General features: G+C 46.6%; 4 protein-coding genes across 6 annotated transcripts; 2 read left to right on the forward strand and 2 right to left on the reverse strand.

Annotated features, from left to right (window-relative positions):
* The first annotated feature begins 5,793 nt into the window (after positions 1-5,793).
* On the forward strand, positions 5,794-21,338 carry LOC139326077 (coiled-coil domain-containing protein 50-like). Its single transcript, XM_070956182.1, has 11 exons — positions 5,794-5,842; positions 8,686-8,748; positions 10,934-11,066; positions 12,424-12,529; positions 15,993-16,071; positions 16,359-16,486; positions 17,306-17,368; positions 17,769-17,888; positions 18,471-18,568; positions 19,938-20,035; positions 20,976-21,338. Exons 1-11 carry the CDS (start codon positions 5,794-5,796, stop codon positions 21,128-21,130), a joined length of 1,092 nt encoding a protein of 363 aa, XP_070812283.1. The 3' UTR covers positions 21,131-21,338.
* Positions 21,339-25,284: 3,946 nt separating this feature from the next.
* On the reverse strand, positions 25,285-32,271 carry TNFRSF9 (TNF receptor superfamily member 9). The gene is made up of 7 exons (XM_070956274.1): positions 32,199-32,271; positions 32,024-32,077; positions 30,280-30,408; positions 29,257-29,323; positions 29,059-29,183; positions 26,612-26,734; positions 25,285-25,409 (listed from the first exon to the last, which is right to left on the reverse strand). The coding sequence occupies exons 1-7, from the start codon at positions 32,269-32,271 to the stop codon at positions 25,285-25,287; spliced, it is 696 nt and encodes a 231-aa protein (XP_070812375.1).
* A 4,954-nt stretch (positions 32,272-37,225) lies between these two features.
* On the forward strand, positions 37,226-44,110 carry PARK7 (Parkinsonism associated deglycase). Its single transcript, XM_070956020.1, has 7 exons — positions 37,226-37,308; positions 38,650-38,760; positions 39,509-39,610; positions 40,436-40,495; positions 40,909-40,978; positions 42,023-42,109; positions 43,788-44,110. The coding sequence occupies exons 2-7, from the start codon at positions 38,671-38,673 to the stop codon at positions 43,946-43,948; spliced, it is 570 nt and encodes a 189-aa protein (XP_070812121.1). The 5' UTR covers positions 37,226-37,308; positions 38,650-38,670; the 3' UTR covers positions 43,949-44,110.
* Positions 44,111-45,771: 1,661 nt separating this feature from the next.
* On the reverse strand, positions 45,772-61,600 carry ERRFI1 (ERBB receptor feedback inhibitor 1). Of its 3 annotated transcripts, XM_070956321.1 has the most exons (5): positions 60,994-61,600; positions 58,440-58,722; positions 50,142-50,333; positions 49,924-49,997; positions 45,772-49,202 (listed from the first exon to the last, which is right to left on the reverse strand). In XM_070956321.1, exons 3-5 carry the CDS (start codon positions 50,252-50,254, stop codon positions 48,067-48,069), a joined length of 1,323 nt encoding a protein of 440 aa, XP_070812422.1. In that variant the 5' UTR covers positions 50,255-50,333; positions 58,440-58,722; positions 60,994-61,600; the 3' UTR covers positions 45,772-48,066. The 3 variants fall into 3 exon arrangements, with proteins under 3 accessions (XP_070812422.1, XP_070812421.1, XP_070812423.1); XM_070956320.1 differs by lacking the exon at positions 58,440-58,722; XM_070956322.1 differs by lacking the exon at positions 60,994-61,600 and having other exon boundaries at positions 58,449-59,466.
* Between the last annotated feature and the right edge of the window lie 7,693 nt (positions 61,601-69,293).

Below are 69,293 nucleotides of genomic sequence, written 5' to 3' on the forward strand. Positions count from 1 at the left end.
CAGCACTATTCTAATTGATTGATTGATTGATTGATTGATTGATTGATTGATTGAAATGGTCTAGGGCAGGGGTGAAATCCAACAGGTTCTAACAGGTTCTGGCGAACCGGTAGCGGAAATTTTGAGTAGTTCAGAGAACCGGCAAATACCACCTCTGGCTGGCCCCAGAGTGGAGTGGGAATGGGGATTTTGCAATATCCTTCCCCCAGGAGTGGGGAGGGAATGGGGATTTTGCAGCATCCTTCCCCTGGAGTGAGGTGGGAATGGAGATTTTGCAATATCCTTTCCCTGCCGCGCCCACAGAACCGGTAGGGGAAAAAATTTGGATTTCACCCCTGGTGTAGGGACTCCTGCTTGAACGGGGGTTGGACTAGAAGACCTCCAAGGTCCCTTCCAACTCTATTCTGAGTAAACTCACCGAGCCAAGTTACTCTCTTGTGTCTTGACGGTCTATGGGAGACAGTCTTGTCTTCTACATTTTGTCCAATCACCTTGAAATTCCGGCTGTTCGCACGAGGCCTACGAGGCCAACGAATTTCGACGTAACGGCTGCGTGAAGCGAAGGACGAGAGTTCGAGGACGAATCCCGAAACCCTCCTCTCGTTGCTTGAATGGCCTCCACCCCGGCCCTCCCCACGCGAGTCTCACGCCTTCTGTTCCTCGGTGTGACTCACACCCAATGCATTTCATTCTATTTTTTTTATTTATTTATTTATTTTATCTCCTGCGCAAAGTAATTAGGTCAGTCGATCGCATGACCTCATTGCTCACAGCCAAAAGTTTTCTCCTTCAAACAAACTTGCAGGAATGCAGCTCGGAAGAAAAAATTAGCAAGATGGAAATCCTCAGGGAGGGTGACCAGGATGTATTTTGGCCCTATCCCCCCCCCCACACACACACATCCATCACACACACACACACACCCGTCCCCTCCATTGTGGTTGTTCTCCTTCCTCCTTGGCTGTTGTCCTCCTGGACTCTGGAGAGCATCTTCCGAGGAGACAAGATACAACTTACAACTTACAAACAGTTCCTTTAGGGACCGTTCCAAGTTACAACGGCACGGGGGGGGGGGAAAAGTGAATTAGGACCGTTTTTCTCACGCTTAACGACCGTCGCAGAGTTCACGTGATCCAAATTACGACCGTCGCAGTGTTCACGTGATCCAAATTACGACCGTCGCAGCGTTCACGTGATCCAAATTCGGACGCTTGGCAACTGGTATTTAGGACAGTTGTAGCATCCCTGACAAAATTTCCTGAGAGTTAAAACAATTAACCAGTGGAACAGCTCGCCACCAGAAGTTGCGAATGCTCCAACACTGGAAGTTTTTAAGAAGATGGTTGGCTAACCGTTTGTCTGAAGTGGTCTAGGGTTTCCTGCCTGGGCAGGGGGTTGGACTAGAAGACCTCCAAGGTCCCTTCCGGAATAACTTTGTGATTCTGTTTTCTGTCCCCGGGGTCAGACGATTGTCCTTTTGCAACCTTCTGGCAATCAAAGTCAATGGGGAAAAGAGATTCACTTAACCACCATGTTCCTAACTTAATAACCGCAGTGACTGACTTAACAACGGTGGCAAGGAAGGTCGTAAGATGGGGCAAACCTCGCTGAACGAATGTCTCACTTAGCGGCATGAATTTTAGTCTCAGTTGTGGTCCCGGAGAGGCCGCAAAGGTGGTAACTGTGAAAAACTGCCCTGTGTCCCTTTTTCCGGCACCGTTGTCACTCTGAACGGACACTAATAATAATAACAATAATAATAACTTTATTATCATTGTACGTGTATACAACGAAATTCACTTAACACCCAAAGAGCAGGTTCAACACACATAACAATTCCCAAACACACTCCCACCCACCACAAATTCCCCACCCCTAAACCACCCAAACATCCACACAACAGCCTTGGTGGCGCAGCAGACTAAAGTGCTGTTAAATAGCACCAGCTGCCTGCAATTGCCGCAAGTTCAAATCTCACCAGGCTCAAGGTTGATTCAGCCTTCCATCCTTCCGAGGTAGGTAAAATGAGGACCCGGTTTGTGGGGGCAATAAACTGACTTTGTATAAAAAAGAACACTGCTTGGGGGGGGGGGCGAAAGCCCTACTAAGCAGGTATATACAAAAGTATGAAGGCTATTGCTTAACGCATTGTAAGCCGCCCTGAGTCTCCGGAGAAAGGACGGCATATAAATCGAACCAATAAATAAATAAATAAACAATAAACAGACCAAGTAATTCTGTCCCACAGCTCACCGATGGTGGCCCTTTAGTTCATTGTTGAGTGCAATTATAGCTCTGGGATTAAAAACTATTCAGAAAAACATGTGGTCCGAGTTTGAATTTAACTAAATTTAACTAAACAAAGTGTTGTAATTCGGGGACCAAACTGTACAAGTTCTATACTGTTGTATTTGAAGGATAGGAAGCGAGAGATCTTGTTTTTCCTCCTGGAGAAAAAAAAAAAAATCCACTCCATTTGCCTTTTTTTAAAGATTAAAAACCACTTTGGAATACAGGCGAGGTAGCCCTCCGCTTACGGCCACAATTGAGGAGCCCGGGATTTACGTCGCGAAGGGAGAAATTTGTTGGGTGAGTTTTTGACGCTCGACACATTCGTTAAGCGAGTCGGCTGTTCGGTTAGGGTCAACCCGGTTGTTAAGCGAATCCAGCTTCCCCATGGATTCTGGCTCGTCGGAAAGTCGCAGAAGGGGATTACGACGGCCGACCGTCGTAAACGCAAGTCAGTGGCCCGGCATCCGAATCTCAATACACACAACCACGGGGAGGCATGGCTCATCCAAAACCCTGAATCCAAAAAGTCCTAAGTGCCTTTTTCCCCCAGTGCTGTTCTCTAACAGTCAACGGTCACTAAACGAATCATTGTAAGTCGAGGACTAGCTGTATAACCCCCGGGGGTTGGCTTCTTTCTGCCTGTCTGCCGGTCCGCAGCCAGCACGCTCTCCTGCACCTGGGGAGAGCCGTTCCCCAAAGCGCTGGGCTAGTAGGAACGCGCAAATGACCTCGGGGGTTTCCTAGATGGGAGCAAGGGGCGCGCAAAGGGAGGGGAGGGGAGAGCGCAACTGCCAGGCTGGCTTCCCCAGGGTCAGGATAGGGCAGACTGGCTGGCTGGCTACCCACGACCACCCCTCTCCTGCCCAGCGGAGACCCTCTGCTCTGCGCCCGGCCTGCCTCTCCAAAGCGCAGAGGAAAGGTGCCACCGCGCGCACCTGCCGGGCAAGAAGCGCGCAAGAGGGAGGAGCCCTGCGGCGCAGGAGGAGGAGGAGGAGTCTGGCGGGGCTGCCTGCTCCCCTCCCTCCCCCTCTTCTTTCCTTGCGCCCCCCCCCCCCACCCTTCTTCCCCGGTTTTCCACCTGGCCCGTTTCACCGGGAGCATCTTCGGCCCGGGTTTTTTGGACAGCTCCGCGGGCGCACGGAGCTGGCTGGCTTCGTTAGTTTTTTTGGGAAAAGGGCTGGACGGCCGGGTGGGCTTCAGGAGCCCCATCTGCTGCGGCTGCGGCTGCTTGGAAAAGAGGGCGACCCCCGCGCCGGGCAGAAAACCTTCCCAGGTAAGGCTCTGCGAGGGTCCGCGAACCCCCTTTTCCTGGGCCCGCAGAGAGAGATATCCGAAGGTTTCTCCGCTGCGGCTCCGGAGATCTCTTTCGTTTCACAGGGGGAGGGGGGGAGGATCCAAATCAGCTGAAATTGACCCCCCCCACACACACCGAGACCCTCAAGCACCCCCACCCCCGAACCTATATGGCCCGAGGAATCCTGATTAAATCTCCCCAAAACCAGCAGCTTTCCTCCCGTCTTCCAGCGGGGCGGAGGGGGGGGACTTTCTCGGTGCCCCCCCTCCTTCAACATTAGGGTGAACAGGATCTCCCCTCCCTTGCTCTCAAGGGGAGGGGTGTCGCCCCCCCCTCTCCACCCATCTATCCCCCCTCCCCCTTCCTTTCCTGCAGGACAGAAAGCCCAAGGAAATCTTCAAAGCGTGCAAGAAAAGAGGAGGAGGAAGAGGAGGAGAGAGGAAGGGAGGAAGGCGGCAGTCCCTTTGATCTGTGTGGCTGTCTCTCTCTCTCTCTCTCTCTCACACACACACACACACACACCCCATCTGAACATGGGTCAGTCCCTCTGGGCCTTTCCTCGTCTTACGAAAGACACCAAAATTTGACATTTGGGTTAGGTTGGAGTTGCCATCCGAGACTGGTAGGGATCTAGTCTGCATTAAGGACTTTTACAAATCCAATCCATGCATCCATCCATCCATTCGTCCAGCAGAATGGCTTCTTGTCCTGCCTTCTGGTGCTTTGGAAAATAGGTTGACTCCCCCCCCTCTTCTTTAGGGCAGCCCCCCTCAAATACTGGAAGATGCTATCATGGTCCTTCTCTTGGTCCTTCTCTTCTCTAGACTACCCAATTTGTATGTTTGAGTCTCCAGGCCTTGAACCCTTCTGTGCTGTGTGTGTGTGTGTGTGTGTGTGTGTGTGTGTGTGTGTGTGTGGCAGGGGGGGTTGGGGAGTAAGGCAAGTCAGAGAGAGAGAGAGACAGAGAGAGAGAGAGAGACAGAGACAGAGACAGAGACAGAGAGAGAGAGAGAGAGAGAGAGAGAGAGAGAGAGAAAGAGAAAGAGAGAGAGAGAGAGAGAGCAAATAAATAGCTCCTTAGCTCAGTTCATAGAAAATATGCTGTCCTGACCCAAAATTTGCATGCATTCATTCATTCATTCATCCTTCCGGGAAAATTTTTTTTACAGCGTTAAGTCTGCTCCCCTTCCTTCATTAAAACCGTTCTCTCTAATAATATATTTTGAATTAAAATGCTGATCCTTTTCATTTAACCAGAAAGGGTTTGGGAAGAAGAAGAAGAAAAAAAAAATACCTTTGTTTGGTTTGAAGCAACAAGACAATGCAAGCAGTCCTTGCGTTATGACCGCAACTGAGCGCCCGAATTTACGTTGCTAAGCGAGACGTCGGCTAAGGGAGTTCGCCCCCATTGTACGGCTTTCCCTTGCCGCGGTTGTTAAATAAATAAATTTTGTAACCAATCATCTTCTTATAGAAATGTTGGAACTTTATAATGTTTGCCACAGCGATCCCATCTGATTGTTGCGTTTTTTTCCAATGTTTTTTTTGAAAATCATTTTTTTACATATTCGCAAAAGCGATAAATCACTTTCTATCAGTTTTCTCTCTTTCTATTCTATTCTATTCTATTCTATTCTATTCTATTCTATTCTATTCTATTCTATTCTATTCCATTCCATCTTCTCTTCTCTTCTCTTCTCTTCTCTTCTCTTCTCTTCTCTTCTCTTCTCTTCTCTTCTCTTCTCTTCTCTTCTCTTCTCTTCTCCTCTCCTCTCCTCTCCTCTCCTCTCCTCTCCTCTCCTCTCCTCTCCTCCCTTCCCTTCCCTTCCCTTCCCTTCCATTCTACATTTTTTCTGCATTCTGTTCTGTTCAAATTCTACTCTACTCTACTCTACTCTACTCTACTCTACTCTACTCCACTCCACTCCACTCCACTCCACTCCACTCCACTCCACTCCACTCCACTCCACTCCACTCCATCTTCCCTTCCCTTCCCTTCCCTTCTCTTCTCTAGAATTCTATTATAGAATTCTATCATCTTCTGTAATCTATAATCTGTTTGGATTCTGAACATTCCATAGAAGGAATATCCTTTTTTTTTTAATTATTATTTGCAAATACTCTTTGACTTGAACATCAGGCCAGCTTCTTAGCAATTTGATGTCTTCCAGATTGTCTTTGGAGTTTGACCCTATGAAAAGGACACAATGACCGAAGTGCAGATTGACAGCTCCTGCCTACCACCCGTCCAGGAAGGTATGTGATAAAAAGAGCTGAATATTCAGAATTTTCCTCCCCAATTTTTTTTTTTTTAAAGTATACCGAGTCCTTGACTTAACAACCGTTCATTTGTAAAAGAAAGGTTTTACACCTGGGCAGGAAAAAAAAAAATAAAGCAAAGGGAGGAGTCCAGATTAGGGGAAATGTGGCTCAAAAACTGTCACGGTGAAAGGGATCTTAAGAGTCCTTCTAGACGAACCCTTAAACATGAGCCAGCCGTGTGCAGCAGCCGCCAAAAAAGCCAAATGATCCTCGGTTGCATAAACAGAGGCATAGAATCAAAATCAGGTGAGGTGTAAGTACCGCTTGGTAAATCCTTAGTAAGGCCACACCTGGAATATTAACTGCATCCAGTTTTGGTCCCCACGTTACAAAAAAAGACGTTGAGACTTTTGTAAAAGCGTGAAAGTCAAAACACATTATTTTTGTTGGCAGAAAAAGACTCCGATCTTCTACAGGTAGTCCTTGAGTTACAACAAGTTACATTTAGTGACTGTTCAAAGTTGCAACCGCCCTGAAGAAGGTGACTTATAGGCCCCTTTTTTCACACTTACGACCTTTCCAGCAGGGTGACGGGATTAAAATTTAACTGTTTGGCAACTGACTCATATTTACGACAGTTGCAATGTCCCCGTAATATCCCCTTTTGCGACCTTCAAAGGGAAGGCAACGTCAAAGGGAAAAGACGGATTCGCTTAACGACCCTCTGACCAGCTTACGAACTGCGCTGATTCGCTTAACGACGGTGGCAAGGAAAGGCCGTAAAACGGATCAAAACTCACCGAACAAACGTTTCAACCCAGGAACAGAAAGGTTGGGCTCAACTTTCTGAGTCGTAATTCGAGGACTGACCCGGATTGCTTACTCATCCCCTGTGACATTTGGAGATCTACTGTCTCTTCCGGTTAGAAATCCCATTAAAAATGGGAATAAGTGCTAAATATATATATATATATATAACTATAAAACACAAGCGTTTTATCCGCTCCAACCAAGCCAGCAGGGAGAACAAGTTCTCGAATTTAAATTCCTGTTGGGAAATCTTGGACATGTCTGGAGTTGCCTTTCCAAGCTCGAGGTTTTGATGCTTCTCCTTCACACACACATTCTTTGGAACAGGGAATTTGTCGAGGCTCCAAAATTCCAAATTGCGTGGCAATTGAGATTATTATGGCCGTCCAAAACGCATTCGGTGGCAAATTTGGCACTGCAGTTTCTTGGGTCTCTACTTCCTTCGGGGATGTTCCTGGTGCAACGAGGCATTAAGATTTTTTTCCTCCGTTATCCAAACTTTGAACATTCCCGGAGTTTGGCAAAGAGTTTCCATTGGTGCTTTTTACGAAGGTTAAAAAGTAGACAATCCGGGGGTGTAGGTAGTCCTCAACATATGGCCGGAATTTCTGTGGCTAAGCGAAGTGGTTGTTAAAAGTGAGCTGTGCCCACACAGTCTGACTTCAGCTCAGGGTGAGGGAGAGGGCCGATAACTTTGGGGCCAAGATCAATCAATCAATCAATCAGAATAGAGCTGGAAGGGACCTTGGAGGTCTTGCTCAAACAGGATACCCTAGACCATTTCAATCAATCAATCAATCAATCAATCAATCAATCAATCAATCAGAATAGAGTTAAAAGGACCTTAGAGGTCATCTAGTCCAACCCCCTGCTCAAGTTGGAGACTCTAGACCACAGACCATAGGAAGAAGGATGAAGGAAAAGATAGGAAGGAGGGTGAAGAAAAGATAAGAAGAAAAACATACGAAGAAGGATAAAGAAAAACATAAGAAGGATGAAGAAAAGACAGGAAGAAGGATGAAAAAAGATAAGCAGAAAAACATATGAAGAAGGATAAAGAAAAACATAAGAAGGATGAAGAAAAGACAGGAAGAAGGATGAAAAAAGATAAGAAGAAAAACATACGAAGAAGGATAAAGAAAAACATAAGAAGGATGAAGAAAAGATAAGAAGAAAAACATACAAAGAAGGATAAAGAAAAACATAAGAAGGATGAAGAAAAGATAAGAAGAAAAACATACGAAGAAGGATAAAGAAAAACATAAGAAGGATGAAGAAAAGACAGGAAGAAGGATGAAAAAAGATAAGGATGAAGAAAAAGACAGGAAGAAGGATGAAGGGAAAACACAGAGGAAGAAGGATGGAGCCTTCTGACAGGAGATATGGAATAAATGTGAATTTGGAAAGCAGGGAAGAGCACACACAATGCCAAGAAGTCTCTCCCGTAGATTGAACGGGGGTCCGTGAAAAGGTGGGAGGGGGGGTGTTGAAGTGTGGGGGAAACCACAAAAAGAAAGAAATGGGCTCAAGGAATGGGGATCCTTGGTGGGATCTGCCAACTTTGGGTTCATGGAGGACGGAGAAATAGTGACCAGGGGTGTCCGTTAGCAATTGCCCAAATAATGCTTGTTTTTACAACGTTAAATCTGTTTTTCCTCTCCGTTCAAATGGGGAAAAAAACATGTAACGCCTTTTCATTGAAAACTGGGCCGAGCTACACGCCATCCGATAAAGTCCGCAAACATCTGTCATAAACATCAGGAATTGCCAAAAAAGCATCCCAGAAGACAAGCTCAGGAGCCAAAAAAGATCTTGACAAGAGTCAAGACCAAATTTCATGTGGATTCTGGGTTTTGTAGTCCACCCCTCTCAAAGCAACCACCCCGGGTTAGGAAAGACTGGATTACTGGATTACGATGAGGGAAGGATTCTGGGGGGAATCTCGGTGTTTAACCGACGTTAGTAATAGGGGCGATTTGCAAAATCCGCCGTTTTTTCCTGTGTTTTTCCTGTTTTTCCTCCTGCAGTTTGCCGGGACTTCGCTGTTCTAGAAGACGGTGCGTTGGCCTATTGTCTACAAGAGCAAGAGAGTAAGGATGGGGATTTGGGGAATGGGCCGGGCGGGGTCTCTGAAATTGTGAGTGAGGGTCTACGACAACTCGTCGCGGCTAAGTTGCTGTGCCAACTCGCCACAGGGCAAGAGTTCCACTAATATCTAAAGTAATTGTGGAATAGAATCATTTAAAGAAAGGATAGGATAGAATAAAAGAGTTGGAAGGGACCTTGGAGGTCTTCTAGTCCAACCCCCTACTCGGGCAGGAATTTCAGACCAATGGTGGGTCCAGTCCAGCGGTGGGATTCAAGTAATGGCAGGGGAAAGATACTGCAAAATCTCCATTCCCACCCCACTCCTGGGGGAAGGATAATGCAAAATCCCCATTCCCACCCCACTCGGGGGCCAGCCAGAGGTGGTATTTGCCGGTTTTCCAAACTACTCAAAATTTCCGCTACCGGTTCTCCAGAACCTGCTGGATTTCTCCCCTACAAAGAAGGGAGGGGGAAAAAAAAAGGAACCACGAACGACAAAAATTAAAACCACGTTTTAACGATCACAAAATCGAACGGTTGACCGGTCCCCGCAGCGAGTTGCGCCCTGGGTCGAGTTGGCAAGTTGTCCCCTTCCCGTTGTGAGGTGCGCATCCCCCTCCAGCATTTAACCCCACCTCCCTCCAAGTCTTCGGACGACCCCCTTCCCATCGGTGCGCCCGTCTCGGCTGCACAAATGAGCTTGATGTGGGTGATTTTTCTGGAGGCTTTGTGTATGTGTGTTTGTGTGTTTTGTGTGTCTGGCACCGTCCGCCTTTTCAATTAACGAGATGGAGTCCGATCGCCTCAGGGAATCCGCCGTGCAGACAGGTTTACAAGGGATCCGGCCCTTGCCAGATGAGATGGCATTTTAAGGGCCCCGCTCTCAAGGTTGCCGCTATCTTGGCAGCGGGTGCCAAGGACTGTCCTTCGCGTAACCCACCTGTCGCCCTTCCGCGCTCGTGAATCATCCCGTGACGTCAAAAAAGGCCCTTCGGATGACAACATCCAAAGCCGTCCAAGTTCTTTGAGTCTCTTTCTCCTCAATCCCCCCACCCCCACCCTGACTGTCTGGCTGGGGATTAATGGCTTGGGAGTTCAGGGCAAGGGAAGGACTCCTCTAAGCTTCAGCGACTCTCGGCTGAGCCAGGAATGGTGGAGAATAACAAGGGCATTCGCTCCTTCTGAGGGGCACGAATGGATGCCCAACAGATGCTGTGTTTCCCCGCAAGATAAGACGCATAAAAATATAAAATATAAAAATATAAAATATATATTAATTTTTGCTCCAAAAGAGGCATTAGGGCTTATTTTCTAGTTAGGTCTTATTTTGGGTGAAATACGGTACTAAATGCATCCATCTGGCTGACAATTTTAATTGGGGCTTATATTTGGGGTAGGGCTTATATTACGAGCATCCTGAAAAATCATGCTAGGATTTATTTTCTGGTTGGGTCTTATTTTTGGGGAAATACGGTAATAAATGCATCCATCTGGCTGACAATCTTAACTGGGGCTTATTTTGGGGGTAGGGTTTATAGTACGAGCATCCTGAAAAATCATGCTAGGGCTTATTTTCCGATTGGGGTCTTATTTTCGGGGGAAACAGGGTAGGCAGGGGGCTTCCCCACCCCCCTTTCTAGCCAGCAGAGAGAAGTGGCCCTCTTCGGTCTACGAAACAGCCTCAGAATTCGAACACGCCGCACAGCCAAGCAGCGATGGCACTGACCCTCAACCAAGCCACGCAACTCTCACCCCCAACCAGCACTTCCCCTCCCAATGACGGTCACTTGATGTGACCTCCCCACCACAAGTCCCGTTAGAAGATCCTCACTTGACACGGCCACACCTGACCCATCCTAAAATGCCTCACCTGACGTGACCCTCACCTGACCCATCACAAGACCTTCACCTGATCCCTCGCAAGACCCCTCACCTGACATGACCTACCCACCCTAAGCCTCATCCCAAAACCTTCCCCTGATGTGACCCTCACCTGACCCATCCCGACCCATCCCAAGACCCTCACCTGATCCCTCGCAGGACCTTCACCTGACATGACCTACCCATCCCAAGATCCTCACCTGACGTGTCCCACACCTGAGCCATTGAGGACTCGGCTTCGTGCTTCTGGGGACGGTCTTTTCCCCTCCGCTGCTTCTCCTTGAGCCTTCCTTCTCTCTCCTTCAGTCGAGCTGCACTACGCTTCCAATATCCAGAAGAACCAGCTGGTCCAGAATGACCACCGCATGGCCAAGAGGCTTCAGAACCAGGAGGTGGAAGCCCAAAAGCTTCAGGACAACAGGCCACCTCCGAAAGGAAGGTAGGAAGCTTCCTCTCCCTTCTCTCTTGGGTTCAGGAAGCTGGTTTCCAGGATGAGGGAGTAGAGGGGTGTGTGAAGAGACCCAAAGGAATGACCTATGGATCTCCGTGGCTTTTGAACACTTCCTGCCTGGTCTCCTTGGCCAAATGAAGGTTGCAGTGGAGGACGGCTTCAGAATAACAGAGTTGGAAGGGACCTTGGAGGTCATCTAGTCCACCCACCCCGGTCAAGTAGGAGACCCTATCCATAATAACAGAATAACAGAGTTGGACCTTGGAGCCTTTTTTTTAAAAGCATTTTTTGACTATTCGCCAGAGCCGGGTAGTAAAAAAAAAAAAAAAACACTTTTAAAAGGTAAAATAAAAGGCTCCGAGAATCACAGCTGTGGCGCACGATCATCGGGAACTTTTTTTCACGAGGGCGGGGTGGGGTGGGGTACATTTTTGCTCCCAGCCAAAAATGGGGGGTGGGGGTTACGTTTTTGAAAGAAAGAGAGAGAGAGAGAGAAAGAAAGGAGGGAGGGGGGGAAGGAGGGAAGGAAGGAAGGAGGGAAGGAAGGAAGGAAGGGAAGGAAGGAAGGAACAAAAGGAAGGAAAGAAGGAAGGAAGGAAAGGAAGGAAGGAAGGAAGAAAAGGAAGGAAGGAAAGGAAGGAAGGAAGGAAGAAAAGGAAGGAAGGAAAGGAAGGAAGGAAGGAAGGAAAGGAAGGAAGAAAAGGAAGGAAGGAAGGAAGGAAGGAAAGGAAGGAAAGGAAGGAAAGGAAGGAAAGGAAGGAAAGGAAGGAAAGGAAGGAAGGAAGGAAAGGAAGGAAAGGAAGGAAGGAAAGGAAGGAAGGAAGGAAGGAAGGGAAGGAAGGAAGGAAGGAAGAAAAGGAAGGAAGGAAGGAAGGAAAGAAAGAAAAAAAGAAAGAAAGAAAGAAAGAAAGAAAGAAAGAAAGAAAGAAAGAAAGAAAAAGGAGAGGAAGGAAGGACTACAAACCTGGCACTAGATGCAACTTCAGAGGATAATCCAGGGCTGGAAGGGACCTGTAGGTCATCTAGTCCAACCCTACTCCAAGACCTCCAAGATCCCTTCCAGCTCTATTCGGATGGATTCATGGATGGATGGATGGATGGAAATGGTCTAGGATCTCCTGCTTGAGCAGAAGTTTGGACTAGAATACCTCCAAGGTGGGTGGATGGATGGATGGATGGATGGATGGATGGATGGATGGATGGAAATGGTCTAGGGTCTCCTACCTAAGCAGGGGGTTGGACTAGAAGACCTCCAAGGTCCCTTCTGTGATTCTGCTAATTCTGTTCGTTATTCAAGAAAGCCAGAATTGCTGTTCTAACTGCCTCTTCCTCTGTCCACCTGTAGCCCGGAGGGAGATCCTAAAGACGCCCAGGTGACTCAAGATCCTAAAGATCTCCAGATGAAACCAGGAAAAGCTGACCGGAAGAAGAAGAAGAAGTCAAAAGAGCAGGTAGGAAATCCCATGAAATTCCGAGGGCAAATTGCCATGGCTAACTTTTGACTCTCTTCGCAAACACCTGATTTTCCTTGATAATCCCAGCCCCTGTACCTAAGGCCATTTCCAGACAGGTGAGTGTCCAGTCTCTTCTTGAAAACCTCCAGGGATGGAGCAGCCACAACTTCTGGTGGCAAGGAGTTCCACTGGTTGATTGTCCTCGCTGTTAGGAAGTTTCTCCTTAATTCCACGTTGCTTCTCTCCCTGATTAGTTTCCACCCATTGCTCCTTACTGGGGAGGTCCGATCCTGCAACCGGCTTGCTATGAATAACCAAAAGCTTAGAATCATAGAAACACAGAACCTAGAATCGCAGGCCTGAAAGGGGCCTTGGAGGTCATCTAGTCCAACCCCCTGCTCAAACAGGAGACCCTGTATCATTCTGGAGGCCTTCCTTCCTTCCTTCCTTCCTTCCTTCCTTCCTTCCTTCCTTTCTTCCTTCCTTCCTTCTTTTTCTCTATCTCCCCTTTCTCTCTCTCTCTCTGGTATTATCTACAGTACACTTACTATCCCTCCATTTTTTCCTTCCTTCCTTCCTTCCTTCCTTCCTTCCTTCCTTCCTTCCTTCCGTCCTTCCTTCCTTTTCTCTATCTCCCCTTTCTCTCTCTCTCTCTCTATGGTATTATCTACAGTACACTTACTATCCCTCCATTTTTTCCTTCCTTCCTTCCTTCCTTCCTTCCTTCCTTCCTTCCTTCCTTCTTTTTCTCTATCTCTCCTTTCTCTCTCTCTCTATGGTATTATCTACAGTACACTTACTATCCCTCCATTTTTTCCTTCCTTCCTTCCTTCCTTCCTTCCTTCCTTCCTTCCTTCCTTCCTTCCTTCTTTTTCTCTATCTCCCCTTTCTCTCTCTCTCTATGGTATTATCTACAGTACACTTACTATCCCTCCATTCCTTCCTTCCTTCCTTCCTTCCTTCCTTCCTTCCTTCCTTCCTTCCTTCCTTCCTTCCTTCCTTCTTTTTCTCTATCTCCCCTTTCTCTCTCTCTCTATGGTATTATCTACAGTACACTTACTATCCCTCCATTCCTTCCTTCCTTCCTTCCTTCCTTCCTTCCTTCCTTCCTTCCTTCCTTCCTTCCTTCCTTCCTTCTTTTTCTCTATCTCCCCTTTCTCTCTCTCTCTATGGTATTATCTACAGTACACTTACTATCCCTCCATTCCTTCCTTCCTTCCTTCCTTCCTTCCCTCCCTCCCTCCCTCCCTCCCTCCCTCCCTCCCTCCTTCCTTTCCATCCATCCATCCATCCATCCATCCATCCATCCATCCATCCATCCATCCATCATGTATCTTATTTATTTATCTCAGAATCATAGAATCCCATGGTTGGAAGGGGCCTTGGAGGTCTTCTAGTCCATCCCTCTGCTCGAGAAGGAGAGACCTTAAATCGTTTCAGACAAACGGCTGCCCAATCTCTTCTTTCAAACCCTCCCGTGTTGAAGCACCCACAGCTTCTGGTGGCCAGCCATTCCACTGGCTCTCATGGTTCTCACCGTCAGGGAAATTCGTCCTTTGTCGTAGCTTGCGAGAGCCGTAGCTCGCTGCTTTTCTCCCCGCTGGTAATTTTGAGTCCGATCCAAATCCTTGCCTCGCCTATCAGGCATAATTGAAATCCGGTTCCGGCACATTGAGAAGCGAAACGCGAGAATGACATGACTTCACGTTGCTTGTTCGTCGCTCAAGATTTGGTCAGTCGTAACAAGGGTGGGGGGGGGATTCTGTTCGGCAAATGCATTCGGTCGTCCACCCCCCGGGGAACGCTTCTGGCGCCCAGATATCAACGTTGGAGAGAGAATACACCAGAAACAATTGGTGGCATTCATCCTTTCCTCCCACGGGCTGAGAGAGGCCCGTGGGATAACTCGCCGCGTCCAACTGACCATGGGGAGAACTCGCTACGGGACCGTTTAAACGATTTCAAATAAACACCACAAAAAGTTATAGAACCCTCGTGTATAATATCAAGGATCGTTGCATAATACGATCCTTGGTTTTGTATAAACAGAGGCCCAGAATCAAAATCACGGGACGTGTTAGTAACCTCTGTGTAAAGCCTTAGTAAGGCCACGCCTGGAATGCCGCATCTAGTTTGGGTCACCGCGTTACCTAAAAAAAAAAAAAAAAAGAGGTTGAGACTTTGGAAAAAGCGTGAAAAAGAGTACGTCGAAAAGACATTATTTTTGTTGGCGGAAGAAGACTCGGATCTTCTACAGGTAGTCCTTGAGTTACAACAATTCATTTAGTGACTGTTTGGCCCCGAAGAAGGTGACTTATAGAACTTTTTTTCCCCACTTACGACCTCTGTAGCATGGTTGCGCGATCAAAATTTTGCGACTCATATTTACGACGGTTTCAGTGCCCCGTAATCCCCTTTTGCAACCTTCTGACAAGCAAAGTCAAGGGGGAAAAGCCAGATTTGCTTAATGACCCTGTGATTAGCTTAAGAACTGTGTTGATTCGTTTAACAACGGTGGCAAGGAAGGCCGTAAAATGGGGGGGGGGAGGGAAACTCACTTAACAAATGTTTCAACTCAGGAACAGAAATGTTGGGCTGAATTGTGGGTCGTAATTCGAGGACTGACCTGTATTGCTTACACATCGCCTGTGGCATTCGGAGAGCTACCCTGTCTTCCGGTTAGAAATCCCATTTAAAAAGGGGGAATAAAATGCTAAAAAATATAATTATAAAAATATAAATATGAGCGTTTTATCTTGTTCCAACCAAGTTGACAGGGAGAACAAGCTCTCAAATTTACGTTGAGGCTTTGGAAACGAAGTGCAGAGAACAGCAACTAAGATGATTCAAGGCCCCGAATAGCCTGTTGAGAGAGGACGATTCAATTTGGACACAGATGTCCTCTCGGACCCCTCTTTCAAACCCCTGCGGTCCTCTCTTCCCAAAATGTGGACTTTGCTGTCTTTAAAAGAGCAGCCTTTGTCTATTAAATGCAGAAGGACTGAAGAATCTTCTCCTGATGGGTATGTTCTCCCATGTTGTGCCATGCGTAGGTGAAGTGGTTGTTTTGTTTCCCCAATGTACCGATCTGCACGTATCTCGCTGCACTGTACTGCATATAACCACGTTGCTCCATTCGTGTCTGGGTGTTTTATCCTTGGGGTGGGCAAGCTCCTGCCTTAGGGTATTCTTGGGTGCCCGTAAGTTGTGTTGGCTGAAAGATTCTGTGAGCTTTTCCAATATTCCTGCAACAAAAATCCACCATCATGGTTTAATGAAGGTTTCTCCTTGGTTTGTGGTCGGTTTGTTGAGCAAGGCTAAAAAGAAGGAGGGCAGAAGCTCAAAGGAAGGGAGGGGGTAGCAGAAGGAAGAGAGATCCGAGCAAGCAAGGCTCTAGTTCTCATGAAGGATAGCATCTCAGGAGATTTGTTTCTTTGTTTGTTTTGTTTCTCCCACCCAGGAGAGGGTCAAGCGGTTCCAGAACCTGGAAAAGGATGAGAGCGGTCAGCTGAAGCAAAGGCCCTCGCGTGGGACAAGAGGTAAGGGGCCACCTAGGTCCAAGATGCCTCCGTTGTGTTTTCTTGTTGCGTTGGACATTATGGCCACCATGCCGTGTGTGGGACTTAACACATCTGGACGTCAAGTGGAGAGTTTGAGACCTGCTCTTGGTCTTTGCTTTGAGGGCTTCGTAAAACGGAGACGTTTGTCTGAAATGGTCTAGGATTTCCTGACTGAGCAGGGGGTTGGACTAAATGACCTCCAAGGTCCCTTCCGCTTCTATTCTATTCAAATTTTCCTTCATCCGTCTTTTGCCTGGTGTCTTCAGATGGCATCCCTGAAGTCCTGCATTGGGAGATGGCCAGACTGGAGCTCCAGATCCAACAGCAGTTCCAGGAAGACGAGGAACTGGCCCGGAAGCTGCAAGAGGAGGAAGAGGAGGAGCAAACACGCATCGTACGTTCCCAACCCTACTGATCTCGAAACGAATGCCAGGGCAACCAGGGAACACCGTCCCGCCCCTTAGAAATTCCTTCGTCTTAATACCAGGGTCGTCTCCAGCCAACGAGAGCAGAAAAAGGGAGAGAGGGGGGAGAAAGGGGTGGCCGTGGGCCCCACGTCTATCTTGGGGTGACCCTCTTCTGCTTCTTGGCAGGCCACCCTGTTCATTGGGCCAACTCCGCCACAGGCCACCCATTGCCAGGACAACACAACTATTTAGTTTGATTGCTTGAAATAATTTAAAAAAAAATATTTTAAAGTTTGTCACTCCCCTTTCATTTTGTCCCTTCTTTGGCATCCTTTCTTGAAATATTCTATTCCGCTACTTCTTTGATATTAGTGTAACTCTTGTCCCATGGCAAATGGACCCTGGAGAGTTGGCCATGGTTGACTATGGAGAGTTGTCCATAGTTAGCCATGGAGAGTTGGCCATGGAGAGTTGGCCATGGTTGGCCATGGAGAGTTGGCCATGGTTGGCCTTGGAGAGTTGGCCATGGGGAGCTGGCTATGGTTGGCCATGAAGAGTTGGCCATGGTTGGCCATGGCGAGCTCGCCATAGCTGGCCATGGAGGGTTGTTCATGGAGAGTTGTCCATGGTTGTCCATGGAGAGTTGTCCATAGTTAGCCATGGAGAGTTGGCCATGGTTGGCCATGGAGAGTTGGCCATGGGGAGTTGTCATAGACTCGTTTATTTGCGCTGTTCCAAGATTAATCTGCTGGTGAGGAGGATATCTCTCTGGACCCCTTTGACCTAACGCTTTCTTCCTTCTGCAGAGAGCCAAGAGGAACCGGGAGCAAGATGACGATTACCGGGCGGCTCAGGTAGCCCAGGATGAGGTGAGTGGCCAGCAAAAACAGTACGAAGCCTCTCTCTCTGAACTCATCCCGTGATACCCTGTTGTCTTTCCGGAGTTTCCCTGTCCTACGGCTCTGATGTTACGGCTACATCCAATTGGAGATTCCCCCTCCTTGTAACCCCAACTTAGAGGTTCGTCCTTGACTTACGGACATCCGTTTAGCAACCGTTTGAAGTTACGGTGGCAGCGGGGGGTGGGGAAGGAACCAAAAATCATTCATTGGATTTAACAATTGCCACCGTATTCCCTGCTGCCATCAAGTCATCGTGCGACACGGAGTGGCCATTTGTGACTATCCCAGCCAGCTTTTGACAATGGGGAAATGAAAATAAATAATAATAATAATAATTTTGCCCTCCTTTTGGCTCTCCCCCCACTAGGAAATTGCACGCTACCTACAAGACAAGGAACTCCACACCCAGTGGGGCTCCCCACGCCAGGAAAGGCAGCAGGCTGAGCCCCCCGGGCGCCCCGAGGGACAAAGCCACTGCAATCCAGAAGTAAGCTGCATTGCTGTGACATCTGGGGCACGTTCTCCACCCAACCTCTAGCTATTGTTAATAGATAAACAGGGCAGAAGGGACCCTGGAGGTCTTCTAGTCCAACCCCCTGCACGTGAGCAGTGTATGCACTGCTCACGTGCGTCACATGCGCGCAAACCCTCTGCGCATGTACATTACTTCCTGGTTAAAACCTGGAAGTAACGACAACTGGGGTGGGTGGGGGGCGGAGCCTCGCGTTCGCCATCGCTACCGGTTCTCCGAACCTCCCGCCACGATCACTACCGGATCGACTGAACCGGTCCGAACCGGGAGCATTTTCACCCCTGGTTTTGTGGTTCCCAGTGTTTTTTTAACAACCAGTTCTCTGCCCTAATGACGGTCTGGGTAGGCGTGGCTAGGGGGCAGGGGGGTCATGTGACTGGTGGAAGTGAGTGATGTCGAGTTGGCCCCGCCCACCCAGGTTTTGTGGCTCCCGGTGTTTTCTTTTTTTGGGGAAACGGGTCCAAATGGCTCCTTGAGTGTTTAAAATTGCAGAACCCCTGGGACTCTAGACGTTTCCAAGCCTTGTCTTTTTTCCAGAAGGACTCGTGGCCGAGTGGCAGAAGTCCAGCCCTGCTGAGAATCCAGATCCAAGAGGACACCGATGGGACGATGAAAGGAACGTCCGTCGACAAGAAGTCAGTGCTGCGTCCGGTGGATGGGCTGCTTTAATCCCAGAGTTAGGAAAAAAACGTGGGGAGGCCGAAATATGTAGCGCGGCGCAGGGGTCAGGGATGCAAGGATGGCAGGCTGACTCTGCCCAGGGCCAGGTGTCCGATCCTGACTGGCTCAAAGTTGATTCAGAGCCTTCCGTCCTTCCGAGGTCGGTAAAATGAGGACCCCGGTGGTTGGGGACAAAAGGCTGACTCTGTAAACTGCTTAGAGAGGGCTGTAAAAGGACTCTGAAGGGCTGTTCTTGTTCTGTTTTATCCTATGCTATGCTACTATTATTCTATTCTATTATTATTCTAATTCTATTCTAATTCTATTCTATTTCTATTATTCTCTTCTATATTCTCTTCTCTTCTACTATTATTCTATTTGTATTCTATATTCTATTATTATTCTATTTCTATTCTATTTCTATTATGCTATTCTATTTCTATTCTATTATTATTCTATTCTATTATTATTCTATTTCTATTATTCTATTCTATTCTATTCTATTCTACAATCTATTCTATTCTATTTCTGTTCTATTTCTATTCTATTATTATTCTATTCTATTATTATTCTATTTCTATTATTCTATTCTATTCTATTCTATTCTACAATCTATTCTATTCTATTTCTGTTCTATTTCTATTCTATTATTATTCTATTCTATTATTATTCTATTCTATTATTATTCTATTTCTATTATTCTATTCTATTCTATTCTATTCTACAATCTATTCTATTCTATTTCTGTTCTATTTCTATTCTATTATTATTCTATTCTATTATTATTCTATTCTATTATTATTCTATTTCTATTTTTCTATTCTATTCTATTCTACAATCTATTCTATTCTATTTCTGTTCTATTTCTATTCTATTATTATTCTATTCTATTATTATTCTATTTCTATTTTTCTATTCTATTCTATTATTATTCTATTTCTATTCTAATTCTCTTCTGTTCTATTTCTATTCTATTTCTATTATTCTATTCTATATTCTATTCTATTATTCTATTCTATTTCTATTTCTATTATGCTATTCTATTGTATTTCTATTTCTATTCTGTTTCTATTATTCTATTCTATTCTATTCTATTCTCTATTCTACTCCATTCTATTCATTCCAATATTCTATTCTATTCTAATTCATTCTATTTCTATTTCTATTTCTATTCTATTCTATTCTATTTCTTTTCTAATTCTATTCTATTCTATTCTATTCTATTCTATTCTATTCTATTCTATTCTATTCTATTTTATTTTATTCTATTCTTCTTAAAGCAACAACTAGAGAATTTTTTAAACACGTCTTATAGTCTTTTTTTTTTTTTTTTTTTTTACATAGGCCACAGTTTTGCCGAAATATCGCTGAAGTTCTGGATCCCACTTTTCAAGCCGCTAAAATGGGAACGCCTTCTGATGTGATGGATCTGGGTTCGAAAGGTAAGAACAGCACAGGAATCATTGTATTCCTATTTATATCGGAGGCAGTCCCATTGAACTTAGATAGATCCCCAAATAAAATAGAATGTAGAGTAGAGTAGAAAAGAGAAGAATAGAATAGAATAGAATAGAATAGAATAGAATAGAATAGAATAGAATAGAATAGAAGAGAAGAGAAGAGAAGAGAAGAGAAGAGAAGAGAAGAGAAGAGAAGAGAAGAGAAGAGAAGAGAAGAGAAAATGCAATGCAATGGAATGGAATGGAATGGAATGGAATAGAATAGAATAGAATAGAAACAGAATACAATAGAATAAAATAATATAGAATATAGAATAGAACAGAATAGAATAGAATAGAATAGAATGTAGGCTAGGATAGAGAATAGAATAGAATAGAATAGAATAGAATAGAATAGAATAGAATAGAATAGAATAGAATAGAATGTAGGCTAGGATAGAGAATAGAATAGAATAGAATAGAATAGGAAAATAAATAATATAGAATAGAATAGAATAGAATAGAATAGAATAGAATAGAATAGAATAGAATAGAATAGAACAGAACAGAACAGAACAGAATATAGGATAGGATAGGATAGGATAGGATAGGATAGGATAGGATAGGATAGGATAGGATAGGATAGGATAGGATAAAAAATAGAATATAGAGTATAGAATATAGAATATAGAATATAGAATATAGAATATAGAATATAGAACAGAATAGAACAGAATAGAATAGTATAGAAGCTGGAAGGGATCTTAGAGGTCTTCTAGTCCAACCCCCTGCATTATGTCTAACACAGCCTGGAAAATAACTTTAAGAAAAATAATTTTTGAGAGCTGGAGAGACAAGAGGGTTTAGGGGAAGAAGAGATTCTCGCGCACTGCTAACATTCCCTTTTATTTTATATTTTATATTTTATTTTACTTTCTCGTAGCACCCAGCCCAGGACCGCTGGCCCAGACGGACAGCTCCTTCGACTACCCGCAGGGGGTGGCAGCCCCCGTCTTTGTCTCCCCGACCAAACGACAGCCAGACAAGGTGGGCTGCCCGAAATCCAGCAACAAGAAAGAAGGCTGCCGACAGCAGTGAGGCTCCTGACCAAGCTCCACGTCCGGGTTCCGGATTTTTTTTTTTCTTTTTTCTTTCCTCCCAACTTTTCACTGATGTCTTGGCTGGATTTATATTTCTCAGCTGTCAACAGGATGTCCGAGTTTTAAAGCTGCTTCCTCTTATTTCGACCCTGAACTCCTCCTCTTAATTCGGTGCGAAAGGCGGGCCCGGTCAATCCCATCGAATGAACGCAAAAAGCTTCAGTTTAAAAAACAAAACAAAACAACCCAATAATAACCAAAACGGAAACGGGCTTTTTCAGAGAGGGAAGTTAGTCTATCAGTGGCTCAAATATTCCTCTTTTTTGTGTGTGTGTGTGTGTTTTTAATTGCTTCTACATTTCAAATATTTCCATTATTTTCCCAGGACTCTTTACACCAGTGATGGCGAACCTTTTCGGCACCGAGTGCCCAAACTGAAAAATGAAAAACGGCTCAAAAAACCCGCCCAGAAACGGCTGGAAAACAGCCCCAAAATGGTCTGATTTTTGGCCATTTTGAGGCTGTTTTCCAGCACTCCGGCACCGGCAAACACCAGCCGGCCGGCACACCGGAAACCTAATGAGCAGCTAATGACGGCGCTCGTGCCCACAGAGAGGGCTTTATGTGCCACCTCTCGCACGCGTGCCATTGCTTCGCCATCACGGCCTTACCGTAACCAGAGACACACGCAGTTCTGGCCAGGTTGCACCGGATCGCACAAATTAAACCAGAGAGGCTATAGGTAGTCAGAATCGGAAGAGAGTTGGAAGGGACCTTGGAGGTCTTCTAGTCCAGCCCCCTGCTGGAGCAGGAGATCCTTGACTGACAACGTTTAGTGACCGTTCACAGTTACAGCCCTGAAAGAAAAGGGATTTAAGATTATTTTTCATAGTTATGACTTTTCTAGCATCGCCACGCTCATGCCGTGATCGAAATTCAAACGCTTGGCAACTGGCATGTACTTATGACGGTTGCAACATCCGGAGGTTTGTGTCATCCCCTTTTGCGACCTGCTGACGAGCAAGGTCCACGAGGAAGCCAGATTCACTTAACAACCGGGTTACCCACTTAACACCTGCAGGGATTCACTTAACCACGGTGGCGAGGAAGGACGTAAAATCGGGCAAAACTCACTTGACAAATGTTCCGCTTAGCCACAGAAATTTTGGGCTCGATTGCAGTCGTAAGCCGAGGACGACCTATACTCTTGTGCGACTCGATCCTCATGCAAATAGCCTTTATCTGACTTGTGACCGTTGGCAATTTATTAATTTATGCACCTCCTTTCTCTCTCTCTCTCTCTGTATCTCTTTCTCTCTCACTCTCTATCATCTCTCTCTTTATCTCTCTCTCATATATATATATTCTCTCTCTCTCACTCACTCTATCATCTCTTTCTCTCTCTTTCTCTCTCTCTCTCTCCCTCCCTCTCTCATATATATATATATATATATATATATATATATATATATATATATATATATATTCTCTCTTTATCTCACTCTTTTTATCATCTCTCTTTATCTTTCTTTCTCTCTCTCATATATATATATATTCTCTCTCTTTATCTCACTCTCTTTGTCTCTCATCTCTCTCTCTTTCTTTCTTTCTCCCTCCCTCTCTCATATATATATATATATATATTCTCTCTCTTTATCTCACTCTCTTTGTCTCTCATCTCTCTCTCTCTCTTTCTTTCTTTCTCCCTCCCTCCCTCTCTCATATATATATATATATATATATATATATATATATATATATATATAAAATATAGCCAAAGACCTACATACAAACACCCGCGAAAACCTTAGAAAACACACACACACACACACATATATAACTCTCTTTATCTCTCTCATCTCTCTCTTTACGTCTTTCTTTCTTTCTCTCTCTCTCATATATATATATATTTGGTTGTTTACTGAGGTTGTTTTCTGAGTATGTATATATACATACATACATATATATAATTCTTTTTATTTCTCATCTTTCTCTTTACCTCTTTATCTCTCTCTTTCTTTCTCTCTCTCTCTCTCTCTCTCTCTTTCTCTCTCTCTCTCTGCATGTTTTGAATAAAATCCTTGCTAAGGTGTCAGTTTTGAAGGTCAATAGAGAGTTCTGTTTTACGTTACAGGTTCAGAAATGACTTTTGCCCGGCATTTCCCAGCGCTGTCGCATTTCGAGCGCCCAATCTTCTCAGAATTGGATCCCACCATTGCAACTCGGTTCCAAGCAGTCTTAAAAATTTCAAGAAAACGTGGATTGACGGAGTTTTGCAAGGGGGGGTGGGCTTCCCAGCAGACGGAGGAGGGGGGCTCTTGGTATACATATGACAAGCAAATAGATTAATTTTCTTGTTTCTTTTTGAACCGACTTTTACCAAAACACTCCTCCCTCTGGCCCTCGCCCCCGATAACTTGAGTCCCACGCCCTTTATCTTGTCAAATGTGGTTTTGTGGCTGTTTTTCATCCCTTCAGAGTGGGGATGCACCTGTTCTCTACGTCACCCAGCAAAATAACCATCCTGTACTGTAAGGATCCTTTTTAAAATCTAAATTCTGGGACACAATTTATGCACGGCTCGTCCTCGACTTAAAACCACAACCGAGCCCAAAAGTTAACGTCGCTCAGCCGAGACCGTTATGAAATGAGTTTTGTCCTGTTCTACGAACTTTCTTGCGAACCGTGTTTAAGCGAATTGTTAAAAAGCTAGCCGCCCAGTCGTTAAGTGAATCCAGCTTCCCTGCGGATTTTGCTCGTCGAACGGTCGCAAAAAAAAGGGGGGGAATTGCGGGACCCCGGGATTCTGCCACTGTCGTAACTACGAGTCCGTCGCAATTTGGATCCCGTGAATTTGGATCCTGGAATGCCGCAACGGTCATAAGTGTGGGGAAACGGTCCTTTTTTTTTTTCCAAATGACATCACTTTCAACGGTCGCTAAACGTAAACCTCTGTATCTGTAGCCAAGCCTTTGAATTTCGGTTACGTGAACACACAGGGGATGCTACGACGGTCGCAAGTGTGAAAAACAGCCATAAATTATTATTATTATTCTAATGATGCTGTTGTAACTTTGGACACCAAATGGACTGTGGTAAGAGGAGGTCTACCTGCATTTGAAGTTGTCCCTTGGTAGCAAACGAGACAGATCTCTCGGGGACAAAATTTAGCTGTGGGGTTTACCTGGGAAAGGGGTTTTTACCTCTGGAAACCTTCAGAACTTCAAAAGAACTTCAGAAGTTCAAAGCCACATCTGGCTGGCTGGTGCATCTATAGAGAAATATCATCCTAGAATTATCGTATTGACGTCTTCACCGCTGGTGCGCACAGAGCCCACAAGATCAAAGCATGGGGGGGGGGCAAGGGGGAATCAAGGTTTGGGGTGGGGGTGGGGGGCAGGGAGAGAGAGAGAGAGAGATGAAAAGCCACCAGCCCACCTCATCTCAGATATTTCCACTCGGCGTCACCAGCAAAGTTCATTCGCGTCAAGGAACGGACGCCGGATGAGTCATTTTTAATCTGAATCAAAAATGAAAAAAAAAAAAAAGAACCTCGGCGGCAGCTGGGAGGATGTTTTTTCCGTATGTGAGAAAGCGATCGCCAATTACGATAATCCGAATGTCGTACCTAAAAGATGTCTGATAGGCTATCGAAAAAGAGTGGGTTAAAAACCACAAAACGCCCCCGAAACGAATGAGCTTTTAGGGAGTCAAGAATGCCGGATTTTTGGAAGGCCACCAGATTCTCAAGAGCTTCCTTTGCCCTTCAACTGAACACGATTTGCGACGGAGTGGACTTTGCTTCAATGCCGTGTTTTTAATTTTGCATGAGGATTGGGCCATCGGGTATTTTTCCCGTCGCCTTCCGGCCATCCAAACAACACCCCCCCGCCTCCCCTGTCAAAAATCATCCCAATGTGTTCCATTGTGTTGTGTTGGGTTTTTGTTTTAAGTTCAAATCAAGGGCCATCGAGGCGATAGTCCAGTTCCATGGAGAGATAAACCCATTTAAAGAGGTTAAACGCGATTCTTCAATGGCATCTTCTGAAGGTGGCAGGGATTCTTTCAAAAGCAGAGTTGCTCAAATGCTTTGAGGTCGTTTGGGGGGGGTCACAGAAGCCTTCTTGGCTCTTTGACCCCAAGTGATACATCTTATGAATATTTTTCCAAAAGGCCCCCTTTGAGACTAGAAGGTGCTTCACAGCTTCCTCCTTCTTCTTCTTCGGGGTATCTGTAGGTGCAGTCATCTACCTCTTGAGCTAACTGCCCATGGGAAGCTGTGGAGCAGAAGAAGCGGGAGAATTGAGACCCAATACAAAATTCTTGGCGCTGGCACGCCAAGCAGTCCCAAGACTTAGGAATGGGGCAACTCACCATTGGCCAATTCATCATGGCCAACTCACTCATCACGGTCAACTTGCCATGGCCAACACAACTGGGCCAACTCCCCATGGCCAACTCATCACGGTGAACTCACTATGGTCAGCTCCCCATAGTCAACTTGCCATGGCCAACTCCCCATGGTCAACTCAACTAGGCCAACTCCCCATGACCAACTCCCCATGGTCAACTCAACTAGGCCAACTCCCCATGGCCAACTCAACTAGGCCAACTCACCATGACCAACTCCCCATAGCCAACTCAACTAGGCCAACTCCCCATGGCCAACTCAACTAGGCCAACTCATCATGGCCAACTCAACTAGGCCAACTCACCATGGCCAACTCAACTAGGCCAACTCACCATGGTCAACTCAACTAGGCCAACTCACCATGGCCAACTCAACTAGGCCAACTCACCATGGTCAACTCAACTAGGCCAACTCCCCATGGCCAACTCAACTAGGCCAACTCCCCATGGCCAACTCAACTAGGCCAACTCACCATGACCAACTCCCCATGGCCAACTCAACTAGGCCAACTTCCCATGGCCAACTCAACTAGGCCAACTCACCATGATCAACTCCCCATAGCCAACTCATCACGGTGAACTCACTATGGCCAACTCCCCATGACCAACTCACTATAGTCAACTTGCCATGGTCAACTCAATACAGCCAACTCCCCCATGGTCAACTCAACACAGTCAACTTGCCATGGTCAACTCAACACAGCCAATTCCCCGTAGTCAACTCAACACAGTCAACTTGCCCTGGTCAACTCAACACAGCCAACTGGCCACAGGGCAACTCACTGCAGGACAATTCAACAGTTCAATTTAACTATTTAAAATGGTTTGATAATAATTATTTTTCATTTTTGTCAATCGCGTTTCATTTTGTCCTTCCTTTTGCATCCTTTCATGGTTTCCATTCCACCATTTCTCCGATATTAGTGTAACTCTTCCCGCGGCAAGTTGGCCGTGGTGAATTATCCGGTGGCGAGTTGGCGTAGGAGGTCCTAAGCAGTGAGAGAGGGCAAGTTGGCAGAGTACTACTGGCCAAAAAAAAAAAAGAGAGAGAGCAGGAAAAAGTCCTTACGTTTCGGGGGCTTCTTTTGGATCCAGGATCGGAAGAAGAGGTACGCCAATACCATGCACATGGCAAACAGAAAGGCAGTGATGACAAAAGCAGTGGTGATGAGGATCAATTGTTTCCCCTCCTCTACAAGAAAGCAAGGGGAAAAAAAAATCAGAAATATCCCAGGACTTCAGCTCAGAAAAGAAATAGAAATAATAGAAATAATAGAGATGTCAGCGATTCAATGCTGGCATAGAGAGCAGAGGAGAGAGAGATAAGCTCTGAACTTTTGCCTGCTAAATCCCTTTGAAGTCGGGTTGTCATGGAAATGAGGAGTGGGGAGACATTCCTGGGAAATGACGAGACAAGAAGTCTGAAGAATGACTTGGAAGATAGCCAATGAGAAGCAAAGATTTGGGGATCGGAAAGGGAGGGATTGGGGGGGCAAAAGGTCAGTCTTGTCCGCATCGAGTCATTTATTTATTTATTTATTAATTTAATTTGTATACCGCCCTTCTCCCAGAAGGGACTCATGATCCGGTGGCTGTGCTCAATTAAAGAAAAGATTTCCTTAAAGATTGGCAGTTTGGAAATTCATTTATTTTGAGATAGCATCGAAGTCTGACAAGAAATAATAGAAATAATAGAAATAATAGAAATAATAGAAATAATAGAAATAATAGAAATAGAAATAGAAATATTCCTGCTTAGGCAGGAAACCCTACACCACTTCAGACAAATGGTTATCCAATCTCTTTTTCAAAATTTGCTAATACTCCATATCCTAAAATAATTTCTTAAATATTGGTCAACGTTAAACTCTGAACTTCAAGGCCGAATGCTAAAGCAATTTATGGAATACTGGTCGATGCTAAATTCTAAAGTAAACCCACGACTGAATCCTAAAGTACTTCTTTTCATTTGTTAATGCTCCATATTAAATCCTAAAATAATTTCTTTTAATACTGGTCAACGCTAAACACTGCAGTTCAAGGCCGAATGCTAAAGCAATTTGTTCGATGCTAAATTCTAAAGAAAACCCAACACTGAATCCCAAAGTACTTGTTTTAATAATACCGGTACTCAACGCTCAATATGAAAGTAAATAATACTAAACACTAAAGTAAGGGTTTTAATAATGTTCGATTGGTAAATACTAAACTCAATACTACACATTAACTAGTTTAACAATGCTCAAGACTCAATACTAAACTAAACTCAATCCTAAAGTTTTTTTTTTTTTTTAATAATGGCTAAACGTACCAGGTGCGCCATTCGTAAATCTGCATCCGTAAAACATTTTATACATTGATTTAACTGTTATATATTGAACCAGCTATATATTTATTTAGCAATCTTTCCGGGTGCCCCAATTTTAACTTTGGCCAAAGTATATCCGTCAATTAATTTTGGGATTTGTCCAACGGGCCAAGAAACTAAAAAAAAAATAAAGCAGAATCCGTAGATTCTACGGTAAAAATAAACGAGCTGAGAAAAACAACGAACAAACGAGGGATGGCTTACAAATTTTTGACCTGATGGCCCGTCTTCTGGGAACACAACCCAAAAAAGCCGACTCTTTTTTGGGGTTTCACAGTCAATATAAAAATAAAATGATAATAGAGTTCAGAAAAAAAGAGGCATATTCATACAAGAGGCCAATGAAGGCCAGAGTGGAAGCAGTGACATTTTTCAGAATTTATTCTGGTTTTTTTCTTTTTTCTTTTAATTGATATGTCTCCCGTCTCGCTATTCAAAGCCACGCATTGGATGGGAGTCCTGCTGGAAATAAAATCTAATCTGGTTCTTATTCCAAGCCAAGGAGAAATGAATTGGAGGCAGGCTGCAATTGGAAAGGAGGTTTTCATTTGCTTGGTAGCCAGAAATAACAGGGACGGCAACAGGTTTCTAGGGTGGCTGACAAATTGCGGTGGAAAGTAGATGGGCTTTTATACAACTTGTGATTGAGATGCCCGGTTCATATAATATTTTAATGGCTGTTGCCAGATTCCTTGACTGGCTCTTGTGGTTGTTAGTTGAGAAGTCGTGTCCGATCCATCGCGACCCCATGGACAACATTCCTCCAGGCCTTCCTGTCCTCTACCATCCTCTGGAGTCCATTGAAGCTCAGGCCGACTGCTTCGGTGACTCCATCCAGCCACCTCCTTCTCTATCGTCCCTTTCTTCCTTTACCTTCAGTCTTTCCCAGCATGGAAGCGTTTTTGTTTGTCTGAGCTAATCTTGTCAGTTTCGGCTCCTTGCCTATTGCGCTGCTTATTTGGGGTTTCTAGCAGCCCTTTGTTTCTCAACCTTGGTGACTTTTAAGACTCCCAAAATTTCCACTTCCCAGAATTTCCCAGCATAGCTGACTGGGGAATTCTGAGAACCGAAGTCCACACGTCTTCAAAAGTTGAGAAAGGCTGGATTAAACAGTTAATGAGATCAATAAATGTTCCAATAAGACTTACCTGAAGCCTTAGTAGAGAAGACGGCGAGAGAAGTGGAGGGCTTGGTGGTGGGGATTTCTGACTCACTCCAGCAAACCACATCTCTCTCCTTGGTCCCCGGTTCCCGAATCTTATCACCTGGACACCTGCAGGAATTGGTAGTTAGCCTCGTGTTTTATACCTGAGATTTTAAAATCAATTTATTCCGGAAGAACTTACTTTCTCCATGGCCTGCATTCACCTGTATGTCGATCATTGAAAGTCTTCTCCGGACACTTCTGACAACCTTGAAAAACACAGAAGAAGGTTTGATGTCTGGATGAGTTTCTGGCTATCAAATCGATGGAGACCTCCTTTCTAACTGCAGCTTCCTTTCAATTTATTTCTCTTGCATCTTTCTCCTGCCTTGGTCCATCTCAGTCGGCTTCGGAGGTTTATAAATCACATTCACACAAAGACAACAGTGGCAAATCGCACAGCTGCTGATGTTCAGGAGAACTTCTGTCCCCATCGTTAGATAAGTCGGTTTTCCGGGAGATTCAGAGCTACAGGTAGTTCTCGACTTACGACTGCAACGGAGCCAAAAGATTTCTATGGCCTCCCGAGACAGTTGTTAACTGAGTTTTTTTTTTTCCTCTTTTTGCCATCTTTCTTGACGCCGTTGTTAAGCGAATCACTGCAATTGTTAAGTTAGTAAGACGGTTCTTAAGCGAATTCCCCTTGACTTTGCTGGTCAGGAAGTCGCAAAAGGGAATTGTGTGACCCACACACATTTATGACAGTTGCAGTATCCTGGGTGAGTAGACTTGAGATATTGCAACCGTCATAAATATGAACCAGTGAGTGGTGCGGTGGCCTAGAGGTGGAGCTCTCACCTCCCAATCAGGAGGCTGTGAGTTCGATCCTAGGTAGAGGCAGATATTTCTCTCTCTGGTTTACAATGAGAATATTATCTACTGAACAAAACTCCACACCGGCAACAGGAAAGGCATCCGGCCAGTAAAACACTCAGCTCCATTCAGTTGCCCAAGACTCCACCCTGATGCAAGGGATTATTGGGGGTCATTAAAAGGAGATGATGATAAATATGAACCAGTGGCCAAGCATCCGAATTTTGATCATGCAACGGTCGTAAAGTGTGAAAAACGGCCCGAAGTCCCGTTTTTCGGTCCCGTTGTAACTTGGAACGGTCGCTAAACAAGCTGTTGTAAGTGGGGAATCACCTGCGCAGAGTCACCGTACCTGTAATCGTGCGTTGCTGTCCAAGGGGACACTCACACGCCTCGCAATTTTGGCCACACGAATAACCCCGAGCACATTCACAAATAGCGTCGGTAGTTTTGGTACATTTTTGCTTGTAGACCAAAGTTCCTTCAGGGTTAAAATATTTTTAAAAAAACAAACAAACATGTTATTATCTGTAGAGAAGGCGATTTTCCCCTTTGAGCTGAGCTCAAACTTGCCGCGTAACCAGGATGGGAGGGGATCTAGCCAGCATTCTTTGCTAATGTTTCCATAAACTCTGAAGAATATTTGGTTAAGGGAAATAAACTCCAAAAAAAGTCCCAATTTGGGGTCTAATCGAAACTTTGCTGCACAATTCCAGACCCCTTTTCCAAGTTAAGCCACCACACAGGGGGAAAAAAAAACCTATGGGAACTCCTCGAGTTACGACCGCAATGTCGGTTGTAAAGTGAGACGTTTGTTCAGGGAGTTTCGCCCCGTTTGAACATCTTTTCTTGCCACTGTTGTTAAGCGAGTCACAAGGGTTGTGAAGTGAATCTGCCCACCCCCATCCCCCCCCACCCCCGCTGACTTGGCTGTTCAGAAGGTCGCAAAAGGAGAAAGACATGTCACTCCTCCCCCCTTCGGGGCACTGCAATCCGTCATAAATACGAATTAGTTGTCAAGCATCTGAATTTTGATCACAGGGAAGCTGCGACGGTCGTAAGTGTGAAAAAAAGAGTCGTAAGTCTCTTTTTTTTTCAGTGATGGTGTAACTTTGAATGGTCACTAAATGGACTGTTGTAAGTGGAGGTTGTAAAGCGAGGATATATATATATATATATATATTTATATATAACAGTTGCTGGAATTAGGTATGTCTAGTTTATTTATTTATTTATTTATTTATTTATTTATTTATTTATTTATTTATTTATTTATTTATTTATTTATTTATTAATCAAATTTCTATACCGCCCTACTCCCGAAGGACTCAGGGCGGTGAACAGCCAAGATAAAATACAGATAATACAAATATTTAAAAAAATCCCTTAAAATTATTAAATATTTCGCCCGAAACACAGATTAAAACACCCAATTTATAAAATCACACAAATTAAAAATTTAAAAGAGGAGAGTTAGGCCAGGCAAGTTTGACGAAAAGAAGGACTAAGGGGAGACATGATAGCAGCCTTCCAATATCTCAGGGGCTGCCCCCAAAGAAGAGGGAGTCAAGCTATTCTCCAAACCACCAAAGAAGGCAGGACAAGAAGCAACAGGTGGAAACTCATCAAGGAGAGAAGCAACCTAGAATTAAGGGGAAGCTTGACCTGGGGGTTGGACTAGAAGACCTCTAAGGCCCCTTCCAACTCTGTCATTTCTGCATTCTTTCTAACAGTTGAACAATTAATCAGGGGAACGACTTGCCACCAGAAGTTGTGAATGCTCCCACACTGGAGGTTTTTAAGAAGAGATTGGACAGCCGTTTGGTCTCAAACGGTTGAGGCTTTCCTGCCTGGGCAGGGGGTTGGACTAGAAGACCTCTAAGGTCCCTTCCGACTTTCTTTTTTTCCCTCTCCACGAGGGGAACCCAGCCACTGTGACTCCAAGCCGAGGAAAGGTAGCTTCCCAAAATCTGAACACTCCCCGACCTCCGCCAGCCCCCTCCCCTTCCACACCCGCTTCCCCAGGGCTGAGACCCCCCCCACTCACCCACCCACCCCAGGAACTCAGGACCCCCCCCCCAAAGTGTCTAACTTACTGTCGCAGACGCTGCATTGCCGGCAGGACTCGCCTGGCCCGGGGCTGAAGGTGCCTGGAAGGGGAAAGGAGGAAGAGTCAGGGGATCTCCCGTCCCATGGGGGGGAGGGGGAACGGGCAGGGGTCTCTCCCCATCACCGGACCCAGGTGGGAGCATCCTCGCCGCCGCCGCTTACCGTTGGGGCAGGAGTTCTTGCAAAAAACTCCCGTCCAGAGCAGCAACAGCAGCGCGCAATAATGCAGCTCCATGGGAGAGAGGGTCGGGGGTCTTTCTCCAACGCGGACTCCTCGCTTCTGGACGGGGCCGGCGGGGCTAAGAGGCCAAGGGGGCCGGCGGGGCGGGGTGGGGCGGGGCGGGACCCCCCTCTTTCCCCCTACAGACTCCCCCCCCCCGGGGGAGGTGTAACCGACTATCAGCCGGAATCCCCAAAGGGGACCAGAAGAATTTCCACAGCTCGAGGTTGAATTGTGGCATTTGTGAGTCTTCTAATATCTTTCTTTCCTTCCTTCCTTCCTTCCTTCCTTCCTCCCCTCCCTCTCCTTCCTTCCTTCCATCCATCCATCCATCTTTCCTTCCCTCCCTCCCTCTCCTTCCTTCTTCCTTCCTTCCTTCCATCCATCCTTCCTTCCCTCCCTCTCCTCCCTCCCTCCCTTCCTTCCTTCCTTCCCTCTCCTCCCTCCCTTCCTCCCTTCCTTCCTTCCTTCCCTCCCTCCCTCTCCTTCCTTCCTTCCTTCCTTCCTTCCTTCCTTCCTTCCTTCCTTCTTCCTTCCTTCCTTCCATCCATCCTTCCTTCCTTCCCTCCCTCCCTCCCTCTCCTTCCTTCCGTCCTTCCTTCCTTCCATCCATCCTGTATCTTATTTATCTATCTCAGAATCATAGAATCACATGGTTGGAAGGGGTCTTTGGAGGTCTTCTAGTCCAACCCCTGTTCAAACAGGAGACCCTACATCATTCCAGAGTCCTTCCTTCCTTCCTTCCTTCCTTCCTTCCTTCCTTCCTTCCTTCCTTCCTTCCTTCCTTCCTTCCTTCTTTTTCTTTATCTCCCCTTTCTCTCTCTCTCTATGGTATTATCTACAGTATACTTACTATCCCTCCATTTTTTCCTTCCTTCCTTCCTTCCATCCATCCATCCATCCATATATCTATCCATCAGAATAGAACTGGAAGGGACCTGGGAGGTCTTCTAGTCCAACCCCGTTACAAGCAGGAGACCCTAGACCTTTTCAATCAATCAATCAATCAATCAATCAATCAATCAATCAATCAATCAATCAGAATAGAGCTGGAAGGGACCCGGGAGGTCTTCTAGTCCAACCCCCTGCTCAAGCAGGAGAACCCCTAGGTCCTAGAGACCATTGCAATCAACCGATCGATCGATCGATCGATCAGCACTTCATTCAATCATTGATTGATTGATTGATTGAAATGGTCTGGGGTCTCCTGCTTGAGCAGGGGGTTGGACTAGACGACCTCTCAGGTCCCTTCCAGCTCCTGGCTGAGCTGGGTCTGGTCGGGCTCGCTTTCTCAACGGGCGTCGCGAGACCCCCGACCTCAGCGGTTCGGGCAGCCCCCGCGGAAAAACCGCTCTACCGCGGCGGAGAGGGTTGGGGGGGGTGTTGGGGGGCGTGGGCGGACCCCCCGCGGCTGTGACGTCTTCGTCATCCCCAACACGGGGTGCCGAAGGGCGGAAAAAAGCCCCTTTGGTTGATGCTGAGGCAGGGAAGCCCCTGCGACCCCCTCCCCAAAACCCAGATTGGGGGTAAGGGGTCGCGCCAGGATCGGGCGCAGGAGGAGGCTGTTCCAAATGTCTTCGGAGGGTCTCCATCCTCCAAGTCAAACTCCAAGTTAGTCCCAAAAGAGTTAACTAGACTTTCTTATTTGTTTGTGTCTTTTTTTCTTCTGAAGACGTTTCACATCTGATCCCAGGAGCTTCTTCAGTTCTGACCGAAGGGAAGGGAAGGATCAATATTCTTTGCAGAATATCCCAGTAAAAAAGGATGCAAATGACCAGTTCTATCTGCAAGGAGAATAAATCCTTCCCTTTCCTCCCCCCCCACCATTCGGTCAGAACTGAAGAAGCTTCTGGGATGAGAAGCGAAAGGTCTTCGAAGAAAAAAAAGAAAAATTCAAAAAAGAAAGAAAAGTTGCCTCTTGAAAAAAGAATCTTTGAGAGAGAGAGAGAGACGGTGTTTTCACACTTCGGGTGAGTCAGGGGGTCTCTGCATCGGGGTCTCCGGAAAGTTTTTGAGAAGATTTCTTATGCTTACCCAAGGGGTATTGATCGTTGCATTCTGGGAATTCAAATCCAAGCCCCCCACTCACTCAATCAATCAGAATAAAACTGGAAGGGACCTTGGAGGTCTTCTAGTCCACCCCCTGTGCTCAGGCAGGAAAGTTAAACCATTATATTCAATCAATCAGAATAGAGCTCGAAGGGACCTTGGAGGTCTTCTAGTCCAACCCCCTGCTCAGGCTGGAAACTCTATACAGTTTCAGACAATTGTCCAATCTCTTCTTTAAGTACTTCCAGTTGATGGAGCACCCACAACTTCTAGTGGCAAGCAGTTCCACGGGTTAATTGCCCCCACTGAAGAAGTTTCTCCTCAATTCCAGGTTGCTTCTCTCCTTGGTTTGCAAAACGGGAAATCGCTTGATCCCAGCCAGGACACACTCCGCGACCGTCATGAGAACGGTCTTAAGTCACTTCTTTTCAGGGCCGTTGTAACTTCCGTGGCCTGGAGGTGGAGCTCTCGCCTCACCACCGGGAGGTCTGTGAGTTCGATCCTAGGTACAGGCAGATATTTCTCTCTCTCTTTCTCTCTCTCTCTCTGGGCACAATGAGAATATATCTGCTGAATAAAAAACTCCACGCTGGCAACAAGAAAGGCATCCGGCCAGTAAACACTCAACTCCATTCACTTGCCCAAGACGCCACTCCGCAAGGGATTACGGAGTCGTTAAAAGAAGAGGATGATTGTAACTTCCAATGGTCACTAAATGAAATCCAGGACCAGCTGTAATAAACGACCAGACCCCCGTGCCATGCTGGTCGGTGGACTTTTGAAAATGTGACCCCTGCTATTTTAAGAGAGTATTAAATTCAGGTCCTAAAATAGGGTAGCTGAAAGGTTACGGAGGGAGAGGAGGTGAAATAGGTCACCGTAATGTCTGCATTTGAACCCCTTACCTGTCGCGTACCGGGAGAAAGATGGATAGAGGGAGTCCTCGACTTACGACGGCTCGCTTAGCGACCGTTCAAAGTTTCCAAAAAAGCGAGTAAGGCCCCCCTTTTTTTTTCCAAACGTACGACCGTTCCACCATCCCCAGGGGGGGTCACGTGATCTAAATTAGGACCATTGACTCGTCTTTATGACGGTTGCAAGTGATCGAACGCCGAACTGGCAGCTGCAATTGTGGAATGAGTAGTTCTATACAGGCAGTCCTCGACTTAGAACAGTTCGTTTAGTGACCGGTTACGAGGTCAACTGAAAAAAAAAAAAGGAATGTTTTTCACCCTTATGACCGTTTTTCACCCTTATGACCTTTGCTGTATATCCCCGCAGTGTCATGTGATCAAAATTCAGATGCTTGTTAACTGACTCGCATTTACGACAGTTGCAGCGTCCCCCCCCCAGGGAGAGGGTGTCACACGATCCCTTTTTAGCGAACTTCTGACCGGCCAAGTCAACAGGGAAGCCGGGTTCGCTTAATGACCGCACACTGGCAAAGATCCGCTTAACAACGGTGCCCAAAGAAAGGCTTTGGATGGGGTCAGAACATTCCTACACGAATGTCTCACTTAACGACAGAAATGTTGGCCTCTGTGTGGTGGTCATAAGTCAAGGACTACCCGTGTTCTGGTTTGCAAACTGTTTTTTTTCCAACTGTAGAACCACGAAAAATGAAATAAAATTTAAAAACTTCTAAAACCCGTATCTGTAGCCCAACGTTTCCCAATCTGCCCATCGGCGGACTACAATTCCCAACATTCCTCCGCCTGCACAGCCATGATGAGAATTCTGGGAGTTGAAGTCCCACAGACCCGGAAGTAGCCATGTTTGTGAAACCCGGAAGTGGATTCCGGAGGACCTTTTTCTCAATGAATTCTGGGAAATGTAGTCCCCCCCCCCCCAAGAACTTCAGCATTACTTAGGCCGGTTTTTCAGATTTTATTTAGTTGTTAAATTTATTTGCTGCCTGGCTTACAACAATAAGAAGGACGAAACGAGAAGATAATAGAAATAATAACCTAAACGATTAAAAAAAAAAGAACGCAAGGGGAATACATCAATAGGATAATCAAAATAATATGTATATTTATATATGTGTACCAAAAAAGTATGTCAATTTAAAAAAATCCACCACATACATACGCTGGAATAATAATAAAAAAATAAAACTATGAAAAATTGTATTGGTTTATTCTCACTACAGGAAGTTCTCGACTTACGACTCAAACTGAGCCCCTGATTTCCGTTGTTAAGCGAGACATTGGTTAGGGGAGTTTGTTCGCCCCATTCTTCGACTTGTCTTGCCGCCCGTCGTTCAGCGAAGCCTTGCAGGGGTTAAATTAGTACCACGGTTGTTAAGTGAAGCTGGCCAGAAAAGGGGGAATCGTGTGACACACACACACACACACCCTTCCTGGGGACAACCGTCATAAGTGTGAGTCGGGTTGCCAAACCTCTGAATTTTGACCAGTTGATTTTAGGTTTTGTTTTGTGACGGCCGTTAAGCGTGGAAAAAAAACAGGCCCTGCTATGTTTCTCACCCACCCACTCCCTTTTTTTTTTCAAGGGCCACTGGAACTTCGGTCACTAAACGGAACGTTGTAAATCGGGGACTGCCTGAAATAAATGTTAAGGCACAAAAAAAGGAACCCATGCAGGGAAATTCACATTTCTCCTTTTTCCCCAACTGGCACCTTTTGGGGGGTGGGGGGGCACGACTGCATGGTCTTGAGCAGCCCCCTGCACACCTTTGGGAGACCCCCACCCACCCAGCATTCCTGGGGGAGGGGTGCATGACCCCCCAACCCCCCCCAAAACCCCACCTTTTGCAAGCTGCACATTTTGCAAAATTGCAAAAATTTATGTTGGCTTGGAGGGGGGGGGGAGTGAGGGAGGAGGCGCGTGGGGGAGGGGGAGGGGGATGTCCGCACCCCTTCCTCTCGAGCCCCTCCCCCCCTGCCAGGCGCCGCCCCCTCCCCAAAGGAACCGCCCCCCCTCCCCGTGACGTAGCACCTGCCCTTCGGAGCGAGCGCGGAGCTGTAACCGAGATTGAGTGTAAGAAAGCGGGGGTCCCCCTCTCGCCCCCTTTTTAGGGCAGGGGTCTCTCCAGCGGGTCCCTCCGTCTCTTCCCCAGTCCGTTGCCCCTTTTCTGGGCCGGGGTCTCCCCAACTCCCCACCAATGGGTCCCTCCCGCTGTCTTTCCCCGGTCCGTCGCCTCTTTTTGGGGCAGGGGTCTCCCCAATGGGTCTCCCCCTCCCTCCCCAGTCCTTAGCCCCTCCCATTTTGGGGGCAGGGGTCTCCCAACCAGTCCCTCCCCAGTCTGTAGCCCTCTTTCCGGGCAGGGGTCTCCCCCAATGGGTCCTTCCTTCCCTCCCTGGTCCGTCTTCCTTTTTGGGGGCAGGGGTCTCTCCAATCAGTCCCTCCCCTGTCTGTAGCCCTCTTTCCGGGCAGGGGTCTCCCCCAATGGGTCCTTTCATCCATCCCTGGTCCGTCTCCCATTTTCTGGGCAGGGGTCTCTCTCCAACCAGTCCCTCCCTGGTACGTTGCCCCTTTTCCTAGCCGGCGTCCCCCCCCCCATATGGGTCCCTCCTTCCCTCCCCAGGCTGTAGCCCCTTTTCAGGGCAGGGGTCTCTCCAATGGGTCGCTCACCTGTCCCTTTCCCCTTTTCCAGGCCGGGGTCTCTTCAACCCTCCCTCCCTGGTCCATCACCCATTTTCAGGGCAGGGGTCCCCCCCCCATGGGTCCCTCCTTCCTTCCTTTCCCTCCCCAGTCAGTCTCCCCTTTTCTGGGCCGGGGTCTCCCCATCCCCCCAATGGGTCCCTACCTCCATCTCTCCACGCTCCGTCACCCCTTTTCAGGGCAGGGGTCTCTCCCTCCGTGTCTCCCCGCTCCGTCGTCTCTTTTCTGGGCTGGGGTCTCTCCAATAGGTCCCTCCTTCCTTCCCCCCCCCCAATCTGTAGCCCCTTTTCCGGGCAGGGGTCTCCCTCAATGGGTCTTTCCCTCTGACTAGGTGGCTCAGTCACTAAGACGCTGAGCTTGTCGATCAGAAGGTTTGGCAGTTCGGGCGGTTCGAATCCCTAGTACAGGTCTTCTGTGTGAGCAGGGGGTTGGACTGGATGACCTCTAAGGTCCCTTCCAATTCTGTTATTGTTACTTCCCTCCCTGCTCTGTCTCCCATTTTCGGGGCAGGGGTCTCCCCAATCGATCTGCACCCCTTAAATTTGACCGGTGAGAGAGCTTTGCGTGGCCAGGTCCTTCTCCCCGGAAAATGGGCTTCTCCCTCGCCCCCCCTTCCCCCGGGCAGGGAGAGCAGGGTGGCTGGGGGGGGTGGGGGCTGTCATCCCTCGAGAGAGACCCCTCCCCATCATTTGTCAATGCGTTTTGCACCCCCTGCAGAATCGCCGCCGCTGCTTCTCGATGGGCTCCAAACGAGCGCTGGTGATTTTGGCCAAAGGGGCCGAAGAAATGGAGACGGTCATCCCGACAGATCTGATGCGCAGGGCAGGAGTAAGTCCGTGTGCGGAGCTGAGACCCCCCCCGCCAACTCTCTCAAGGGTCTTTCTTTGCCCCCCCCACCCCACAAACCCAGGCAAGAAGACCCTCAGAAGCCCCCTCCTCCCAAAAGCTGCAAGGGCCTCGCTTGAGAGACTTCCGTCTCCGGGGTCAGCTGTCCTTACCTGTCCACAGGTGGGGAAAAGCTTACACCTGCACTCTTTTTCACCTACTTTTCCTTTGATTTTTTTTTTGTTTTGTTTAATGGCAGGTAGTCCTCGACTTATGACCGAAATTGAGCCCGAAATTTATGTTTTCAAGTGAGAAATTTATTAAAGTGAATTTTGCCTCGTTTTACGAATTTTCTCGCCACGGTTGCTAAGCGGAATCCCTGTGGTCGATAAGTTAGCAACTTAAGTGAATCTGGCTTTCCCTGTGGATCTTGCTGGTCGCAAAAGGGGATTGCGTGACACCCCCTCCCGTCGTAAATACGAGTCAGTCCTGCCAAGCGTCTGAATTGTGACCGCGGGAATGATGCAACGGTCATAAGTCTGAAAAAGTCCCCCTTTTTTTCCCCCAGTGCCATTGTAACTTCAAACAGTCACTAATTGAATGGAAGCTGTAGGTCGTCCTTGATTTATAACAGTCCCTTTTAGTGGCCCACCCGTCTTAAAGCGGACAAGGCTGAGAAATCCACTGGAGAGCTCGGATGCTGACTTAAATTCTGTGCTCACCCAAAAATGACGGTTTATTTTTAAACCAGATTTCTGTGACGGTTGCGGGGTTGTCCGGAAAGGAGCCTGTGCAATGTAGCCGTGATGTGGTGATTTGTCCCGATACGAGTTTGGAAGAAGCCCGGAAAAAGGTTTGGCCTCCCCCCCCTTTTTTTTAAGCACAGTTGTGGGGTGGGGTCTTTGGGGCGTCCCCACTTTCCATTTAAAATGGTGTTTCTCATCCATGGCCACCTTAAGCTGGGTGGACTTCAACTCCCAGAATTCCCCTGCCAGCCACCTTAAGCTCTGGTGGATTCTGGGAGTTGAAGTCCACGCAGCTTAAAAATACCTGGCAGGGGAATTCTGGGAGTTGAAGTCCATGCAGCTTAAAAATATGGCTGATGAATGCTGGGAGTTGAAGTCCATGCAGCTTAAAAATACCTGGCAGGGGAATTCTGGGAGTTGAAGTCCAGGCAGCTTAAAAATATGGCTGATGAATCCTGGGAGTTGAAGTCCATGCAGCTTAAAAATACCTGGCAGGGGAATTCTGGGAGTTAAAGTCCAGGCAGCTTAAAAATATGGCTGATGAATCCTGGGAGTTGAAGTCCATGCAGCTTAAAAATACCTGGCAGGGGAATTCTGGGAGTTGAAGTCCAGGCAGCTTAAAAATATGACTGATGAATGCTGGGAGTTGAAGTCCAGGCAGCTTAAAAATACCTGGCAGGGGAATTCTGGGAGTTGAAGTCCAGGCAGCTTAAAAATATGGCTGATGAATCCTGGGAGTTGAAGTCCATGCAGCTTAAAAATACCTGGCAGGGGAATTCTGGGAGTTGAAGTCCAGGCAGCTTAAAAATACCTGGCAGGGGAATTCTGGGAGTTGAAGTCCAGGCAGCTTAAAAATACCTGGCAGGGGAATTCTGGGAGTTGAAGTCCACCCAGCTTAAAGGGGTGACTTTTTCCCCTCACTCTTTTTTCAGGGGCCGTATGATGTGGTGGTCCTGCCAGGAGGTAACCTGGGAGCTCAGAACTTGTCGGAGGTAAAACAACAAGAGTCAATTTTCTGTCAACACACCCATCTTCTCTCCTTTGTATGCTTTAGATTTTAGAAGATAGAATAATAAGAGTGGGAAGGGACCTCGGAGGTCTTCTAGTCCAGCCCTCTGCTTAGGCAGGAGGCCCTATACCACTCCAGACAAATGTCCTGCCTCTTCTTGAAAACCCTTCCCCGTGTCGGAGCACCCACAAGTTCTGGTGGCAAGCTGTTCCGCTGGTTAATTGTTCTCAAGTGTTTAGGAAGTTTCTCCTTAATTCCTTGATTATTCCATCTGTGTCCCTATTTCCATTTTTTTTTTGGTCCTTATCCTAATTTTTTGCTCTCATTTGACTTCTGCTAATTTTTTATTTATTTTTTTAAACGATCCCCCCTCTCTTTTTCTTCTTATTCTTGCAGTCTCCCCTCGTGAAAGAAGTCCTGAAGGATCAGGACAGCAAGAAGGGCCTCATCGCAGCCATATGCGCAGGTAAGGTCCTACCTCCACCTTTGGGTCAAGCTCCTCTGTGGGCAGCCCCACCAGATCTGAGAGCCCCATTGGGAAAGGCGGATTTGGGGGGCTTCATTAATGGCCAGGGAGAATGGGTGGGGGGATTGCAATGATCAGGCCTGGCTCTGCGGGTTTGCAATCAAATTGTAAGCATTCAGAAGCTGCAAATAAAAATTATAATGATCCAGAAGCTGTAGATAAAATTATAACAATCCAGAAGCTGCAAATAAAAATTATAAGGATCCAGAAGCTGTAGATAAAATTATAACAATCCAGAAGCTGTAAATAAAATTATAACAATCCAGAAGCTGTAAATAAAATGGTAACAATCCAGAAGCTGTAAATAAAATGGTAACAATCCAGAAGCTGCAAATAAAAATTCTAAGCATCCAGAAGTTGTAGATAAAATTATAACAATCCAGAAGCTGTAAATAAAATTATAACAATCCAGAAGATACAAATAGAATTATAAGAGTCCAGAAGCTTCAAATAAAATTGTAAGCGTCCAGAAGCTGCAAATAAAATTATAACAATCCAGAAGCTGCAAATAAATTTATAACGATCCAGAAGCTGTAAATAAAAATTCTAAGCATCCAGAAGCTGTAGATAAAATTATGACAATCCAGAAGCTGTAAATAAAATTATAACAATCCAGAAGATGCAAATAAAATTATGATTCAGAAGCTATAAATAAAATTATAAGCATCCATAAACTGCAAATAAAATTATAACGATCCAGAAACTGCAAATAAAAAATCTAAGCATCCAGAAACTGTAGATAAAACTATAACAATCCAGAAGCTGCAAATAGAATTTATGAGTCCAGAAGCTGCAAATAAAATTTATAAGAGACCCAGAAGCTGCAAATAAAAATTCCAAGAATCCAGAAGCGGCAAATAATGTATAACAATGTAATGTATATGCAAATGTATTTAACCCACAGCTCATCCCTTTTGGACCGGAGCCAGCAATGTTGGGTGAATCATAGCTTGTTTTTTTTTTCTTCTCTCTGTTGGCCTGCAGGTCCCACAGCCCTCCTAGCTCATGGAATTGCCTTTGGAAGCAAAGTGACCACTCACCCCTTGGCCAAAGACAAGATGATGAGCGGAGGTCAGTATCCCATTGTCGTGGGGAGGGACAACGGAGCGTTGTGGGTTTAACAGATTAAGAGTCCGAAGGGACCTTGTGGGTCATCTAGTCCAACCCCCAGCCCAAGCAGGAGACCCTACACCATTCCTGACAAATGACAGTCCAGTCTCTTCTTGAAGGCCTCCAGGGATGAAGCTCCCACAACTTCTGAAGGCAACTTCTGTTCCACTGGTTGATTGTTCTCACTGTCAGAAAATCCCTCCTTATTTCCAGGTTAAATCTCTCCTTGGTCAGTTTCCATCCATGATTCCTTGTTGGGCCTTTGGGTGCCTTGGAAAATAGCTTGACCCCCTTCCTCCTCTCTGGGGCAGCCCCTCCAATATTGGAAGATGCTCTCCTGTCTCCCCTGGTCCTTCTCTTCACTAGACCAGCCATGCCCAGTTCCTGCAACCGTTCATCGTATCTTTGAGCCTCCGGTCCCCAAACCATGCTCACGTTTCTTATATACCAAAATATAATCTAGATCAGGGGGGTCCCCCAATTCCTTGGCCACAATCCAATACTGGTCCTTGAACCATTCAGAACCAGGCCGCAGAAGTGGCGGCCGAGCACCCGAATGTCCTACAGGTAGTCCTCGACTTACGACCACCATTGAGCCCCGGAATTTATGTGGCTAAGTGAGAAGCTTGTTGAGTGAGTTTTGCCCCGTTTTACGAGTTTTCTTCCTGCGAATTCTCAAGCGAATTCGGAAGCTGCAAATACAATTTAAGAATTCAGAAGCTGCAAATAAAATTCTAAGAATTGGAAGATGCAAATAAAATTCTACGCATTCAGAAAATGCAAATAAAATTCTAAGCATTCAGAAAATGCAAATAAAATTCTAAGCATCAGAAAATGGAAATAAAGTTCTAAGAATTAGAAGCTGCAAATAAAATTCTAAGAATTGGAAGATGCAAATAAAATTCTACGCATTCAGAAAATGCAAATAAAATTCTAAGCATTTAGAAAATGCAAATAAAATTCTAAGCATTCAGAAAATGGAAATAAAGTTCTAAGAATTAGAAGCTGCAAATAAAATTCTAAGAATTGGAAGCTGCAAATAAAATTCTACGCATTCAGAAGCTGCCAATAAATTTTATGATCTTTCTTTGCCATCGTTCTTAAGCGAATCCCTGCAGTTGTTAAATTAGTCACGTGGCCGCTAAGCGAATCCGGTTTCCCCGCGGACTTCGCGCTCCTCGGAAAGTCGCACAAAGGGAGATCCCGTGATCCCCGGGGACACTGCAGCCGTCGTAAAGATGAATCCGTCGCTACGTTGTAGTGTCCTGGAGGTCATATGCTCCACATTTGGGTGCTTGGCAGCTGACTCGTTTTTATGACGGTTGCGGCGTCCCCTTTTGCGACCATCTGATGAGCAAAGTCCACCAGGAAACCTTTCACAACCGAACAGCCATTGTGAACGTGAAGCATCCAAGCAAAAATCACGTGCTGCAATGGTCATAAGTGCGAGGAACGGTCCCAAATCCCTTTTTTCAGGACCGTTGTAACTGAACGGTCCCTAAAAGGAGAACCTTGAATCAGAAGTGGATCTGGAGCGGAGTTGAGGGTCGGAGAGCCGTGTAAAGTTGTTGTTGGGGGAAGTGGGTGCCTATTTTATCACCTGGAGTAACTACTAAGGCTTTTCTCTTCCCCCGTTAAGATCACTACAAATACTCGGAGAATCGAGTGGAGAAAGACGGGCACATCATGACGAGCCGAGGACCGGGTACCAGTTTCGAATTCGGCCTGGCGATTGTGGAAACGCTGCTGGGGAAGGAAGTGGCCGCCCAGACGAAAGCGCCTCTCGTCCTTAAGGACTAGAAGCATGACACATCCAGAAAGCCTCGCCTGTTTCATTTTTACGACCAGGAATATTTGTTTTTTTCCCCCCTTTAGTGGGCGAACCGTCGAAGGAACGGAGAAGGGTTGCCAGCGTCCCTTGTGGCAATTTCATTCATGCAATAAAAGAGAATACGCATTGAACGGTGGTGTTTCCTTGGCCGGGAAATCATTAAAACAAAACAAAATAAAAAAACAATTAATAAACCTTACACCCGATTCCGTTCAGAATTATAAAAAAATGATAGAAAAATTATAATTTTAAAAGAATTAGAATTAGACAAGAATTAGAATTAGAAAAATCACAATTATTATCTATAAAAAAATTCAAACCTTGCGCTAGGAAAACGCAAGTTGGGCAGCAGGGAATAAAAAAAGCAGCGAGCATTAAACGTTATAAAACAAATTAGTATTTAGTATTATTTTAGCATTTTGAGTGTCGTTGAAGAAATTCCTCATCATTTGGAACTGAGTTTATTATTCAGCATCGGAGGTTATTAAGTAAATTTAGGATTCAGTATTGAGTTTAGTTCAGGATTTAGCACGAAATAAACAAGATTATTTTAGGGCTCGGCATGGAGCATTATCGAACAAATTATAGGTAGTTCACGCCTTGTGACCACAGTGGAATCCAAAAATTTATGTTGCTCAGCCAAACATTTGCTAAGTGAGGTTTGCTCCTGTTTTACGACCCTTCGTGCCAGAGTTGTTAAGTGAATCTCTGCAGAATGTTAAGTTAGGAACATTCCAGTTGTGAATAAACAAATGGCCAAAAGGTTGCAACAGTGACCCCGGAACCCGTCATAAATGCGAGACAGCGGCCAAGCGTCGGAATTCTGATCACGCGGCCGCGGGGGATGCTGCAACGGACGTAGAGTGTGAAAAACCATCGTAAAGGTGAGTTGCTATGGGTCTGAATTTTGATCACGCGATGCCACAAACAGTCGTAAGCATGAGAAACGGTCCCGAGTCCCCTTTTTTCTCAGGGCCGTTGTAACTTTGAAACGGTCACTAAATGAACTGTTGTTAAGTTCGAGGACTATCGGTATTCATGCATGGAAAAAGTCCCTCTGGTGGCAGAGACACCTTCAAAACCACCCAAAGATGGTGGTCTTGTGGGGGGGCAACTCCACTGGGGCAGAATTTGGTGTCCCCCCTTTCCCCCCTCCCAGCTGTAATGCCCAAAGCATCCACTAGAGGGCAGAGTTGGACGAGATTGCAATCTGATGAGAACCCAGTTCTGGGTTCAAGATTCTCTGATCTATCACTGGATTAAGAGCAAAATCCATCCCTTTTCAAACAGGATCACGTTGATTTAAATCACTAGTAAAAAGGCTTGATTTAAATCCACTTGATTTAATTCGTAATTTTTTTTTTCAAAGAGCAACTGTCACCTCTGCTGTGAAATTGTGCGGGTGCATCCATGCCGAGCTTGGATTCATTGGACGAGTTTACCAAAAAATGTAAATATTGCAGAATCTTACGCTACATAACGTAAGCTCCGTTTCATGCTGAATAAACTAAATGATTAATGTAAATGAAGTAGAAAACTATCTTTAGATAGCTTATTCCAAAAGCATTTCATTAAAATAAATCTGATTTTTTTTAAAAAACGATTTAAATCAGAAAAATCTGATGCAAATTTTTAAAAATCCTATTTTTTTATTTTTTTTTTAAAAAAAAAAATCATCAAATTTTTATCCAACCTGTTTTCAAACCTCCGTTCCGAAACTGTGTTTGTGTGTGTGTGTTGGAAAGACCAAAATTGTCCTTTTAGCAAACATGACGTAACAGCCCCCGTGTTATTTTAAACATTTAAAATTTTCTGACGTTCTGACAAGCCAAGTCAAGAGGGGAAGTCCGATTCGCTTAACAACTATGGCATTAAAAGCTCAGAAAGCTGCACAGTGACCTGTGCCTCGCTCAGCAACACAAAAACTGTGGTGGTTGTAACCCGAGGAGTTAAAAAGTCCCAAAACTCGCAGCTAGCTGCCTTCTTTAGGAGCTTCAAAACCCAGCCTACAACTTCTTCTGCAGCCGCAGCGTGGCAGACTGCCCAATGTTGATAGTAAGCACATCGTACGACGGGATTGACCAATGTTGGGAGTGCGTAGGAACACACACCCTAAAAAACACACACCGAGTGGCAATTCTGTGTGGCAACTCCATTCGGGCTCGCCGTCTTAAAAAGAGCAGATCGAAGGAGAACAGGGAAGGGGAAGCCTGGAGAACCCAATAAATATAGGAGCTGCACCTTTACCATAAATAAGTATGTCATAACTTTATTAAATCCAAGACGTGACAATATATATATATATATATATATCCAAAATACAACTGAACACAAATCCCCTCGACAACTGTACACCCTAGACCGAAGTTTTTCAGTGCATTGTTTCTGTGATTTAACCTTCATTTTCGTTTGAATTAGAACGGTCAGCTTTCCTAAAATGTCAGGAAAGAAGAAAAAAAAAAGAGACAGAAAATGTTCCCCATTTTAGCGGATCGGGAAGTGTAAACAATGGGGGGTTTGTGTTAATCCCCCCACTCGAAAAAAACCACCAGGACGGACCTTGGTCGGAGCGTCTGTTTTGGCCTCCTGCTAATTTATCCGGTGTGCATGTTGAATGTGGAATGAAACCCTTCGTGGATCAGAAATTATTCAAAAGTGGGACCAAGCAGCCTCCGTTCCCAAGATTCGTGACCCCACAATCAAGAACGGCTCTATATCTAAACAATTGGTCCCCCTTTTCAAACAAATATTGTGGCCGAGTCGGAATGCATCTTTGAGTTGTTGTGCGGTCACACAAAACCCTCAGCAGCTGCAGAAACGCAGAGCTGTTGAGGGTTGACCCCCAACACACACCCCCCGGGCCGTGCCCCGTTTTTGGAACTGGGCTGTACCAGCGGCGAGCGACTACACACGTCTGTAGCTTTACTTGCGCGTGAGTGGCGGGCTCTCGCGCACTTGCGTGAACCGTGGGCGCTCCGCTCGAGCACGAAGGTCCTTTTGTGCGAGCCCAAATGGAGACACGAAACCAGTAGTGGGTTTCACTTACCTTTGCTACCGGTTTGGAACTGTGAGCGCGCGTGTGTGCGTGTTTGCTTCGCGCAGAGCGTCCGTGATGATGTCCGGGCAAGTGGAGTGGAGCCTCCCACCGCTGCTACCGGTTGAAATCCACCACTACACTGAAACCATCTCCTCTCCCTGTCCTCCTCCCCTCCCGGGGGCCAGACCACCAAGCTAGAAAGTTTGGGGACCGCTGATCTAAAGAAATCAAATAAATCTTTCTTGGACCTCAAAAATGTAGATGGCTGCGCAGCCCACGGAACAAGACCAAAGAAGGGACAGGCCAAGGGACAGGGAAGTGAATGGACGGCCCAACTCTGTCCATGGCCGTGTTTTCCCCCACCCATCCCCAAAAGGAACAGAGAAGACAGAACATCCCGGGACAGAAATAATTTAAAAATCTACCTACCCCCCAAAGTGGAAAAACGTCTATTAACACCCACAAAAAAAAATACTGAACTTCTGGGCTTTCAGTTAAAGCCACCAGTCACCTCAGCAGGACTACAATTTGGTCGTTCTAACTTAGGTGAGTTTCTACATATATATTATTCTAGAACGGGGATCCCCAACCCCGGGGGCCGCAGCCCGCTACCAAGCAGTGGCCCGTTCAGGAACCGGGACGTGGAAGCGGGCAGGACAGCAGGCACGCACGATGCCATTTGTGCGAGTGGCAGACGTGCGTGCCCACCGGTCGCACAAAGGGAGTTGCGTGCACTCCCGCGGAACCATCCCACCTCCACCCCCCCACCGGTTCGTAAAGCCGTAAAGGTCAGAGACCACAGCTCTCGAATATTCAATAACTGGCCAATCTCAGTTGTGTAGGACTTGTCGTCCTTCCAAGTCTCCTCCTGCCTGGGTGTCGGCAGTTGAGCCATAGCTATCATTGCTGTCCGTCCAGGAGGCTCCAGCACTGACGTCTCTACCTCCCCTTTTACGTCCAGTCTCTACACAGGGTCCTTGGAGAAGTTGTCGCTGTTCTCGGATTCAAAAACTTTTCAACGTTCACCGCTGTCCTGTCACCACTGGCCCCCTAGGGAGAAACCATACACGCCAAATGTTTGCGTTTGACTAGTCCTCCCAAGTCAGCCTTGACCAGAGTGGCAGCTTCGGGGCCTGCCTGCCGCCGTCCCTCCTCCGGCCTCAAGCTGCCCTCTTCTGCCTCCCGGAAGAACATCTCATATTTGTCCAAATAAGGGGGTCTCTCAGGCAAGAGGTAGTAGTGAGTGGAGCTGACTTTTTTGCCGTTTTCGATGATGGGGAGAATACAGGGCACCTTGTGGGATGAACCTTCGCTGTTCTGCCTCTGGAGAGCTTTGCTACTGACGTACTTCGGATCCGGGGCAAAACTCTGCGTCGGAGGCATGACCCCGTGGAGATACGCCGGCAACGTTTTGGGACTCGGCGTCCGAGAATGGCTCCAGGGCAGAGGTTCCCGCGGAGGGACTTTGGGCGGTTTGTCCTCGTCGCTATACGCGCTGGAGGTCACTTCGGCCGACCACCTCCGATAATCAGGTTTGAGGGGCCGGGGAGGCAGAGGTACCCTGGGGGGAACCTCGGGTTTGTCGTCATCGGAGCTGGGAGACGAACGACAGAGGTGGCTAGAGACCCTGACCGACGGTTTGTTGAAGGACCCAGCAGGGCCTGAATGAGAACGGCGGAGCCGGCGGTGAGGTTGTTGTTGTGGCGGTGGAGGGGGCGGACAGGTGCTCTCTGGACAGCTGGGCTGTTGCGGCTTCACCTCTGCCGGAGCGTCGAAGTAGGCGTAGTTAATCTGGCCGCAGCCCCTGAAACTGCGTCTACCCTGAGCTGAAAGCTTAAAACTGGGACTCGCGCAGTTCTCCAGCAAGAAGTCGGTATCCGAACTGGTCAGGAACTCCACTTCTCGATCCACTTCGTCGTGCAGGAAGTTTTCGGCGATGGGCAGAGGTGGCAGTGGACGGGCGCTTCGCTCCACCGAAGACAGGGGAAGGGAGAGGAGGGGCCCGCTCTTCCCCGGGATTTGAGAAGGTGTCTCGTCAGAGTTCTGGTTCATAGTCAGAGAAAGTCCACCGAAGCTGGAAACAAGGCGGTCTTCGGAGGCGGAAGGAGCAGGAGGGTGAAGGAGAGAAGGGCTGGCTCTCAAGAGGAAGCTCGTACCGCCGTCTGGATTGGGACAGGAGACATGGCCTAGAAGGAAAGGTATCTTGGGATAAATAAGGTAAAGGTAAAAGTTCCCCTTGCACGTGTGCTAGTCGTTCCCGAATCTAGGGGGCGGTGCTCATCTCCGTTTCAAAGCCAAAGAGCCAGCGCTGTCCGAAGACGTCTCCGTGGTCATGTGGCCGGCATGACTCAACGCCAAAGGCGCATGGAACTCTCTTACCTTCCCACCAAAGGTGGTCCCTATTTTTCTATTTGCATTTTTTTTACTTGCTTTCGAACTGCTAGGTTGGCAGAAGCTGGGACAAGTCACAGGAGTTCAGCCTGTTACGCGGCACTCGGGATTCGAACCGCTGAACTGCCGACCTTTCGATCGACAAGCTCAGCGTCTTAGCCACTGAGCCACCGCCTCCCTTTTAGGAGGGATAAATAATAGATAGATTTTGGATAATTGGAAACGCTAAGGCCCACAGGGGAAACTCTGCCTTTTATGTAGAGTTCCCCATTTTTTTCGGCTTTGCGGACCGGCTGGTTGGGTGGGGGGAGGGAAGGGGTATGTTCCCCATGAGCGGTGGGCTTGCGTGGAACCATCCCCTCTGCCCCCCCACAATCCCCGGTCTGCAAAGCTGCAAAATTTGGGAGCCCCTCTGCGCTAAGACAAGAGGAACGCAAGGCCTTCCGGGCGGCGGAGACCCCGAAAGCCTTCAGGTGGGATAAAATAAGAAACGGGACAATTTTTCGGGGTACCTACCAACGGAGGCCAAGGGATGCGGTCCTGGCTTCAGGTTGCAAGCCATTGCTACGGAGTCCACGCGGAAGAAAGGGCTGAGTTGTAAGAGAAAAGAGGGGGGGAAAAACACACAACCGTAAATGAAACGGGAAGCACGACGGCGTGTCTAAGAGTCCGACGCGCTGCGTCGTCCATCTGTCCCGCTCTCTTCCCGCCCCCCCTCTTTGTCCAGCACTCACTTTGCAAGCTGGCTGTTGTGGCGACGGCAACAGGCCTCCAGGCTTCCATTACGGAGAAAGCTGGGGTTCAAGGAGAGGTTGACCTCCTGGGCCGCAATGCCTGTAGTGGACATGGCCTGTGGTGGACAATGCTTGACCTTCTCATCGGGCTTTCAGAAGGAGTCCATGGTCTTCAGAAGCTCCCTGGGCTCCCTGGGGAAGGAAGAAGAGGGACGCGTAAGAATGACCCCAGGGTCAAAGGAGAAGGGGGGGTGACCCTAGATGCTGCGACGGTCGTAAGGGTGAAAAACGGTCCCAAGTCCGTTGTAACTTCGAAAGGTCACTAAAGGAACTGCTGTTAAGTCCGTTTAGTCGACCGGAATATTTCAGACTTCTCCATAAAGGAAGTTTGGCTTTCCTTAACACCGATTCCCTTTGTGGAGGCCAAGAAAAGCAACACTTGGAAAAGAGAATGCAACACAGGGAGGGAAAGGAGACCACCCAGTGTTTTAATGAGGATTATGCAAGTAAGCAATAATGATATTAGTATAATGGCTGTAATTCTCCCTATGTTTTGAGCTCTTTCCTTTCTTTTCCTTTTCTTTCTTTTTCTTTCTTTCTTTTCCCACTTATGACTGCTTTTCTTTCTCTTTCTCTCCCTGACTTTTTTCCTTGTTTCTCTCTTTCCTTCTCTCTTTCCTCTCTCTTTTTCCTTTTCTTTTTTTCTTTCCTTTCCCACTTATGACTGCTTTTCTTTCTCTTTCTCTCCCTCTGACTTTTTTCTTTCTTTCTTTCTCTCTCGTTCTCTTTCCTCTCTTTCCTTTTCTTTTTCTTTCTTTCCTTTCCCTCTTTCTTTTTCTTTCTCTCTCCCTTTTTTCTTTTTCTTTCCTTCTTTCCTTCTCTCTTTCCTCTCTTTCCTTTCCTCTCTTTCCTTTCCCACTTATGACTGCTTTTCTTTTTCTCTCCCTGACTTTTTTTCCTTCTTTCTCTCTCTCTCTCTCTTTCCTTCTCTTTCCTTTCCTTTTTCTTTCTTTCCTTTCCCTCTTTTTCTTTCTCTCTCTTTCCCTTTTTTCCTTTTCTTTCCTTCTCTCTCTCTTTCCTTGTCTTTCCTTTCTTTCTCTTTCCTTTTTGTTCTTTCTTTTCCTTTCTCTTTCTTTTTCTCTCTTCCTTTCTCTCTTTCTACCCTTTTCTTTCATTTCCTGTCCCGAAACACAAAAGGCCTCTGGTGCCCCACCCTCCTATCTACTCCCTCCCGGCCTCAGTTTCTCAAAAGGCAACCTAGATTCCCCTCTCCTGGCGTGTGGGAGAAAGCTGGGCCACGGAAGGAAATTGTCTGCAGCGCCCTTCCTGTCTCCAGAAACACCCCTTGCGCACTAATAACAACTTGCAAGGTGTGTTATTAGTGAAAGGAAGTCGTCCCATAATGAAGGGATGGAGGAGAATATTCTGGAAAGGGAGGGGAGGGATGCCCAGGTCAGAGCTGAATCACCCAGCCCGGGGGCGGGGGGGGGAGAGAGAGACTGGAGAGAAGGGGCACTTGGAGCCCCCCCCCCGGGCATCAGCCTCGATGGGTCCACGGGAAGGGCAGGGAGGGAACAGCCGGACGAGAAGCCACGGACGGAAGCCAAACAAGGAGAGCAGCAACCTAGAACTAAGGAGCAATTTCCTGGCAGTGAGAATAACCCGCGGAACGACTTGCCACCAGAAGTTGTGGTTGCTCCATCACTGGAGGCTTTTTAAGACGAGATCGGACAACCCTCTGTCTGAAATAGTACTACAGGGTTTCCTGCTCGAGCTTGGGGCTGGACTAGAAGACCTCTAACTATAGGGTTTCCTGCTCGAGCTTGGGGCTGGACTAGAAGACCTCTAAGGCCCCTTCCAACTCTATTCTGAACTGGTAAATACTCCGCCGTCTTACTGAGCCCTACTTAAGACCCCTTGCACCATCCGAAAAAGGGACCCCGAAATTCCTTTCGCTTCGACGGCTGCTAGCACGCAACACAACAACACAAGACAACACAACACAACAACGAACTGGCCAATTTTGTTCCTCCAAACCCCCCCCCCAAACTGCTCTCATTTGCAAACCCATTCTCTCCCCGCCTGAGCCTACAAGCAACTATCTGGGGGGGAGGGAGGGAGGGGAGGGAGGGAGGGAGAGGTCATGAGGGTGACCCCCACCCCCCCACAACCATCCAAAAGGCAGGATTCTCTCTGTGCCAAGCCCCCCTCTTGGGGTTGTGCCAAGGAGCCCGGAAACGACAGAAAGGTGAGGAGGGGGGGGTCTACCCTGCACAAAGAGAGAGACAGAGAGGTGGGGAGGGGGCTCAGAGTTCCTTTGCTGGGCTTCCAAAAAAAAAAAAAAAACACATTCTCCCAGCCTTTGCTCTCCCTAGTTTTTTTGCCTACTCAGCCGCCAACTATCAGGAGTAAATCTCCAGAGGCGGGAGGGGCACACAACCGGCTGCTCATCCCGGTTTAACAACTACCTGACATCACTTCCTCCGCCTTTCCAACGCCTGCCAGCGGAGGAAGAGGAGGAGGAGGAGGAGGAGGAGGAAGGGTGGGTGGGTGGGAAGAAGGCACCCCATCGGAAGCCACTCCCGAGTTAATACAGGTTTCCGTCACAGCCTGGAGGGGAAAAACTCAGCACAAGCAAAAAGGGGCAGGAGGGCAAAGCAGGCAGCCTTCCTTCCTTACAACAACCGGAATATAATTATAATAATAATAATAATTATTATTATTATTATTAGCCATTTGGGGATGCTCTCCGCCGAGCATTTCTTAAAAAGCCGGCAATTTTTATTATTTTTGTGATTTTATTTTAAACCAGCCTTGCTTTTTTAAATTCAGGCTCGCTCGCCTGCCCGCCTTCTGCCAGCCGAGCCGGCTCTGGGCCTAGAGAGAAAAGGGCAGGGCGAGAAAGCACGGCTGGCGCCTCGAAAACAGCCCATCCCGGAGGGGCCGCCACTGCCGCCCACCAACCAACCTCCCCTGCGGGAAAACTTTGAAGGAGATGCTGGTTGGAAGACGGCACGAGCTGATCTGGGAGATTTTGTTTTTTCTCGCAGGAAGGTTATTTCCCCACCACCCCCAAAAAATCCAGAATTTGGAGAAGGGACAATATTACCTCCTCTTTGCAAATCCTACTCCCTTCTAGCACTGATGATGTTACCTAGTTGGGTCATTAGACGTCTACAAGGAAACCCCCAAGCTCAGAGAGCACCAAGGACCCCATAGTCTTCCTCCTCCTCTTCTCCTCCTCTTCCTCTTCCCCTCTGCCTCCTCCTCCTCCTCTCTGCAAAGCCTACTCCCTTCTAGCACTGATGATGTTACATAGTTGGGTCATTAGACGTCTGCAAGGAAACTCCCAAGCTCAGAAAGCACCAAGGACCCCATAGTCTTCCTCCTCCTCTTCTCCTCCTCTTCCTCTTCCCCTCTGCTTCCTCCTCCTCCTCCTCTCTGCAAATCCTATTCCCTTCTAATACTGATGATGTTACCTAGTTGGGTCATTAGACGTCCGCAAGGAAACCCCCAAGCTCAGAGAGCACCAAGGACCCCATAGTCTTCTTCCTCCTCCTCTTCTCCTCCTCTTCCTCTTCCCCTCTGCCTCCTCCTCCTTCTCCTCTCTGCAAATCCTACTCCCTTCTAGCACTGATGATGTTACCTAGTTGGGTCATTAGACGTCTACAAGGAAACCCCCAAGCTCAAAGAGCACCGAGCAAATTGAGACCGCTGGTTTAAAAAAAAAAAAAAACCAAACATTGACCATTCGGCGTTATTTTTCATTTAAGAGCGAAAGGAAAATTCTCGCGCCTTCCGCTCTTCGAAGGAACCGGATGTGACCCCGAATGCGATTCAGACAAAATGTTTAAATCCATACTGACTTCGAGGCAATTCAGCCCCGCTTCTAGAGAAAAATCGGAGCGTCGGTTTTTTTTTTTTTTTTTTAAGGAACCTACAGTCAAACCCCAAGAGGTAGTCCTCCACTTGTGACGGTTCGTTTAGTGACCGCTCGAAAGTTACAACGGACCTGGGAAAAAAAAGGGGGGAGGGGCTTTTGACCGTGTTTTTTCCCCCACACTTACAACCGTTGCAGCCGTCCCCAATTCAGATGCTTGGCCACTGACTCGTATTTATGACAGTTGTTGGGTCCCAAGGTAACACGACCCGCTATTACGACCTTCTGACTAGCAAAAGTCAAGGTGGGAAGCCAGATTCACTTAACAACCATGTTCCTCCTTTAACAACTGTAGCAAGATCGGTCATAAAATGGGGGAAAGCCCACTTAAATGTCTCGCTTAACAGCAGAAATTTGGGGGGGGGGGGTCAATTGCGGTTGTAAGTTCGAGGCAAGCCACGTTATATATTTATTATATATTTATTCTGCCCTTTTTATTCATTTATTATTTTTTTTTACAACTGAAGGCAAGGAGGCCTCGTCTTCCATCTATTTTTCCACACAACCACCCTGCGAGGTAGGGCTTGACCGAAAGAACAACTGGCAACTCAAACATCCGGCCCTTCCCAAACTCTAGTCTGATTCAAAAAAAAAAAAAAGAGAGAAAACTTTTGCAAAAGTTGCCCAAAAAAACCAACAACCCCAAAACAAACCCTTTTAGACTTTTTTTTAAAAATTGTTAAATTAAATTAAATTTAAATTTAATTTAAAAATTTTTTTTTTTTTTTTTTAAAATCCATTTTCATACCCGAATTCATTGTAAGATGAATTGTAAAATGCTAAAAATATGTGGGGATGTTTGGTGTGTGTGTGTGTGTGTGTGTGTGTGTGTTTTGTGTGTGTTTTCGGCCGTCCACGGGATATGAAATTGTGGGTGAGTCAGAAATATCCAAAGTAAAAATACTGGAATTTCACAGATGAATAGACTATACAATCACAGGATGTGATGACCGAGTCATCCGCCGTTTCTACGTGCTCAGCTGGAGGAAGATAAAATTTGGTGAAGAGTCGGGGACTAATCGGGATCGGGATAGAGCTGGAAGGGACCTTAGAGGTCTTCTAGTCCAACCCCTTGCACGAGCAGGAGATCTGTAGCTTAGTCCGTTCCTGACAAGTCTCTTCTTCAAAGCCTCCAGTGATGGGAGCAACTCACAACTTCTGGAGGCAACTTCTCTTCCATTGATTGATTGTCCTCACTTTCTAGGATGGGAAATCCAGATTGTCTTAAAACAATGCAGGTTTGAAGACGGGCAGTTTTGCAGAGATGGCGAAGATTTCAGCGTACTTAAAGAAGACCGAACTCAAGAGACTTATGTAGGGGAGTGGAAAAAGTGGATAGATTATGTGCAGAATAAATACCGAACTAAGAAATATCAGATAGCTTTTAGCTGAACGAATGCATTATGTAGGGTTAAATTAATTGAGTTTTAGGAAGGTATTAACAGTATATAGGGGGTGGAGGGGTTTAAGTTTTATAAGTTTTATAAAATGTATCTCTCAATTAGGATTTTATACTGTGGAAGTCCTGGGGGGGGGAAAGGGGAGGGTTAGGGAGGGTATGGGGGGGGGAAATTGGGGAGAAAATGTATTTGTAAAACTTTTTTTTTTAAAATAAATAAATAAAAAAAAAAAACATGCAGGCACATGGGTAAAACGAGGCCCTAAACCAAAAAAAAAACGAAGACCAGAGCAGCCAAGAACTTCCGTTTCAACCCACTGGAAATAGTCCTCGGCCTACGACCATAACTGAGCCCAACATTTCTGCAAGTTTTGCCTCGTTTTACCAACTTCCCCGGCCGCATTTGTTAAGCAAATTGCTCCGCACGGTCAGTTCTGCGAATCCTGGGGGGGATGATCACGTGACACCCACCCACCAGGACACTGCGACGGTCGTAACTATGAGTCAATGGCCCGAGAGTCCCGAATTTGGATCGAGTGTGACCTGCAACGGGAGTTAGGGTGAAAAGGAAAAAAAAAACAAAAAACGGGTCATTTTTCTCAGCCGCGTCGTAACTTCGAACGGTCGCTAAATGGAACGGCTGTAAGACGAGGGCTACCTGGAATCTGAGCTTTTTTGAGTTTGAAAAGAGTTATTAGGAAAAGAAAAAGGCCAAGTTAGCCAGCTCAGAAAGTATCTCCGAATAGGATGAGGGAAAAAGAGACCAAGTAGTAATATTTGGAGGAAAACAAACTGTAAAAATTCACAATTCAAGGAGAGAGAGAGAGAGAGAGAGACTCCTTGGTGCCCTCTGAGCTTGTTTTCCTCCTCCTCCTCTTCCTCCCCCTTGCAAATCCTACTCCCTTTCTACCACGGATGTTACCTAGCTGGGTCATGAAATATTTGCAAGAAGAAAAAAACCAAGATCAGAGTTCGATGAACCGAGAGGAAACCGCTCCCCCCCCCCCAACTACCTCCGCACTTCCATCATGCATGGATGATGTTACCGAGTTGGGTCACGAAACGCCTGCAAGAAAATCACAAAACTCAGAGAGCGCCAAGGACCCCACAAACCTCCCCCACCTCTTTCCTTCTTCCTCCCTTTTCTTTCCTTCTTTTCTCTTCTCCTCTTTCTCCTCAAACCCCACTCCCTTCTAACCCTGATGGTATTACCTAGTTGGGTAATGAAATGTCTGGGAAAAAAAAAAAACCCACAACCAAGCTCCGAGAGTACCAAGGACCCCACAGTACTCCTCCTCTTTCCTTTTCCTTCCTTCTTCCCTTTCTCTTCTCCTCTTCCTCATTAACTCCTCAAACTCCACTCCATCTTGCACTAATGACGTTCCCTAGTTGGGAATAATGAAACGTCTACAAAAAAACCACAAAACTCAGAGAGCACCAAGGACCCCACAAACCTTCTCCTCCTCTTTCCTTCTTTCTCCCTTCCTTCCTTCTTCCTTTTCTCTTCTCCTCCTCAAACCCCACTCCTTTTAGCACTGATGATATTCCCTAGTTGGGTCGTGAAACGTCTACAAGAAAACCACAAAACTCAGAGAGAACCAAGGACCCCTCAATTTCAACCCTGTGCAAACAAATATTCCTCCTTTGTCGGTATACACACACATACACACACACAAATATATCCATAGATCGGCAACGTGGGATCCGTTGCCCCAAATGCTCCCGGCATGCGCCGCTTACCACTCAAGCAAAAATTCAGCTTATCCGAAGGCTGCTGAGTTGCCTTGGCAGCCCAGAATTGGAAACGATTCCTGCAGCAAACGCCAAACACGAGCTTGCACAAACGACAACTTAAAAACCCCCCTTGTGTCCTTGCCGGACACAACAAAAAGGTGTCACCCACAAAACTTTCCTATCAAGGGTCCCGGAGGTGGGTGGGGTGGGGGAACCTTTCTTTACTCTTCTAACACACACACACACAGAGTCCTTTGGGGGTAACTGAATTGCTCAAAAAAACCCGGCAAAGATCCATTTGTGGATTACACAAAATTGTGAGTCGGCCGTCGGCCATTTTTAAGCTAACATTTTAATCGGAAGAAAATCCCGATATTTTTTACCAAAACCTGGTTTTGGGGGAAGGCGAAAAATAGCGGAAAGCTTTTGAATCGGGGGCTCATCAGAATCGGAACAGAGGTGGGAGGGACCCTGGAGGTCTTCTAGTCCAGCCCTCTGCTCGAGGAGACCCTAAACCATACCAATCAATCAATCAATCAGAATAGAGCTGGGAGGGACCTTGGAGGTCTTCTAGTCCAGCCCTCTGCTCGAGCAGGAGACAGACCTTAGACCATTTCAGACAGCTGGCTGTCCAGTCTCTTCTTGAAAACCTCCATTGATGGAGAACCCACAACTTCTGGTGGCAAGCAGTTCCACTGGTTAATGGTTCTGATTTTCAGAAAATTCCTCAATTCCTGGTTGCTTCTCTCCTTCGGTTAGTTGCTTCTTGTCCTGACTTCAGGGGCTTTGGAAAATAAATGGACCCCCCCCCTCTTCTTTGGGGCAGCCCCTCAAATACTGGACGATGCTATCACGTCCCCCCGTGGTCCTTCTTTTCTCTAGACTGGCCAAACCCAATTCCTGCAACCGTTCTTCGTATTTTTTCGTCTCCAGGCCTTTTAATCGTCTTGTTTGCTCTTCTTTCCACTTTTTCCAACCTCTTTTTTTTTTTGGTAACGTGGGGACCAAAACTGGATGCAGCATTTCAGGAGTGGCCTTACTAAGGCTTTACAAAGCCTAGGAATTCAGAGTTTATTTATTGCTAGCAGTATTCCCGAAACCCAATTTCTCCCAAGAGGAAGAAATTGTGTCCCTCCAATCCTTTCTCTCTTTTGGTCTTTATCTCCTTTCCTGAAAATGTCTACGGGAGGAAACCAAGTAATTAAACGTAATAATATCAACAAACCACAGTCACCGGCAAGCTTAGATTACACAGTTCCACCACATCCTTTTTTGCAAAGTGCCACGGAAGAGCCCCGAGGAGCTACACCAAGACGCAACTCTGGAGGAAGGGAGAGAGAGGTTTCAGGGACAGCCCCCTACTCACACCTAACCACCCAAACCCAGTTGGAAGACAATGAGGCTTGTTACTGGACTGCAACACAACCGCAACTTCAGGATGGGATTTTCGTCGTGCACGTCGTCCCGGACTTGTGGACATTTCGTTTAGCGTCCGTTCCAAGTTGCAACTGGAAAAAAACGCGACTTATTGGCGTTTTTTTCACACTTAACGAGCGTCGCAGACGTTCCCCGTGGGTCAAAATCCATACGCTTGGCCACCGACTCGTATTTACGACGGTGGCAGCGTCCCCCCGCGATCCCCCCTTTTTGTGACGAAGTCAACGAGGAAGCCGGATTCGGCTTAACCCCCCCGAGCGACTTAAGTTAGCCAAGCTTGCAGGGAAGCACTTCACAACAGTGGCAAAGGAAAAGCTCTTGAAATCGATCCATTGGAATAAGAGTTGGAAGGGACCCTGGAGGTCATCTATCCCAACCCGCTCGCTCAGGCAGGAAACCGTAGACTTTTCCGGCCAAAAGGGCTGTCCGATCTCTTCTTAAAAACCTCCAGGGATGGAGCCACCCACAACTTCCGGAGGAAAATTATTCCACTGGCTGATTGGTCTGCAATTATAGAATTGCAGAACGACTGAGTCGGGAGGGACCTCGGAGGTCATTTATCCCAACCCCCTGCTCAAGTAGGAAACCCTAGTCCTTTTCAGACCAATGGCTGCCCAGTCTCTTTTTAAAAACCTCCAGGGATTGAGCCACCCACAACTTCTGGTGGCAAAAGCAGGCTAACTTAAACCACGGAAATTCTGGCGCCAATTGCCGTCACGAGGAAAAACCTGCCGTGGCAAATCTTGGCTCACACCCCTGGGGTCTCTTCCATGCCAGCCGTCCGGAAGACTTCCCTCCTGCAACCATTACTCGATGGGCACTTGCCCCGAAGAGCAAATGGCATCTTTTAAAATAAACCAGCTTTGCAAAAAAAAAAAAGGGGGGGGGGCAACACAAACGCAATCCTTGGTAGGCGCCACAAAAAGCTGGATGCAGGACCCAGAGTGGCGATGTGGGGGGGGGGCTCGGTTGCCCCCTTTGCCCGCCAGTTCTAAAGACCATCTGTTGAATATGACGCCTGCTCTGCCCTAGACTGGCACTGCCCTTAACCCACAGTGTGGTCATCTTTTAAGAAATGGGGGGGGGGGGGGGGACAGGGCGATGCCCAGGTATTTGATGGAAGCATTTTGCAAAGGCCGGCCGGGGGGGGGGGGGCAGGGAGTGGGGGAGTTAGAGGCTGGCACCAGCGTTTCTGGTGCCACACAAATGGCACAATCATTGTTGGCTCGGGCAACGCGCGGGGAAGGGCGGGGGAGAGGTCGAGACAGCTGGTCGTTCGGCTCTTGCAGCTCAATCTCCCGAAAGGATAACAGAATAACAGAGCTGGAAGGGGCCTTAGAGGTCTTCTAGTCCAACCCCCTGCTCTGTCAGGAGACCCCTAGGCCATTTCAATCCATCTGTCAATCAGGATAGAGCTGGAAGGGACCCTGGAGGTCTTCTAGTCCAACCCCCTGCTCTGTCAGGAGACCCTAACCTAAACCATTTCAGACAGGTGTCTGTCAGGTCTCTTCTTAAAAAGCCCCCAAATGACGAAGCACCCACAACTTCTGGTGGCCAGCTGTTCCACTGGTGAACCGTCCTTCCCTTTCAGAACATTCCTTCCTTAATTCCAGGTTGCTTCTCTCTCTCTCTCTCTCTCTCTCTCTCTCCTGGGTCAGTTTCCATCCGTTGCTTCTCCTCCTGCCTTCAGGTGGGCTTTGGAGGACAGGTGAAGCCCCCCTGCTCCCTCCTCTCCTTTGTGGAGGTGGGGGAAACCCCTTAGATCTGCAAGCTGAGCCCCCCCTCCACCTCTTTGGAGACCAGGGGACAAAACCCTACACCTGGCAGCATGAATTCTTCCTGGCAAGCCCAGGTGGAGGACAGGAGAGGACTACCTGGCCAGGAGGTGGTTGTTGTTGTTGTTGGGGAGGGGGGGGGGGAGAGAAAAAAGAGAGAGAGGGGGGAGAGAGAGAGAGAGAGAGAGAGCCGCCTGAGCTGCAATGAGCTCACCTTCCTGCCCCCGGGCGGTCTCCTAGCAACCGGGCTCGCCCTACCTGCGCTGCAGGTGCACCGCGCGCCGTCGCCTCCCCGCCGCGCTTTGCAGGACGATGACTAAGGCTTGCTTCCCTCCCCGCCACCAGGAGCCCAGGGGGGGGGGGGAAAGCGGGGCTGGGGGAGCCGCAGGGGATCGGAGATGGGGAAGGGGAGGGGGCTTCAACCTTGGCTCCCCCCTCCCCTTGAGCCCCCAGCCCCAATTCTCTCCCCCCCTCCCTCCCTCCCCCACTGCAGATGGGCAAGAGCCCCCCCCCCACTTTTCCCACCACCCCCCCTTTCCTCCTCCGCCTCCCTTCCCCTCTACTCACCCTAGAGGGCGCCCGCGAGCTCCGCTTGCAAAAGAGCCCCGCTCGCTCCTCCTCGGCGGCGGCGGCGGCGTCACTCTGAGCTCCAGCCCGGGCGAGAGGGCGCTTTTATAGCGGAGGGCGGGGCCGGCGGGAGGCGTGGCGAGAAAGGCACGCCCACTTCCCCTTCCCGCCCCCCCCCTCGGCGCCGCCCTCTTAAAGCGGCGATGCCTCTTTGGGTTGGTCCCCGCTTTGCGACCTTCGGCTTAAATCAAATAAAAATCAAATCAAATAAAGAGGAGCGCCCGGGGTTTATAAACCCGCTGCGCCCCTGAATTTCTGTTTGGGGGAGCGGGAGGCCTTTTGGGAAGAAGCGAGGCTTTTTTTTGGGGGGGGGGGCTTTTTTGGGGGGGTTGTTAAGTGAGACGCTGCGGTTCTTAAGTGAGGAATGAGGTTGTTAAGCGAATCTGGCTTTCCTCCCCCTCCCCCCATGGACTTGACTTGTCTTCTAGGCCAACCTGCTGCTCAAGAAGGAGACCCTAGCCTAGACTATGTCAATCAATCAATCAATCAATCAATCAGAATAGGGTTGGGAAGGGACCTCAGAGGTCTTCTAGTCCAGCCCTCTGCTCAAGCAGGAGATCCTAGACCACGTCAATCAATCAATCAATCCATCCATCCATCAGGAGGAGCCGGATTCATTTAACAACCAGGTGGATAATTTATCGACCGCCGTGACTCACTTAACAACGGTGGCACGAAAAGTCATAAAACGGGGCAATATCCACAGTTGAGCTCCATCATGGTCATACATTGAGGGCTTCTTGTATTAAACTGTCTTATAAATTGGGAAACTTTACAACTTATTTGGGAATATTCAGACTTCTATTAATATTCTTTTTTTTAAGTTTTTTATTTTATTATTTTATTATTATTATTTTTACTTATTTGGGAATATTCAGACTATTCTATTAATCTTTTTTTTAAGTTTTTTATTATTTTATTTTATTTTTTTTTTACTTATTTGGGAATATTCAGACTATTCTATTAATATTCTTTTTTTAAAAAGTTTTTTTTTTTTTTTTTTTTACAATCGTATCAAATCAATGCACGAACAGGGTGTCGTACATTCTAATACGAATAAAACTAGTAACATTAATCATAGTTATTGCATTCAATCAACTTATGTATTTCTAAGAACAATACACAATTATATTAAATTGCAATCGGTCATGAGTCAATTATTCCATGTTTTCTCTTATTACTACTTTTATTTTATTATATAAAAAGTGTATAGACTGCTATTCCCCCTTCTTTTATTTCTGTCACTTATTCTAACGATCAAAGCTCTTTAAAAGAGAAGGGAAGGGGGAAAAAAATAAACCCCAGCTCTTGTTTTGCTCGATTGGAGTTAATTTTGCAACCGAGTTAAGTGTATCGAATGATTCAAATCAATATGTTGACGCAGCAGATGGACTTGGCAAATCAACTCTCTGACTCACTCTTATATAAGTAACTTAAAAGGGGGTATTTTGATGAGGCAGCCCTGGCAAAAATTAAAATATTCTAATCACGAGGTGGAGACTCCTGTTTTTAATTTATTTTTATTGCTTTTTAATTAATGACAATAATAATAATAATAATAATAATAATAATAATAATAATAATAATAATAATAATAATCCACAAACATTGTCAGGAGGGAGAGGCACAGAAGTAATCCTTGACTTAACCAGCAGAGTGTAGCCCAACATTTCTGCTGTTAAACGAGATGTTGGTTAAGGGAGTTTTGCCAAGTTTTATTTATTTATTTATTTTTATTTATTTTATTTTATTTTGATTTATATGCCGCCCTTCTCCGGAGACTCAGGGCGGCTTACAAGGTGTTAAGCAATAGCCTTCATCCTTTTGTATATTTTATACAAAGTCAGCTTATTGCCCCCACAAACCGTGTCCTCATTTTACCCACCTTAGAAAGGATGGAAGGCTGAGTCAACCTTGAGCCTTGGAGAGATTCGAACCTGCAGTAATTGCAGGCAGCTGGAAGCTGAATACTACCTTTAACAGTAGCATTAGTCTGCTGCGCCACTCAGGCTCACTTTCACTTTTCACTTTTACGATCTTTCTTGCCACGGTTGTTAAGTGAATCACTGCAGGGGTTGCCACGGCTGTTAAGCGAATCTGGATTCCCGGTTGAGTTTGCATGTAATGGTTTAGTGTTTCCTGCCTGAACTGGTTTTCTCCCAACTCTCTCATTGAGCAAAGGGCTGGACGAGAAGACCTCCAAGATCCCTTCCAACTTCTGTTATATTGTAACAGAATATTGTAACTGGACCCAAAACAGCCGAGAAGACCCCAGGATTCAATGAGGACCACGGATGTTCAGAGAGCAGTCCAACCTTCCAGAAATCATGGCCTGATACGGGACATTTGTTGATTCCCGAATAGAAATTCTGAAAAGGCTTCGTTTTAGGGCCCCTCTGTCCCTCCCCATTTAGCAGGCAGGCAGAAACCAAAATAATCAAATTATTTTTCCCCCCCTCCCCACGGGCTGCTGAATTCACAACGCTTCCCCTATTTGGACCAAGGTGGAAAGCATCAAACAGATTAAGGCATTAAAATTAGCTGGGTAACCTAATCACTTTTTGCTTTTGCATGCATAGTTGGTAGAGACATGCCGACACTTTCCCTTAAAATTCGATTAGGCGCTGAATTACACAGAGGAGGGCAAGAAAGCCAGTCTAGCCGAAGAAATAACTTATCGCTTTCCATTCCAGGCACAGTTTCCCAAACTGGGAACGGATTTGGGCTGCTTAATTCAGCACAAAAGCGAAGGATGAATAGATAACATCAATCACGGACTCTGAATTGAGAGGCAGGCAAAAACTGCGCATAACCAGCACGCTCAAAAATCACGGTGAAGGGTTAGCACCACTTTGTAAAGCCTTAGTAAGGCCACATCTGGAATACGGCATCCAGTTTTGGTCCCCACGTTACCAAAAAAAAGAGGTTGAGATTTTGGAAAAAAAAAAGTGCAAAGAAGAGCAAACAAGATGATTAAAAGGCCTGGAGACTAAAATAGATGAAGAAAGGTGGCAGGAATTGGGTATGGCCAGCCTAGAGAAAAGAAGGAATAGTGGGGACATGATACAGGCTTCCAGTATTTGAGGGGCTGCCCCAAAGAAGAGGAGGGGTCAACTTATTTTTCCAAAGCACCAGAAGGCAGGAGAAGAAGCAACGGATGGAAACTCATCAAGGAGAGAAGCAACCTGGGACTAAGAAGAAAGTTGCTGACAGTGGGAAGAATTAACCAGTGGAACTGCTTGCCACCGGAAATTGTGGGTGCCCCATCACTGGAGGTTTTTAAAGAAAAGACCGGATAGCTATTTGTCTGAAATAGTAGAGTTGGAAAGGGACTTTGGAGGTCTTCTAGTCCAACCCTCTGCTCAGGCAGGAAACCCTACACCACGTCAGACAAATGGCTGTCCAATCTCTTCTTTAAAACCTCCAGTTGTTGAAGCAACCCACAATTTCTGGTGGCAAGCCGTTCCACAGGCTAATTGTTGTCACATTTAGGAAATTGCTCCTTCGTTCCCGGTTGCTTCTCTCCTTGATTCGTTTCCATCCGTTGCTTCTCATCCTGGCTTCGGGTGCTTTGGAGAACAGGGGGACCCCGTCTTCTTTGGGGGCAGCCCCCTCCGATCTGCCAGGCGAGCTTTCCTTGGCACACCCGCGGGAGAAGCTGGCAGCTGGCAGGAAGTTTCCATCCGTTGCTTCTCGTCCTGCCCTATTTGCCCAGATCCGCCGATCAAAATCAGGAACCCCCATGTTGCTTTCAGCTTCGCCAAGCTGAGAAAGATTTTTTTTGGGGGTGGAATCTTCCTCGGCTCTTCCTCTCTCCCGTTGCCCAGAAAACGTTCCAGCCGCCTGCCAAAATCTTTGCCGTTTTGGCTGCCACACAGTGGGGCTTTTCACACACAAAACACAAGCTTCGATTCGCTGTCCGCCTTTCACAATGTCTCCCACTTGGCTTGCTGCTTTGAATGGGTCTAAAAGCCGTTGAAAGTTTCCTTGGTGAGCGCCCCGGTGCACACTGATGGAGACTAAGAACACAAGCCACCATCGTCGCCGTTCCTTTAGCGCCATCTCAGTTTAGCCTGGCTTGAAATGGTCGCTGGGCCTCCCTTGTGCCCGGCGTCGTTTGCAAAACAGTCCAGAAACTTGTAGGATTTCACAACATCGACAGATGTGGGAGCTTCATCCCTTGGAAAGGGTGTAAAGAAAGTGATGGTGAACCTTTTCGGCACCGAGTGCCCAAACCGGAACACACATGCATGTGTGTGCATATGCGCACGCCGGAGTGCCGGAAACCAGAAGAGCAGCTGGCCGGCACGCATATGCCTGTTTTGGGGGCGTTTTTCAGCCCATTTTGGGGGCTGTTTTCAGGCTGTATTTTGGGCTTTTTTGTGCTGCTTTTCGGACCAAAAACGATCCAAAAAATGCCCTGAAAACAGCCCCCCAAAACAGCCTGAAAACGGCCCAAAAATGGTGTTACCTTAAACCAAGCCGGTTTATGTTTTTCGGCCATTTTTGGGGCGTTTTCAGGCTGTTTTCCAATGCTCTGGCACCCACGAAGACCAGTCAGCTGGCACACATGTGAGCACTGGAAACCAGAAGAGCAGCTGGCTGGCGTGCATATGACTGTTTTTTTGGCTGTTTCTCAGCCCATTTTTGGGGCCGTTTTCAGGCTGTATTTTGGGCTTTTTTGTGCCGTTTTTCGGACCAAAAATGATCCAAAAAATGCCCTGAAAACAGCCCCCCAAAACAGCCTGAAAACGGCTGAAAAATGGCCCAAAAACGGTATTCCCCTTAAACCAAGCTGGTTTATGTTTTTCGGCCATTTTCAGGCTGTTTTCAGGCTGTTTTCCGGCACTCTGGCACCCACGAAGACCAGTCGTCTGGCACACAAGTGTGCACTGGAAACCAGAAGAGCAGCTGGCAATGGTGCACGTACCCACAGAGAGGGGCTCTGCTTGCCACCTCTGGCACGCATGCCATAGGTTCGCCATTACGGGTGTAGAATCTCCTGCTTCGGTGGAAGGGTCAGACTAGATGACCTACAAGGTCCCTTCCGTTATCCTGTTATCATTCTGTTCTTCAGACGTTGTGGGAGCTTCATCCCTGGAAGCGTTCAAGAAGAGACTGGACTGCCCTCTGTCAGAAACGGTGTAGGGTCTCCTGCTTGGACGGGGGTGTGGCGGGTTGGACTAAATGACCTCCAAGGTCCCTTCCCACTTTGCAAATCTGTTCATTCGGTGCCGCTGCTGGAAGCGGCATCTTGCCGGAATACAATTGTCGTGTATTTTGCACACGTCAACTTTATCTAATGCAAATATTGTTTGAGCAAATGTATATATTTTTTAATAAGTTTATAGGACTTATCGCTTATTTTAATGCACTGTATTCTGGATAAACGAGTCCTGTGTTTTATCATACTCATTTATGCAATGTCTACAGGTGATCTGCTCCTCGGTGGCGAATGCAACCAGATCTTTAATCCATTGGCTTTAATCCAATGATTTATAGATAGATTTATTTTTATTTTACATATATTATTGCATTAACCATAGGAAGGGCATAGAGTTCATTTTAGGTTGTTCAGTTATCAAATTCCAACTACTAGAAACTAGGTATGTAGAGATAGTCCTTGACTTATGACCACAATTGAGTCCAAAATTTATGTCGCTAAGCGAGACATTTGTTAAGCCCCCCCTTTTATTATCTTTCTTGGCACTGTTGTTAAGCGAATCACTACAGTTGTGAAATCAGTAACCTGGTTGTTAAGCGGATCACATGACACACACCCCCCCAGGACACTGCGTCCGTCATAAATGTGAAGCATCCAAACTGATCAATTGAGGAATGCGGCAATGGTCATAAGTGCGAATAAAGTCCCTTTTTTTTTCAGCGCCGCTGTTACTTCGGGCACTAAATGAACTGTCGTAAGCCGAGGACGACCTGTACAGCGTTATTCAGCAGAGCGATAATAGCCTTCAACCAGTAGGTGGCAGCGTTTGTAAGTTTGTAATTGCTTCTGTGGCACAAGTCAGGTTGTCCTCGACCTACGACCGTCATGGAGCCCCAAAGTTGCCGTTGCTGAGCGAGACAGACGTTAAGCGAATTTTGCCTCCTTTTGCAGCCTTTCTTGCCACAGTTCTTAAGTGAATCCCTGCAGTTGTGAAGTTTGTCCCACGGGCGTTAAGTGAATCTGGCTTCCCCCCCCCGGCTTGCCTTGGCTCGTCAGAAGGGAGGGGGTTGGACTAGATGACCTCGAAGGTCCCTCCCAACTCCGTTATTCTGTAATCCCAGATCGATTGACCAAGTCAAGTGACTGGCCTCCCAAAAAAGTTGTAGGTGCGCCATCAACGGAGGCTTTGAAGAAGGGGTTGGGGGTTAGTCTAGAAGATCTCCGAGGTCCCTCTCGGCACTGTTTGTTCTGTTTCTATCCTTCTCTTAACTTTCTCCACAACTTCGTAAGGAAGTTTTTGGGCTAAGGGGGAGGAGGACCCCAATAGGTTTCTGTGGAAGTTTTGCCATTTGCTGCTGGAAATTTTTTTTTTCAATTTCTCTTCCAACCTTGAACAGCAGGTATGCGCAAGGGGGCCGAATGTGGACTTAGCAAAAAAATAAATAAATAAATAAAAATCCAAATATTTGCCCTGGCTTACGTGCAAACAGAACCTGTGACCCGTTGTCCTGCCGGAGATGGCCTTGCTGACGACAGATTTCAGGGAATTCACTTGATTCAAAAGATGCACACACAAAAAACAACAAAATGGAAGCTGGATGCCCTTTGCTCGTTTCCAAGAATACTAATTTTTTTTTAATTTTAATTTTTTTTTTTAGAATATTGTGTCATTTCTCCTCTCCTTTCTTCTCCTTTCCTCTCCCTCTACTCCTTCCCCTCTCTCCTGTTGTTTCCCTTTTCAGTTCAATCTAAAGCAGCATTCGAGCAGCCCCGATTTTCTAATTATCTTTCTTCTCAATTTCTTATTCGATTAATATTTATTTTTAGTTCATCATTTGTGTACATTTTTATAATGTCTCACTTTTTTCCCCCCTTTTCCCCTTACTTTTTCTCCTTTTACTTGGCATCATCTGGGTATCTGGCTTAAATTTTTTTATTGGTGAATTTTATTTATTTATTTATTTATTTATTTATTTATCTATTTATTTATTTATTTACTTATTTTATTTCTATACCGCCTTTCTCCCGTAGGACTCAAGGCGGTGTACAGTCAAGAAAAAATATAGACACACAAACATCATAAAATTGCGAATTAAAATTTTATGGGGTAAATTTTATGGGTAAGGGGTTTTAAATTGGGGAAAGCCATTAGGGATTTAATTTTGTTTTTTTAATGTCATTTTAATGTTTATATTGTATGTTTTTGAATCTTGGGCTGTTCACCGCCCCGAGTCCTTCGGGAGAGGGGACGGTATAAAAATTTAATAAATAAATAAATAAATAAATAAATAAATAAATAAATAAATAAATAAATAAATAAATAAATAGGCTGGCCAACGGTTTGAGAACCAACTACTTGGTACTCAAACAAATAGGAATTTTTAAATTGGGCGTGTGTTCGTTCTTAATTTCGTGGGCCAAATTTTCTATATTTGTTTTTAAATTGGTCTTAAATTTTGTGGGTTTGTAGGTATTTTAATATGGCTGTACGCCGCCCCGAGTCCTTTGGGAGAAGGGCGGTATAGAAGTTCAACAAAATCTAAATCTCAATCTAACTTTAGAGATACAACGGAGAGGAACAACAACACGTAGCCAATTCCCTCAGTCCTTTGCGTAAGGGAGCTGCCCCTCTGACCAGAGTTTTTCAAGGTCTCCTTTGCAAGATTGAGGTAAACACACTACAGGAGACATCCTAGTAGAGGACAAAAATTTCCATTTCAGAATAGATGGGAGGGAAGGGACCTTAGAGGTCTTCCAGTCCAGCCCCCTGCAACCTGGAATTAAGGAGAAGCTTCCTAACGGTGAGGACAATTAACCAGGGGAACTGCTTGCCACCAGAAGTTGTGAGTGATTCCATCACTGGAGGTTTTTAAGAAGAGACTGGGATAGTCACTTGTCTGAAATGATCTGGGGTCTCCTACTGGAGCAGGGGGCTGGACTAGAAGACCTCCGAGGGCCCTTCCAGCTCAGTTATTCTGATTGATTGATTGATTGATTGATTGGGTGTCCTGTTTGAGTAGCAGGCTGGACTAGAAGAGCTCCGAGGGCCCTTCCAGCTCAGTTATTCTGATTGATT

Source organism: Pituophis catenifer, unplaced genomic scaffold (assembly GCF_029215685.1).
Source record: "Pituophis catenifer annectens isolate HBS135680 unplaced genomic scaffold, rPitCat1.0.hap2 SCAF_18, whole genome shotgun sequence".
NCBI lineage: Eukaryota > Metazoa > Chordata > Lepidosauria > Squamata > Colubridae > Pituophis > Pituophis catenifer.

Coding starts and splice junctions, on each gene's coding strand:
- PARK7 (XM_070956020.1), top strand. CDS start 38,671: ATGGGCTCCAAACGAGCGCTGGTGATTTTGGCCAAAGGGGCCGAAGAA. Junction 39,611..40,435: donor TGGAAGAAGCCCGGAAAAAG/GTTTGGCCTCCC, acceptor CTCTTTTTTCAG/GGGCCGTATGATGTGGTGGT. Junction 40,979..42,022: donor CATCGCAGCCATATGCGCAG/GTAAGGTCCTAC, acceptor GTTGGCCTGCAG/GTCCCACAGCCCTCCTAGCT.
- LOC139326077 (XM_070956182.1), top strand. CDS start 5,794: ATGACCGAAGTGCAGATTGACAGCTCCTGCCTACCACCCGTCCAGGAA. Junction 16,487..17,305: donor AGGAGGAGCAAACACGCATC/GTACGTTCCCAA, acceptor TTCCTTCTGCAG/AGAGCCAAGAGGAACCGGGA. Junction 17,369..17,768: donor CTCAGGTAGCCCAGGATGAG/GTGAGTGGCCAG, acceptor TCCCCCCACTAG/GAAATTGCACGCTACCTACA.
- TNFRSF9 (XM_070956274.1), bottom strand. CDS start 32,271: ATGGAGCTGCATTATTGCGCGCTGCTGTTGCTGCTCTGGACGGGAGTT. Junction 26,735..29,058: donor CTTCTCTACTAAGGCTTCAG/GTAAGTCTTATT, acceptor GCTTTCTTGTAG/AGGAGGGGAAACAATTGATC. Junction 25,410..26,611: donor CCAAAAGAAGCCCCCGAAAC/GTAAGGACTTTT, acceptor TCTGCTCCACAG/CTTCCCATGGGCAGTTAGCT.
- ERRFI1 (XM_070956320.1), bottom strand. CDS start 50,254: ATGTCCACTACAGGCATTGCGGCCCAGGAGGTCAACCTCTCCTTGAAC. Junction 49,998..50,141: donor CACAACAGCCAGCTTGCAAA/GTGAGTGCTGGA, acceptor CTTACAACTCAG/CCCTTTCTTCCGCGTGGACT. Junction 49,203..49,923: donor GCATCCCTTGGCCTCCGTTG/GTAGGTACCCCG, acceptor CTTTCCTTCTAG/GCCATGTCTCCTGTCCCAAT.